Here is a 72,089-nt window from a genome sequence, read left to right as displayed (position 1 = left end):
AAGTTCCGCAGAGCACGAAGCAAGTAGCATTCAGACAAGGGTAACAATCTCAATCAACTCTTTCTGCTTACAGGAACTGAGCTAGCATAAAGTGCTAAACTCATACTATCAGGCATAACCTAATCAGGCTATCCTACTTACTGTCCACTCAATATCTAGCATGCAATTCTCATACAACTGAAACACATAAAGCAGGCACATAAGGCATCACTCCTAGACCCTTAGTCCTATTCTAGCATGCTGTTCTACAAAAGCTGATAAACATAACATAAACTTGTATGGGTACTTTGGGGAATACTTACTTGAGCTCGGCCGGTCGCGCACATCACACACTTCGTTCTTTATCGAAACTCTTTTCTCAATTTTTAGAAAACATTTTCTTTTAGAAAATCTTTTAATCCCTCGATTTGAGTTCAGACACTCCTGAAGGTGTGTCCGAATCCCTCAAACCAGGGCTCTGATACCAACTTGTAACGACCCAATTTTCACGACCAAAAATTTTGTTTTAAAACATTACTTTAGAAAATATTAATAACTAAAAACATTGTTTGATCAAACCATAACACAACGTGAACCATGTCTAAAAGCCAAATCATACAACCAATCAAAATATCAGAGTACAAATCCCAGTGAAGCTCGTAAATGCGGAAACCAGAGAGTGTGTGTGTGACATACTGCTACCGCGTCGGCTCCTTTCCCCTAGCTGAGGAGGTACCTGAAACCAAAACTGAAAACTGTAAGCACAAAGCTTAGTGAGTTCCCCCATCATACCACATACCATACAACACATAACATACATACTGCCAGGCCATTCTGGGGTGCCTGACTACCCGGTCAAGCCATTCTGGGGTGCTGACTACCCGTGTCAAGCCATTCTGGGGTGCTGACTACCCATGTCAAGCCATTCTGGGGTGCTGACTACCCATCGGTCCTAACAACCGATCCTCGGGGACTAGTCCCCTCTTACTACCTTTATCGCATATAACATAACAAGCCAGCATGCAAACATATCATCACGTATTGTCAGACATATCTGGGGTGTCTAACCTACCCTTCGGTCCTAACAACCGAACTCTACAACTATCACATATACATATCATGCCAGCATATAACATATCAGGTAGTAGCAAACCTAGATGATATCACAAAGACAATCATCTAACATACAACTCCTACTGGTGGGCCGACATTGTGGCCGTAGACCCACCGCTACTGGAAGGTAACTCACCTCGAAGTAGCTGCTGATCTGATCGGGAACTAACTGTCTACTGCTGCTGCTGCTGCTCCGGAAATCCTCCGGCTGCAATCCCCACAACATACTCAATCAAACACTGCTAACTGTCCTTTGGGTAAAATGACCATTTTACCCCTGATCATGCCCTAAGTCAAAGTCAGAGTCAACTTTCAGTTGACCCGACTCGCCGAGTTGGCTTTCCAACTCGCCGAGTCCTTACTCAAACGATTGCCCTGAATCTCGTTCCTACTCGTCGAGTTAGGCGATGACTCGACGAGTTCACCTTCTAAACTGATATTCAAGTCCTTCATCCTACTCGCCGAGTTGTATGAACAACTCGTCGAGTTCATCTTCATCCGATGAACACTTATGCTAAGACTCGCCGGGTTGTATGAACAACTCGCCGAGTCCATCTTCATCCGAAAAACACTTATGCTGCGACTCGCCGAGTCTGTTATTGATCTAAGGAGATTGCCTTGAACTCGCCGAGTCAGGGCATTGACTCGCCGAGTACCTCCATAGATGAGTTCAGCTTCCGACTCACTGAGTCACACCCCGTGACTCACTGCTCACTCGACACTACGAAAAGGGGACAAACTCGGAGACTCGCGAACAGACTCGCCGAGTCACATAAACGACTCGCCGAGTCGTTGCCATGCACCCACTAAATACACATATCTGCTCGATTCCAGTCCATGCCATTCACAGATCCGGGCTTCTAGGACACGAATCACACGTAAAGTTTCCAACTTTACGTGTAGATATTCACCAATATGGATTTTAGGGTTCAAAATGCCTCAAAAGGGTAGATCTAGGGTGGACAAGCAACATGGGGCCATAAAGCTAACAGATCTGAGCTCCTGGAGCTCAATCTTGCCTAGATCTAGAGGCCAATCGACTTATTACAAACCCTCAAGCATACACAATCTTGGAAATGGCTCAAAAAGGACTTTAATGGAGCTATAAGGGACAATAAGCTTAAAAACAGAGGGGAAACGAGCTATACCTTAGGGGAAACGTTGGAATGACACATAGATGCTTGGCCTCCTTCTCCTCTTCTTGATTCCCTCTTCTTTTCCTTCAAAGAAACTTCAAGAACACCACAAAACACTTCAAACTCACAAGGAAGCAAGGCTAGAGAGAGATACAGGGCTCTGAGGGTGAATGGGGGCGAGGTTGGGGCGGATAAGTCGTTTAAATAGGGTGCAAACCCCTAAAACTTAGGGTTTCATCCAACAGATGTGACTTGCCTAGTCCAGGATATGGACTCGCCGAGTCGCCAACTTAAACGTGTCCCGGGTCCCGCATCCACTCGGCGAGTCGGACCTATGACTCGCCGAGTCCAAGGCTAAAAGAAGGGAAATACTCAAATAAGATTTACGTACCAGGAACCGGGTGCTACAAATCTCCCCCACTTATTTTAGACTTCGTCCTCGAAGTCTGTTGCTCGATCCCGAAACAGCTCGGGATAATGCTCCATCATCTCGTCCACCGGCTCCCAAGTCCATTCCGAACCCTTGCGGTGCTGCCATTGCACCTTCACTAATTCCACCCTCTTGTTCCTCAAATCCTTCGACTTCCTGTCGAGGATTGCGACTGGGCGCTCAATGTAATTTAGGCTGTCATCAACCTGAATATCCTCCAAAGGCACTACTGCTGAATCGTCCACTAAGCACTTCCGCAACTGGGAAACATGGAAAGTGCTATGGATCTGGTTGAGCTCGGCTGGCAGATCCAACCTATACGCCACCTTGCCCACCCGGGCTACAACCCTGAACGGTCCGATGAATCTCGGGCCCAACTTGCCCCGCTTCCTGAATCAAATGACGCCTTTCTAAGGCGACACCTTCAGGAGAACCATATCCCCGACTTGAAACTCCAAGTCGGATCGACGCTTGTCGGCGTACCTTTTCTGCCGACTCTGAACAGTCTGAAGCCTGCTCCGGACCTGTTGGATCCTCTCGGTCGTCTTGAGCACCACTTCGGTGCTCCCCATGACTCTCTGGCCAACTTCACCCCAGCATATCGGGGTCCTGCACCTTCGCCCGTACAACATCTCAAATGGAGGACGATCAATACTCGCGTGGTAGCTGTTGTTGTATGAGAACTCGGCCAGGGGAAGATAGGTATCCCAGCTACCACCGAAGTCTAACACGCACGCCCGCAGCATATCCTCTAGAGTCTGGATGGTCCGCTCGCTCTGACCATCCGTCTGCGGGTGAAAGGCGGTGCTAAAATGCAGACGAGTGCCCAACTCGTCATGGAATCTCTTCCAAAATCTGGAAGTAAAACGCACATCCCTGTCCGAGATCACCGATACCGGCACCCCGTGCCGCGCCACGATCTCCCTGATATAGATGTCGGCCAATTTCTCGGCCGATATGCTCTCCTGAATCGGAATAAAATGAGCACTCTTGGTCAATCTATCCACGATGACCCAAATCGAATCCACTCCACGCGCGGTCCTGGGAAGCTTCGTGATAAAATCCATCGTGATATCTTCCCATTTCCACAGTGGAATATCCAACGGCTACATCTTGCCATGCGGTCTCTGATGTTCGGCCTTGACCTTCCTGCAGGTCAAAAACCGCTCGACGTACCATGCCACATCCCGCTTCATGCAGGGCCACCAATAATCTAGACGAAGATCCCTATACATCTTCGTCGCCCCGGGATGAATAGAGAATCGGGACTTGTGCGCCTCCTCCATCAAAGTCTGGCGCACACCTCCGTGATACGGCACCCACACCCTACGGTGTAATGTCAATAGTCCTCGACTATCATAATCAAAGGAGGAAACCTGACCCACCACACGCTCGCTCTTCCGATGTTCCTCCTTGATAGCCTCATGTTGAGCCTCCCGGATTTGCTCCAACAGGGGAGTCACCACGGTCATCCTCATGCAAACGTCCCTGATCGGCGCCGCCTTGCGGCTAAGCGCATCGGCCACCACGTTGGCCTTCCCCGGGTGGTAAAGGATCTCGCAATCATAATCCTTCACCACATCCAACCACCGACGTTGCCTCATGTTCAGATTCGGCTGATCCATGAGGTACCTCAAACTCTTGTGGTCCGTGTAGATGGTACATCGAACCCCGTAGAGGTAATGTCGCCAAATCTTGAGGGCAAAAACCACCGCCCCCAACTCCAAATCATGCGTCGGGTAGTTCGCCTCGTGAGGCTTGAGCTGCCTCGAAGCGTAGGCAATGACATGCCCCCTCTACATCAGTACCGCGCCCAACCCAGAAATGGACGCGTCGCAGTATACCACAAAATCCTCCACGCCCTCTGGCAGGGCTAAGATCGGCGCGTCGCACAGTGTCTGTCTCAGTGCTGTGTAAAAAGAACTTTCTCCGTAGCCATGTCGGCAAATAAAGGTTCTTCCGAACCTAAAACATAACACAAATGATTAAACCTAATGCGATCCCTTAGTCATCCCTCTTATCTCAAACCTTCTGAAGTACCCAGGAGAAGGGTACCGCGCGCTGTTGACCAACCCCTCTTAGTCAGATGGAAACCGAAGCGAAAGACACTGCAAGATACTCTAGAAGACAATAACCACCCGAAGCACACTTCGTAGATCCCCCAGAAAGACCCTTCACACCTCGCACACTAGGTTCGTGAACCCAGAGAATAGAACTCATGAGACTGACCACTATAACCAGGTATATGCATAAAGGTGGTATATAGTTGAGATAAAAAAATATTTAAGATGTGTGCTTCCTCCTTACTCCCTGTTCCTCGTTGGGTTGTGGGTCTGGGGTGGAGTCGCACAACTGAACATCCTGCCGACCTCAATTATATACGGCTTGCATACACCAAGTATTAGTGGTTAAGCCGAGTATGAGCTCTACCACGAACCTCATAGTAAAGCCCTTCATCCTACTCCATAAAATAGGAGCTGGAGTCAAGAGAACCACTGCGGGTTGAGCTACTATAATGACCACAGATCTGAAATTTGTTGTCATACCGGTTAAGACCACATAGTAGCTAACACCCTCAGTTAGTAAAGAGATTAAAGTTCCGAGTGATGGGAACCTATACTCACTAGATTTGACCTAGACCGGGGAACACTCAGGAACTTCAGAAAAGTAGTTGCAGAAGATGTTCGCACTACTCAGGCACTCCGTCCACCCTGTTACAGACAAGTAGTTCCTATAACCCTCCACCCTCTCGCATGGAGGAAATCGTCGTCGCCCTGTAGACGATAGACTTAATTCTCCGAAGTAAACGCTAGAATACCGAGAACCACAGGATAGCCTCCGCAGTCTAGAATACTTGATCAAAGTGAGAAAGTAGTTGTGCTAAGCCTCATGACCCAGATCCCGAAGAGATTATAGACGTAACACCAGCCTTGGTGTTAGTCGAGGGGTTATGCAGGAGCATGCGCTTTTCGTACTAGAATAAACCAAAGTCTTAGAGATTCATTGGACTATTAGGTGTTCCATGAATACTATCTCACGCAGAAATAGTAGAACCACCTCCCGAGATAGTCCAACACTCGTCTGGTGAAACCCTATCTCTCCGACCCTGAGGGTTTCCATTGGGAATATCTCAAGATTCATTCGTGCAGGTTCATTTTGCACAAGATTGAGATAGCCACTCTACCACAAAAAGATACCGTAAATACACAACCCACCCGATGATCTAGAAAGTCTCTAAAGGCTAAGTGTCAGGAAACGCGAAACCAAAGACAACCTGAGCTTCCTAAGAACCAACCTGAAGGACTACACTACCAGTATGGGAGAGAACGTTAGAAACTTCGGAATGGCGATCACGCCAGTGGTGATCTTGCCATAGAAGTACACTATGTTCTAAGTACTGAAAAGCTCTACCCTTCTGAGAGCTTAGGACCATCTGAGAATCCTCACGGAGATTTGGTCCAACCCTCGTCAGACCACTACTACTTTCGTATATTCCACAAGCTTCACACCAGATCGATCCACTTCTTAGACTTGATACGTGTTTACCCGACGTCACTCTTTGTATCCCACTCATCTTGATAGAAACCATTGAGAACCCTAACCTCATAGATACACCAGTCGAAACTTGCTAACTACATGAGACGGAATCCGCATCTCGTAGGTGAAGGTTTGTTGGAATGACAAACACAGACCAGAGTTCACTTGGGAATGCGAGGACAAATAAAATAGGAAGTACCCTCCTGCCTCTACTCGGCCATTCATACCTACTTCCTTGCCTAGACCTGAATTTCGGGACGAAATTCCCTCTAACGGGGGGATGATGTGACAACCCAAAGTTTATTACGTTACATTACCCCGTTACCGTTAACGGAATATTCCACTTTATAAAAGTTCCGTTAATTAGAGGTCGCCAAATAAATAAATGTTTTATTTATTTATATTTTATGTCGTTATAGTCATAATAAAGTAAATAAAAACACTTAAATTACATTTCCATAGTAATTTGGAAAAAGTTAAATTTTATTACGACCACTAAATCGGGTGCGACCAAAAGCCCCGTTTAACGACAGTATTGGGTAGATTTCCACTAAGCTCCAACTCCAACCCATATATAAGGGAGAGTAAACTCCATTTCCACCTTTTTACTCTCTCTCTACAACTTTTTTCCGAGCCAAAAAATCGTCTGTTTCGAGCCCCAAACGAGTAGGTAAACTATCCTAACTTGTTATATAGCTTATCTAGCCTACAAATTCGAGTTTAAAACATAAATTAGGGACAAAATGATGTGTTTACGGCCCAAGAACACTCTTGGACCGTAAACACCATTTAATGGGGTTTTTAAGCCCCAAAACCCCTCCAAATTGCCCCTAAGGCTTGGATATGACTTTTAGGCTTACATATTCGGACTTAGAACACCTTGAAACGAGTTTTTGAAGAGTAAACATGAGTTTACTGCCCAAGAACATGCTTGGGCCGTAAACTCCTCTTCATGGGGAGTAAACTCATATTTGAGTGTTTAAAAGCCACTTAAACACACCAATGGCCTTAGAATAAATTCAAGAATCAACCACCAACAAGTTATGGACCTTAAACTCAATTAAAACAACTCCATAAGGAGTTCACGGCCGTAAACCCATCATGAAAGGGTACCTGGGTCGTAAACTCCTATAAAGGGGTTAAATGGTGCCCTAAACTCCCCATTTGACTTGGAAAAATGCATAGGATTTATTCTCAATCACTTAAGCCCTTAAAACACCCAAGAAAGATGTCCTTGGGAGCTTACGGCCGTAAAATCCCTTGGTTAGGGTCGTAAACTCCCATTTGGTCCATTTAAGTGCCTTAAATCCATTCATACATTATATATTTGGACCTAGCAAAATTCAACGATTGATATAAGGCCTTTAAACATCCTAGAACCCCTCACCATGAGTTTACGGCCGTAAACTCATAGGGAGTTGTCCCAGGGCCGTAAACACTATATGGGGAGTTTACTCTTGGAGAGTAAACTCCATTCCTAAGCCATTCACACTCTTAGATGTTACCCGGGACACCCCAAACACTTAACCAAAGTGTTTTCCGCTCTTTAGGGTGCGTATGATTTTTTAATTAGTATTATATATACTAATTGTATGTAAAAATATGTTATCATATGTTAAATAGGTCACTAAGTGTGTCCAAGTCTTTACTTGACACCGAGCACCCAACCGGCACCTTCGTCGGATCCACTTACACCAGGTGAGTTCATACCCCCGAATGAACCTTTTAAATGTTTTTACATGTTTTATAGGGGGAATACAAGTTAAACATGCCAGTTATCATGTCAATCATATGTGATTGATAACCCGCATGCACAAGGATTTACCACACTGTAAACCGTTTTACCGAGTAGGATACTATAAATGGTTTTCTAAAATGCTTTCACTTGTTTAAAAACTCTTACTTATACTGTTTTATCAAATTTCATTTTAAACTGGTTTATGAAAGGTTTCCAAAGAATTTCTAAAGGTTTTCAAACTTATTTTACCAAAGAATACCAAGTTGTGATTTTCTTAAGTATAAAGGTTTTTCCAAGGTTTTCATCAAAGTTCTCTTTCATGCCGTATACTCTTACTTGTTAGATACCGCTGCTTCGGTTTTACTTAGTTTAAACTCCTACTTGATAACGTTTCCACTTCGTGATACACTTGTATTTGGTAACGCTTATACTTTACGATTCGGTTATTCACACTGTTCACTTATACATCACGATTCGGTTATTCCATATTGTTCGCTTACACTTCACGATTCGGTTATTCAACATTGTTCACTTATACTTCACGATTCGGTTATTCCACACGATTCGCTTATACATCAAGATTCGGTTATACATCACGATTTGGTTATACTTCACGATATGTTTCCACTTGTTACACACCCAAACGTAGTTGGATGTATGCCTATGCTTGTATAGATGCATATAAATAATGGTTGAAGGACTTAGGAAGGCTTGTTCGCCCTATTTCCTTTTCTTCGTTGAGATGTGGTATGGTGGGATTGGATGTCCGTCCGAAGTTCATTTGATCATTAGTTATATATTATGTACACAAGCATAGACATATAGGTTTACTCTAGTGAGTTCAGTTATGAGTCTCTACCTCTAGTTCAACACTTATATTGGAAACCCACTACCCACTATTTGGGATGCATCTTCGGGACACGGCCTTCTCCGTCGTCTAGTTGGTAACCAGAGTCTCCTGTAGGGAGAGCGGACATTGTGTGTATAGATCTATACGGGATTGACACCCCCGTACCCTGACTGCTAGCTACAGTCCACTGCCTACCAAGCCAAGGGGTGACAAATGTCACATTTTATAGACGCTTGCAGGGCGTTAGGTACCCTAGTGTCGGTTAGTATGGTTACGAGTATCCCAGGTTATCTTATAATTCATGGCCTTAAGGTAACGGTATTTTACCAGCAATTTACACTGTATGCTGGGAATCCACTCTCAGAGTCACACTGTTTTTAGACCTTGCTAGCTGTATCTTTCATTTGATACTGTCTGGGTTCTGTATTCTTTGTTTTAGACCTTGCTAGCTGTATCTTTCATTTGATATTGTCTGGGGTCTGTATTCTTTGTTTTAGACCTTGCTAGCTGTATCTTTCATTTGATACTGTCTGGGGTCTGTATTCTTTGTTTTAGACCTTCCTAGCTGTATCTTTCATTTGATACTGTCTGGGGTCTGTATCGTCTGTTTTTAGACCTTGCTAGTCGTACCTTTCATTTGGTACCGTCTGGGGTCTGTGTCTCTTTTGTTAGACTAAGCCAAGCATGTCGTTCGTTCGATACTCTCTTGGAGTCTATGATTCCTCTTGCCTTAGTCAGCAGTCTTCACTGCTGAGGCATATGTTATTTTCCCTGATTTCACTTGCTTTCTTTAATAATCAAATTTTGTATTTTGATAGTGATAACGATTAAGGGAAAACTACTTTTTACCACATAACTCCGTCCAGTCTTGGTAGAAGACTGCTTTTATTAAAGAAAATATAGGATTTTCTGGAAAAGACACTAATGTAATGGACACTCTAAAACTACCACTTTTATTAAAGTTATTTGGATAAAATGACACTAAATACTTATGAACTCACCATCATTTGTAAAAATGCTGATACTCGCTTTTCAAATAACTTGTATTCTCAGGTCAGCTTTAGACAGGTACATTCCAGGAGCTGTTGATGAAGATAGCTTAGTACCAAGTTGTGCTTATTCTATTACTTGTATTACTTTGGTGTATTGTAAGGTAAACCATGTAGAACTTTTACTATTAATGCAATGTTTTGTTGTACTTTGATTACTATAATGCATGTGTTGTGATACTTGACATGACGTCATCCACCCCAGAACGTTTCCGCCGTTCCGGTTTTGGGGTGTGACATTTTTCATATGGATTGTAAGGATAAGTTCTTCCGCAAAGTTTTTAAATTAAAAGGAAAATTTTTGATTTTATTTATTTTAAAATATCCTTACGAGGGCATTTGTGAAAAGTTGTTGCTTATAGGATTCCATTGATAGCAATATTGGAAAAAAAATGAAATTGATTCTTTCATTTGTGGTAGTGTCTAAATTTACCAAATAAAGAAAGTTTCTCATCACCCAAGTTTCAGTTGGACCGAAACTTGGAATCATGCAAGTTGTAGAGTATGATGAATGAGAACTTTTAGGCATTGGAAAATTAAGACTAATTACTTGTTCACATGGATGTGTGAGTCAAGTGAAGGGCTAAGGGATCGAGTACACAATCATGTGCACTGATCAAGCCCACCACAAATAGTCGATAAGACTATACATCATGATTTACTAAAGTTTAGTAAATATGGTTATACTTATAAGTCTAAGTATAATTCTGATACATTGGAGAAATTCGATGTATGGCAGAACGAATGAGAAGAATCAAATTAGGCAGAAGGATAAAAGTTTCTCAAATCTGAAAAGATGGGAGAGTACTTTAGTATCATGTTATATGATCATCTTAATGATTAAGAGACCTTATCACAATTCATCCTCTAAATGCATTCTGATAGCTAAGAAGAGGAGTTATGAATTGTTGAAGTGGTTAAATCAAAAAGATGAGTCATACTTCGTTCCAAAACAATCATTAGAGTTATACTCTAAGACTGTAACTTGAGTGACATATCTTAAAGAAAGGTTTAAAAACACATATCAAATGTAAGAGTAAAAGTGTCCTACTCTTGTGCATTTGAAGTTGGTAAGTTGTGATGTTTTGGATAAAACAAAGACCAACTTAGGCCAATTGTGTGAAGTGTTTGTCTTGATAAAGAATCCGCACTATCCCTTGAATATTTGACAAGAGAGTCTTATATGTCCAGAGGACAGTGGGAGTCTTAAAGGTCTTGAAAGAGTCAAGAACTAATCAAGAATAAAACCTGAGGTTCTTCACTAGCACACGACTTGAGGTTTATAACCTATCGTGTTGACATTTCTGTGGCCATTCCATTTAAAGTTGGCTTTGCATATGTGTTCTTAGAGTCCTCAATTGGTTGCATAGCTACTTGGAAGCAATGGTAGGCCCTTGTGCTGCTAAATGGCAAGAACTTAAGATTGCACAAGTTCAATCCATATGTGTTTGGATTTGTCATTATCCGTGTCTTGTAACTAAGGTTTTGACAAATTCATATGGGTAGGAACTCATACACCATAAAAATCTAAGTGTCATAACTTTTCTCTCCGATTCATGAAAATGATGGTGAGGAAACACTTCCACTAAGTAGATTTGTAAGTAGATAGTAATCTTTGCATTCTCAAAGTTGTTAGTAGGCACACTAACATGGACTTATGAGAAATAGCAAAGGTCTGAACAATTAAGACTATGATTACGGAATCCCTTTTCATAGTTTTGAAATTGTTTAGACACACCTGTGAGCTATCTAAGATAAGGTGTATGATTTTGATAGAGTCTTATCAAAGCAATCTAGTATAAGAAATCTGAACTTTGGTAAAAAAGTCATAGCTGATTTCTGAGTACATGTCAAAGCTAGTGGGAGCATAAGTGTTATACTAATAATCATCATGTTAGTGGGAGCATGATAATTATGATAAGTATTGCAAGTTAGCAATGTTAATTATAGAAAACAAAAGTTTCAATTCGTGAGGTTGCAGGGGTTGAAAAAGTTGTTTTGCTATAATTAAGGGAGAGGAAATTATACTTCATTTCAATTATGAAAAGCTTAGATTGAGTTTATAATCATTCTAAAGAGCTTATATTGAGATTCTAATCACCTTTAGTCAAGAATATATATATATATATATATATATATATATATATATGAATTTCATGTTGGATTGGTTCAACTTAAGAAAATTCTATATATTGCGTTCTCAAAATTCGATTATGATTACGGCATCCCTTTTCATAGTAAAATTTTGAGAATATGGCAAACAAAAATTATTATGGCAAAAGACTAGTCTAGAACCATGTCTTTATGTGAAACATCATGAATCGTGTCCCATTTACTTTGGGTACAAGATCGATTACATGTGCTATAATAGTTATTCTTTATGAATTTTCCAAATACCTTGGGGCATTAAGGAGGAAAATGTCTAGAATTGGATATGACTAAAGTGATTAAGCAATTGTCGAGGACAATCTAAGGTTTACCAAAGATTGGTTGCTCAAGGACAGTTGGAAGTATAGTGTGAATTTTGGAAGGGTCATATTGACATAGTCTGAAAAGAGGCAAATTTTGTTCAGAAGTAGTAGTCAAAATGGGAAATAGAGTTGTCTCTATAGATAGAAGCAATCTGTGTAAGATTAGAAGGAACTTAGTGCAAGAAGCATGTTCAAAGCAATGCATAGTTTGAACATAAGGCTTTGTGTCCATGGAGTAGGTCTTCATTGGAATACCCTGTAATGGTTGTTGACAAGTCTTTGTGACTTTATACACATTCATTTCAAGAGGGTAGGGCATTTAAGTTTAAATCCTAACAAGATTTTGATTTGGGAGTGTGAAATTAGAATCATTGAAAGTTTGGTCAATTGGTTTATTTCACAATGTAAGGATCATAGATAAACATAGAGTGCATACTTGGTGTATGGCAAAGCTATTGTTTAGAAAAACATAGTGTACATGCTTGGAGCATGGGACAACTAGTGTTTTTTTAATTCAAGTATAAAGTTGATAAAACCGAAACAATGAATAATGAGTAATCAGTATGGTGATAAATATAAGTGGTCTATTTATATTCATAGGGTTTGATACCATATTAGATTCATTTATTCTTGTGTTTCGCTTTGCATGTTTTGACTTCCATAATAACTAGGTTATTCTTCTGGAATGACTAAGTTATTTAAAGCATCCACAGTCGGTCATATGTTGGAAGTAGATATGAATCGAGATTTTCATGGGTTGGCTTGTAGAGGTCCAAGTTGGTGGACAAAGTTGTGCTACAACGCTCATGAGTGCTCATAGGTTCTGAGTATTGGATTCAACCCGCGCTCATTTGAATCACTTCATGGATTTTATCACGAGTGATCATGAGACGATAATATCTTATATTCTTCAAACCTAGATATATGAGTTGTTACTATGAGTTGGTTGTACATTGATTGCGCGAAACCGCATTGGTAACTCGATGTTATAAAACGTGTCTTTGTGTATGATTCAACAAGTAGCAAAACAAGCCATATTAGTCGAATTTATCCATTCCTTTTACCTTCGGGATAAAAGCGATATCTGTGGGCCCCTCGATGATTTAAAGATGACACATGTGAGTGCTTGGCCAAGCCAGGATTGATTTGATTTGTTCAATCAATCAGTCGTCGTAAATCGGAAATCGGGAAACAACAGATGGACAAAGAGAATGATTTACAATCCATGTCTCAGTCCATATGATATCTAGAATGGAGGAATATATGATCCCTTATCTAATGGACAAGTCATTGACAAAGGTCAGAGTTCATCTACGAGGTCAGAGTTCGACAGAAGCTTTTGAGAGCTACGATTGTCAGTTGGTTCTTGAAGTCATACGCAATAATAGTTTTAGACTTATCCAAGTGGGAGACAGTTGGATTAATGTCTAAGTCCATAACTAAAATTGGTAAGACTTGACCCGACCTGGCATGGTCCATTTGGGTTGCATGGCATCATGCATTTGGATAGACTATAATGAGAGAAATAACACTTAAGGTTTGTTAATATATTATAAGTTATAATATATTAATAAGATTATTTAATTAGTATTGATCAAGAATTAATCTAGAATTAATTAAGTGATCAAAAGAAGACTAATTAAATATATGGGTTGATTGTGTAAATCATCCATACTTGTATAGTGAGCTAATGCTCCATGGATTATCAAGTTGGGCTAAAACCCATATGATGCTCCATGGATGCTCCATGGTGTATTTGAACCCATGGATCCAAGGAAAATGGAAAGTCATGACAATTAGGGTTTACACTAATTGTAACACTATATAAAGATCATACTCTTGGCAAAATCGACCACCATGTGTGAATAGAGAAGGGCTAGCCGATTTCAAGTGTTCTACATTTCTCTCAAGGTTATTCCAAAAGCATATGATGTTGTGTGAGCCATTTGAGGTGTCACACTTGGGGCACTAGGCACTCAAGCTTCTTGAGGACATTCTACATAAAAGAGGTATGTATTTTATCTTGTTATATTCATTGTTGTTGTATGCTAGATTAGGATAATACCTTGGATGTTCATATTTGCATGTATAATAGAGAAAACATAGATCCAAGGTATTTAGGGTTGCATGTACACTTAGGAGTGTTAGAATGCTCAAAACCCAACATATATATGCTCAAAGTTTGGGACACGGTGGAATTCTACCCGATACTGATGTTAAGTGAGGCTTTTGGTCGCACCCGATTTAATTGTTTTATAACTTGACAGAATAAAACTAAAATTTTTCTAAATAATAATTCAGGGCGTTTCCACGATTTTCTAATGTGTTTGGACAATTATTAAGTCATAATAGCAAACTCAAATTTAATGACTTAATTTAGAAATGAAATGGAAATAATTTAAGACGACGAATTTTTAATGACAGAACGGGTTACGACGACGGAACGAACTTCGGGTTGTCACACTAGGGTTACAACCTGAAACCCTAATTGGATTACTTAGGCCTTAAGCAGTCCAAGGATCCTTCTAGATTAGGGCTTGGACGAATTCAAGGAGTCCAAGCACCTTATTTTCGTCCACCCCATGATCCATAAGGATCCACAACCCAGAAACCAACTATCACACAATTGGTAGTTCTAGTCCCCTTTATTTAATTAATCTCTTTTAGCCACAAAATTAATTCTTAATTAATTATTGTCTAATATTAATTAAACTATATGATTTCTCTTTTAATATATTAATCATATAATATATTAATAAATCATAATAAACTCTTTATTTATAAATCATCCTATCATGTTGTTCTGGTGAAGGCAACCCAAAAGGACCATGCACAACTGGGTTAAGTACTTACCAAATATAGTTACGGGATTATACACTAATCCAACAGTTGCCCACTTGGATAAGTCTAGTAACTATAATGTAAGCATGTTCGGATTAGCAATCATAGCTCTCCAAGACGTTGTCAAACTCTGATCTTATCAGTAACATGTCCTTTAGATAAGGGATCGTATAGTCCTCTGTTCTAGATATCGTGCGGACAATCACATGGAACATATTCATACTTATTGTCCAACATTTTGTTTCTCGATCTCAAATTCATTTGACATGGAACTTAATTGAACACATCAATTCAGTCCTGACCGGGCCCGACACATAAGTCAAATCAAATCATCGAGGGGCCCTGATATCGCTTTTACCCTCTTAGGATAAAAGGAACAGACAAACTTCAACTTATATGCATTTACTATTTACTAATCAAATCATACACAACAATGCGTTTTATGACATCAAGTTACTGATGCGTTTTCGCATTATCAATGCACAACCAATCAACAAACAATAAACCATATATCTAGGTTTTAAGACCATATGATATTATAGTCTTGCGATCACTCGTGATAAATTCCATGAAGTGATTTCAGCAAGCGTGGGTTTATTCCAATGCTCAAAACTTGTTCATAAGCACTCATGAATGTTGTAGCAAACCTTTGCTATGTCTAATACCCTTTAGACAATCTACACACCTATTCTTGACAATCTTCATTCATACCTGCTTCCAACATATGAACGACTGTAGACCGTTCAAATAATTCGATTATTCTTAAATAACTCAATTATTCAGGAAGTCAAAACATGCAAAGTGAAACAATAGTTAAACAATTAACATAAGACAGTAACTTTACTTATAAATAATACTCCTTTATTTAATCAACAATTGTCAATTACATTTATCTATTACACGTTTCTAAACTATCTCATCTAAACTAATATCTTCCTTCAGCCCAATGCTCCTAGTGTGCTGCAAGTGCTTAACCCTACTCAATCCCTTCGTAAGCGGATCCGCTGGGTTATCCTCTGACGATACCCTCTTCACTACGAGGAGTCCTTCTTCTACCCGATGTCGAATAAAGTGATATTTTATGTCGATATGTCGAGATCTACCATGATCCCTCGGTTCCCTGGTCAAGGCAACCACTCCTTCATTATCACAGAAAATTTCCATAGGCTCCTTTATGGCAGGTACAACTCCAAGGTCTCCAATAAAGTTCTTCAACCATATCGCCTCCTTTGAGGCTTCGCTCGCTGCAATGTACTCTGATTCGCACGTTGAGTCAGCTACGTTTTCTTGCTTGGAACTTTTCCAAGTCACTGCTCCTCCATTAAGGGTAAAGACCCAGCCCGAATGCGAACGGTAGTTGTCCCTGTCGGCCTGAAAACTGGCATCACTATACCCTCACACCTTTAAGTCATCACTCCCTCCGAGGACTAGAAACCATTCCTTGGTCCTCTGAAGGTACTTAAGAATGTTCTAGACTGCGGTCCAATGCACTCTGCCAGGGTTCCCTTGATATCTACTGACCATGCTCAAAGCAAAGGCCACATCAGGGTGAGTACAAGTCATAGCATACATAATCGAGCCAACTGCAGAATCGTATGGTACTCGGCTCAATTCTGCTATTTCGATTTCGGTACTCGAGCATTGAGTCTTACTCAACTTGGTATTACTTTGGATTGGTAACTCTCCCTTCTTTGAGTTTTCCATACTAAAACATTTTAGTACCTTGTCCAAATAAGTATTCTGACTAAGTCCTATTAGTCTCTTACTTCTGTCTTTCACTATCCTTATTCCCAAAATATAGGAAGCCTCTCTGAGGTCCTTCATAGCGAAGCACTTCCCGAGCCAGGACTTACCCTCCTGCAGTGTCGGGATGTCGTTTCCTATGAGTAGTATGTCATCGACATACAATACGAGGAAGCTCACTATACTCCCACTGGATTTGACATACACACAAGATTCATCCTCGCTTCGCAAAAACCCAAACTCTTTGACTTTCTCGTCGAAACAAAGATTCCATCTGCGAGACGCTTGCTTAAGTCCATAAATGGACTTATCAAGCTTACACACTCTATTGGGATGCTTTGCATTGACAAAACTCTCTAGCTGAGCCATGTAAACATCCTTAGCCAACTTTCCATTAAGGAAAACGGTTTTGACATCCATCTGCCATATTTCATAATCATGAAATGCAGCAATGGCCAGCATCACCCTAATAGACTTTATTTTCGCAACTGGTGAGAAGGTCTCATCATAGTCAACTCCGAGAGTTTGAGTAAAGCCCTTCGCAACCAATCATGCCTTATATGTGTGCACATTCCCATCCATGTCGGTCTTCTTCTTGAAGATCCACTTGCACCCGACCGTCTTACGTCCGGACACATTGTCAACCAAATTCCAAACTTGGTTGTCGTACATGGACTGAATCTCGTCGTCCATTGCCTCCTTCCATTTTGCAGACTCCGGTCCTGCCATGGCTTCCTTATAGCTGTTAGGTTCATCTAAATTTATTAGTGTACTATCACTAATATACGTGCCCCCTTCTGTAGTAATATGAAAACCATATAACTGGGGTTGAACTCTAACTCTTTCAAAACGTCTAAGAGGTAATGATTCGTCAATTGGTTCAACCGGAGTTTCCTCCTCGGGTTGAGCACCAACGTTAGAGGTTCCTTCATTGCTCGGCTCTTGAATCTCTTCAAGATCGATTTGCCTCCCACTGTCTCCTTGGCTTATGAGTTCTCACTCTCGGAAAACCCCTCTCCTCGCAACGAAGACAACATTGTCACTCGGTCTATAGAAGAGATATCCAAAGGATTTCTACAGGTAGCCTATGAAAATACATCGCTTACTACGAGGTTCGAGCTTATCGTGAGTCTCTCATCTTACGAAAGCCTCGCAACCCTAAACCTTGATATGTGCCAACGAGGGAGCTTTCCCTGTCCACATCTCATGAGGTGTTTTGGCAACCTTCTTCGTAGGGACTAAGTTAAGGATATGGGTGGCAGTCTCTAAGGCATACCCCCGGAATGAGATAGGTAGTGAAGCACCACTCATCATGGAACGAACCATGTCCAACAAGGTTCGATTACGCCTCTCATCCACACCATTCAACTGTGGTGTCCTAGGTCGCGTCAATTGCGAAATTATTCTACATTCATTGAGGGAGTCATGGAATTCAAGACTTAGGTACTCTCCTCCTCAATCAGATCTGTTAGGGTGCAAAGTCACTCTTGGATGTAGTGTTTTAGGCTTTTCCCTTTGTATGTGTAAATGGGTTGAGTCTTTCCTATAAATAGGAAGTGAGTGACTCCCATTATGTAAGTGAATCCATTTGGAGTGTTAGACTAGAGAGAGAAACTTTGTACAAACCCATTTGTATATTCTTTCTAGATCTAATAAGAGCTTACAAAGATTTATTTACTCCCTGTATCCTCGATTTTACATGATGATTCACTAGATCTTTCTAATTCTGCACATGTCATCATAATCAACATCACTACAATTGGTATCAGAGCGGGTGTTCTTGATTTGATCAAGAATTGATCCTTGATGGCTTTCTTGTTTTAGTGATTCATTTTATGATCTTGGATCTTCGTGTTTTAGAGAGTTTTTGGATTCTAGAAATTGAATTCATCTTTGATTCTATTCATAATTCGATTTCTTCACTAGAATTCAAGTGATTTTTACTTTCTCTCTCTAGAAAACCCATTCAAAATCATTTTCTCTCTCTAGAAAACCCAAATTCATATCATTTGATTCGAAAGAAAAGAAGCAATTATGGAGGAATGGATGATACATAGTGAAGATGTTCAAAGTGAATGCTCATTTGAATATCTTCTTTATAGCTTAACTGTTGGATTGAAAAGTGAATGTGATATTGTTGTAAATGGAGAAAAGAATGAAGTTGGAGAATTAATTAGTTGTCCAATTTTTCGAACCGAACATTTGTTTAATCGTTTGGTTACAACATATCAAAAGAGACGAAGAAATAGAAGAGATGGAGAAGTCATAAAAGGAATTTCTCGTGCTGAAGGCAAATATGGAAGCAATAAACTTGAATATTATGCAGATTGTCGTGAAGCTCGGGATGGTGTTCTTGATGATGATGATGTTCAAGAAAAAGGAGTTCAAGTTTATTTTCAAGATGAAAAAGTTTTTTGCTCAATTGGAGTTCAAACCGATGATATTTTGTGCTCTTGTGATTCATTTGAAGGAACGATTCCTTATCGAAAGCCGGCGATCCAAGAAATTCACAAGTATCAAACTCCAAAAGATTTGATTCAAACTCACAAAGTTGATGTTTTGGAAAGTGGGTTTGTTCATGAAATCAAGTCTTCAAGATGCAAAAAGATGAGAAAGAAAAAGAAGAAGAAGATGAATCGGAAGAACAAGCGGGTTTACTCACAAAAATTGTCAAATGTTGTTATGAAATCGAAATTCGTGAAGCAAATTTGGGTTCCAAAGCAACAATCTCCAAATGTTGCATTGAATTTAAAGTTAAAACCCAAATGTGTTGGTGGTTCTTTTGAAGATGTTCTTGGATCATTGAAGAACACGAAGAACGAGTTGTATATCACGCATAATGGGTGGTACAATGCTCGAATTGGAGATTTTCTTGTTCCAACAAAAGAACCAAGATCTTCTAAATTCGATTCGTTTGTTGAAAATGGAACTCAATTCGTCAAAAAGGTATCTCAAATTCTCAAATGGATTCCAAAACATCCATGATTTCGATTCGTGTTTCTCGTTTTTCATTTTTGATCGATTTGTCTCATTGGATCTAATCCGTTTCAACCCCATTGTTGATCCAATTATTATTTGTTTAGATCAAGCACAATACAAACATGAATTTTGTTTTGATTTAACCTGAGCCCAAATCACATAAACCATTGTTGTTCATCTAACTCATAATTAGAAGCCCAAAATGTCGAATGTTTCTATTCATCTACAAAATTAATTGAGCCCAAACTTAAGATTCGAATATTGTTCATATAATTCAAGCCCAAAATTGTTTACAACGAATGATTCATTGAATTCGTCGGTCGTTCGCTTCAAATGGTTGTACCATAGAACTCATACACATCTATTCTTACTCCTTAATCAATCGCATTTGATTGTTCATCTCATTTTCTCGACAATTTTTTTTCCTTCTTTCTTTCGGTTCATGTCGATTAATAATCTGTTAATGTGTTTTGATTTCATGTGATTTGGAACATGATGAAATCGATTTTATACAAGTTCATGTGAAGGAATCATCAAATTGGTTCTTGATTTTGGTGAACTTGTTCAAAGAACATATGATTGTGATGAAGAACAATTGGCTAATCTTGCTTTGATCTGAAATTGGATGTTAGAATCATCAATTTCATGTTTGTTGACTGTTGATTTCAAAAAAGTCAAGTACTGTGAAAAAGTCAAAGTTGACATTGAAGTGATGAATTGATGAATTGGTAGAAGAAGTTGGTATATACAAGTTGTTTTGAGGCTGTAAGAGTCGAAATCTAGTCTAATTTGGATTTAATTTCGAAGTTGGATGGGAATGTATTTTTGATGACGAATTCTATTGGAGTCGATGTTGTAGGAGTCGATAGCTGGATTCATTTGATTTCATCAGTAGATTGTGTTTGGGTTAATTTCGATGCTTGTGTAAGTCAACGTCGATGGCTTGAAGTTTACTGGTTCGTTATTGGGAAGTTGATTAATAACGAATGTTTGGAATCTTGAAGAGTTCCTATGATATTGAAGTTTTTGGAATCGATGTGGATTGGTTTTGGGTTGAATGAAAAACGAACTATTTTTTTTGAAGTCATAATCGACTGGTAAGAGTCAGTGTTCGAAGTCTGGTCTATATTGATTGATGTTGGTACAAAGGAAATGGTTTGAGAATCAATCTCGCTTTGGAATCGTTATTTGGCGAATATCGATTGTTTTGACATATCGACATAGGTGTATGGAATGGTTTGATAAACATATTGATGTTGAATAAAAAGCGAAGTGTATTTGTTTTTGATTTCAAAATGGGGACGATGAAACGTAGTCTGAGAAATTGATTTTGGGAAGTGGCTATGTTTTGTAGATTGATTGAGAACGAAGGATTGCTTATTAATTTTGGGTTCGCATATCGATCTTGTTTTGAATTGGAGGTCAAGATCATTCACATCTGGGTCTCAATTGAGTTTGCATATGAAGATGATTGGGTTTGGATTTTCGCATATGAGTGAATATCAAAATCAGTTTCACATCCATGTTTCAGTATGCGAAAGTTGTTCATTTGCATCTCTTGATATCGACGTGCGAAGAATTTGACTGGAACGTGCGAAGCGATCGACCTGTATAATGTGAATTGGGGAAGAAAATAGAAGTTTTGAAAAAAGTCCCTTCAGTTTCGTAATATTGACAGTTTATACCCAATTTCGCAAATGGGTAATAAAAGCTGAGAAATTGCAGAATTTTCAGTTCTGGTCCCTGCATTTTGTGCGAATTTACGCTTTATGCCCAGTTTCGCAAATGGGATAAAGTTTCGCATATTTGGCTGTTTTAGGCGCAACGGGTCCCTGCAAGTTCAGAAAGTGACAACTTCTACCTGGATTTTGAAAAATCTTGTAACTTTCACTCAAAAAGTCAAAAAATTTCATAAATTGGAAATTTTTTGTGGCTTTTTCGTGATTGTTTTTCCGTGCAAGATTTTTGGTGTTTCATTTTTGGTACTCATCGAGGGGGAGTATTGTGAAGTTTATTCCTTGGGCGCTTCTCACCCTAAATGGGTTTTATAATCATTTTTTGATTATAAAAATGGGGAGAATGATGGGTATTCAAAGCTTCTCGGGTTTGTCGAATATTCATTTGCGGATTTGAAGACCGGTGTTACTTCGAGGGGGAGTTTGGTCTTGATCGCGCTAGCTCGTTGGAGATTGAAGCCGGACATCCAATCCTAACTTTGATGGGGGAGAATGTTAGGGTGCAAAGTCACTCTTGGATGTAGTGTTTTAGGCTTTTCCTTTGTATGTGTAAATGGGTTGAGTCTTTTCCTATAAATAGGAAGTGAGTGACTCCCATTATGTAAGTGAATCCATTTGGAGTGTTAGACTAGAGAGAGAAACTTTGTACAAACCCATTTGTATATTCTTTCTAAATCTAATAAGAGCTTACAAAGATTTATTTACTCCTTGTATTCTTGATTTTACATGATGATTCACTAGATCTTTCTAATTCCACACATGTCATCATAATCAACATCACTACAATTGGTATCAATTGTTGTGACAAAGAACATGGTTTGGCATGCGGAATTAAAGCTTGCACAATTAAACATGGTGATTTGGGTGTTTAAGAGATGTATTCATTGTATATGGTGTTACAAAAAGGATCTAGATCTAGACTACATAAATAACACACACTTACACACTCACTTTTACATCACTCAAGCACACCTCTACAAGTGGACAAACCCACCTTATATAGAGGTGTTTACATGTCTCTCTCTCACTCTAAAATACTCATTAGTCAAAAGGCTAATGAACCACATGCAAGTGGGTTTTACAAAAGTCAAACATTTACAAAGTCAATCATGAATAACTTTGTACTCTAACATCTGGTCGCAGAACCCCAACCTCTTTTGGGTTAAGCCTTGAATCAGTGAGTCGGGAGGTGACTCTGTGAGTTGAGATGGATGGGACTTGGAGATCATTGGACTCAACGAGTCTCGGTGTGACTCGGTGAGTTGGGTCGTGTTCTAACAGTTTCAAGGAATAAGGACTCGGCGAGTCGGCGGGCCGACTAGGCGAGTAGAGTCAGTCAGGGAGTTGACTTGGCCTGGACTTTGACTTTGACCAAGAGTTGACCAGTTGAATTCCAGGGGTATTTTTGTAATGATTGATATTTATTGAGTTCGGTTATTTGGTGTTGACCAGTGGAGGAGTTCGTGTCGGTGGTTGGAGCAGCGTGATCTTATTTCTTCAACCGACAGTTGTAGGTGAGTCTTCTCACCATACCAATGGGTCTAAGGCACCAAGGCCGACCCATCTTATGTTGTTTGATACGATAGTTAGCTTCATGCTAGGTGTTATGCTAGTAATTATGTGATATGTGATATGCTAGTTGTCTTTGTGATACTTGCATGGAGGACCATGTCGGGTAGCCCATGGCACAATGGTATAAGACCCTGGGGGTAGCCCATGGCATCCTTACAGGTTTATGTACGCGTTATGTGTAGATATTTATGTGATGCATGATATTCTATTTGGTTATATATATATATATATATATATATATATATATATATATATATATATATATATATATGGTATTTGCAGGGAAGACCCCGGGGGGAGCCCGGGGCATTGGATGTAAGACCATGTGGGGTAGCCCATGGCAGTCCTAGGTAAAGACCATGTGGGGTAGCATATGTCATTGGATGTAAGACCATGTGGGGTAGCCCATGGCAGTCCTAGGTAAAGACCATATGGGGTAGCCCATGGAACTATTTCAGGTTTTATGTATGCAGAGCTTACGTGGTATATGGTAGCTTTTATAGGTAACATTATATATGATATGTGTGTAGATTTTATAGCAACATGATATGTGATATGTGGTTTGTGTGAATGGGATGCTCTGGGAAACTCACTAAGCTTCGTGCTTACAGGTTTTGTTTACGGTTTCAAGTATCATCGTGCTAGAAAAGAGAGCTCGGATTGATCGCAATGCACACACCTATGATTTCTTCAACGAATGATTTTGGGATAAACTCTGATAAACGATTTGATTGACTATGATTTAAATGGTATCAATGTTTTAGTTATATTAAAAATGAAAATTTTACCCCTGATTTTTGGGACGATACAAGTTGGTATCAGAGCCTTGGTTTGAGGGATTCGGACATACTTTTGGGTGTTTCTGGACTCAGACTGAGGATCTGTAAGGTTTTAAAGGAAAATGTTTCCAAGGAAAAGTTTTCTAAGAAACGAAGAGGTGTGGTGCATGCAATCAGTTGGGCTCAAGTAAGTTTCCCCAGAATACCCACATCTGTTATCTGTTATGATTTGGTGATGAATCTGAATATCGCATGCTAGTTAGGGCTAGGAGAGATGTCTTTGTATGCTACATGAGCTCTTAGACTTGCATGCTAGTGTTGAGTAGTCAGCGATAGGTTGGCTTGATATGTGATGTTTGTAGCCTTGGGATGTTGGATGCTATGCTAAAATGAAAATGATTGTTGATATTGGTAACTGTTACGTGTATGTTTTAAAATTGTATACGGTTAGGATCTCATGGCCATAAAATAATTGGTGCGGCTCGCTTCCTATTCTGTGTACAATTTGCATGCATAAGGCAGCCGTCAGCGAGGGTGGATGTGGAAAACTTGGGTTGTGGTACGTGGGCAGGATATTCCATAATCGTTTGTGGGTCGAGGATGAGCCTAGGATGAGATTAGTGTCAGGAGTGCGTCTGCACGAATGCTGCTTGCTTTGTGCTTTATGGGACTCTTTAGTGATGGGAGTCCGCTACTAAGTGGATGTGACGAGACCCGGAAGTAGATGACTGGCATCGTGCGGAGTTCCTAAGCAGCTGATGGCAGGGTGAGGTCGGGAACCTAGGAAAGCCTAGGATATGCACCAGTGAGTTAGTGGGGCGGTTCGGTGTGGTTAGGAGCCTAGGGGGAGACCTAGGAGATGAATTGATGGCCATTGTGCTGCTGTTTAGCAGACATTTAGCACATCAGGGAAGTAGGTGACTTACAGGATTTGGGATGATTCCGGAGGAAAGTATGGATAGGTGTGGAATGTAGTATTAGGCCCGTACTGCTGAAAGCACAGGATCGATACTCGAATCGGGGAAAATCTCGGAGAATCCAAGAAACCTGGGAAAGAAATTCGTGGTTATGAGTGGAATATGGGGATAGCTACAGTGCGGAATGCGAAGGAGCACGCAAGGGGGAAAGACCAGGGTTTAGTCCTGACTCCGGTAGAGAGCCAGTTAGCAGAAGGACTGCCAAGATTTGGATTTTGCATTGGATCTCTTGCATCATGCGTCAAGGATTGATGGTGCGATCTATTGAACTTTCGGAGTTAAAGAATTTGTCATGGGGATATTTTGTAACTGGTCGAGAACATAGGTTGCTCCATTTATTGCAGACCGGTCGTGAACGATTGAGCTGGTGAGTGTGTCAGGGTGCGAGACCCTGAATGTTATGACTTCTAGAGTTCGAGAGCAGGGATTGATTAGGGTCACCTTTGGAAAAGGGGACCAGCTCAGGTGCCTATAGTGGAGGATCTCGAGAGGGGATGCAGGAGTTTGGATCAGCTTTGAGAGGCCAACAGGGCCGGATTCGGTACAACACTTGCGAAAACTGTGCAATGGAGCCTCGTTACAAGGGATTGGATTGCCATTGGGATCGGGATGAAGTGTTTCATCATGTTTTCTAGATGGTCGAGTTGACTCAGGAGAAGATGTTCAGGAGTCCTCCAAATGTTTGCGGATATGCTATCTTCGGTCGTTTCCGGTGGTATCAGTAATATATTACTTGGGGAGTATGATAGTTAGACGGATGTATCTTGCGAAGTGGATTCCGCATATACCATGATTGCTTCGAGTCATTGTCGGAGGCTGTTCGGTGATCTGGGTAGCTACAGGTGTAGCAGGTTTGGCCACGTCAGTAGGGAATGCCCATAGGGGTAAGTCCGTCATTGTCATTAAGGGAAGATGGGTGACAGGAAAGTCAACTACTTGACAATCAGGGAGGAGCAGTGGGGGCACCGACTCCAATTATCTAGTTTTCAGTACGCGCATGTCATTTTGGGTATGGTCAGGATTGGTTCAAGGGCTTATATGAGGGAATTATGACCAGGTTCCAGTAACCTTAGCTATCATGTTTGGAAAGGCTTTCGAGGTTGTCAAGGGAAGAGAGAATCATTGATGAAGTTTTGGTTAGACCATCTGACCTTTGGTCAGCAAGAACTGAGTATGTCAGTATTTAAAGCATCTCAATCCATTGATATGATTGGGATTCAAAGATGCTAGTGGGTTTTCGGAAGTTTTATTGTTTTGGGGAAGGGTTATTCATGGTGTTCTAGCTTTGTTAGGCACCGACCGTCAGCAAATTGATCATTGGAACGAGAGAGAGGATTTGGGAATCCTTCAATTTTCATGTGCCAAGCGGACTTAGTCGAATCTAGGTGGGGGAGAATCATTTAGATATCCAGGATAAAAGCAAGAGTGAGACGTGGATGCGTCTCATATTTTCCCTTTTTGGGGAGGAAAGGCGGCCTTAGGGGCCAACTGAGTATCGGATATCGTGGGATGGGAGTTCGGGAAACTCCCCAGCATTAGCATCGCGTCCTTCTGATGACATATTGCAGGCTTCGGAGAAGGGAACCAGGTAGTGTTCCATTCGGTAATTGAGTTCAGTTTGAGAGGATAGACTACGTGGGTGCTCAACAGTGAGATGCATTCAGATTGATAGGTGAGCAGTAGGGTCATGGGCAACGATCATGTAGTATAAAAGTGCTGTAAGACTATGGGGGAGCCGTAGCATTCACTGTGAAAGTGTTGTAAGACTACGGGGGAGCCGTAGCATTCACTGTGAAAGTGTTGTAAGACTACGGGGGACCGTAGCATTTACTGTAAAAGTGTTGTAAGACTATGGGGTAGTCGTAGCATTCATGAGTTCATCGAGTGATTGGGTTTACGGTAGATCAGTTCGCAAGTCGTGGGAAAGCCACAACTTAAGTAGAATCAGGATTGGAGGGGTTATTCGATGGCTTATCCATGGACGAGCCCGGATGGGTATGGGATTTCATAATGGAAATGGTACAGACTGTTGAGTCAAGGGTGGACCTCGAGTTGCAGGATCTTGTGGATATGTGGTACGTGATGCAGTATGGCTACGGCTGGGTAGTCTTGGTTTTTGATCTCTTGGCAACCTGGTGGTTGGACCGGATGAGAGACTGGTAGTCTCGGGGATCGGCTAAGGGTGATTAATTATCGGCCATGAAGAGGACGTCAAAAGTTATGGTGTATTAAGAATCTCGAGGTAGTAGCAGGGTATCGACTCGTTTCGGAAGGATTCTAAATTGGAGTTCGTGCATGTTCAGTACAGGAATTTGTTTCAGTAAGATGAGATTCTAGAGCATAAGATGCCAAGGGCATCAAATTCAGGATACCAGGGTAATGAATTGGTTTGGTTCGATGGTAGCTTAAGCCATCACGGTGTGATGCGAGTTGGTCTTGTCAGTAATGGGACCACGACATGTTTAACCAGGAAAAGACAAGTCGAGGGAGGTCGGGTATGATGTAAGACCACAGTTGTTCTCGTGGCATTCATTTCGCGTCGGATTCGGTGGCGACGGGTTGTCAGCCTGTCATGATAGGATGGATTAAAGGAGTGAAGGAGTTGAGGGAAGAGGTATCGCCAGGGCGGTTATTGTCCGACGAGGTGTCCTTCAGGGGTCATGTGGGAATATGGAGCATGTGTCTCTGGCTCAGCAATCGGGAAGGTGTACGGTGTTTCGGACAAAGGACAGTCAAGTTGGGACCAGGGAGGTCTCGGTCGTTCTTCGGGAAAGCAGCTTCGTAGTAGCAAGAGGAGTTGGAGCGACTCGGGTGATTTTGGGGTACATATGTGGAGCTGCTTGCATTCGCGATATTCGTACGATGACTAAAGTTGGATTAGATGACTTTAGGGGTTAGGTAGCCTGCTGGGAGATAAGTGTAATGAATGCGGCAATGATGCAGGTTAATCGGTCTGTCAGGGGGGACATACCATCTCGAAGTTTCAGGTTTCAGATTGAATAACGTGATTATGTTGCAAGGAATCCATCTCATTTTCGAGTTTTAGGAGCTAGCAGGGGTTGATTTGGTTGCCTTGGTAAGGCCAACGACAACGCAGGATAAAGGGGTGAACCCCTTGGATGCCAATTATAAGTGCTCGTGTAGTACCAGAAGGATTACCAGTTTAGTAAGAGCGTTGTACACGAAGGTAGTAATGATCGGATTACTCCAAGGTTGATATTTCGATGTTTAAACCGCGTAGGCAAAGTATGCGACGATTAGAAACATCGTGGGAGGGGTTGTGGAGTTTCTAGCTGAATCAGACTTCGAGGACGAAGCCCAATTTAAGTGGGGGAGAGTTGTAACATCTCGGAATTTCAAAAGGCAAAAGTGTAATTTCAAAGGAGGGACTCGACGAGTAGGCACACTTACTCGCCGAGTCGGAGCGGGTTTTAGCCACAGTTTAAGTGACCAACTCGCCGAGTCAGCGGCTGGACTCGACGAGTTGGTGCTGAAGAGAGAAAACCCTAATCCTGGGGGTTGCAACCTATTTAAAGGACTTTAAGTCCTTCTCTTAGCCTCCTTAGCACCCCCTTGAGACAGAGAAATCCTAGCTCGTGTGTGTGAGGCCATTGAAGAGAGATTTAAGCTTGGAAAGGTGTTATAGTGGAGGAAGCTTGAGGGTTCAAAGGGCTTACTGCAAGGAAGTGGTGTAGATCAGGAACCTACTTCAGTTGGAGCATATGTTGGAGGTAATTATCTGTTGCTTGGGATATTTTTGCATCTAGATTCATCACTTCTTGAGATTTGGGGCATTTTTGGTATGGTAAAGAGTCATTTCGGGTTTGGAGGTTAGATCTGAGGTTGCTACCTCAGATCTAGACTGGAGATGGTCCTAAATGTCATAAAGTTCTAGTCTTTGAATGATCGGTGAAGCCCCTTTGTCATAAACCCTAGCCATGGTGTGTTTTGGGCCTATATCTCTTTGCTATCACGTAAAGTTTGCAACTTTACATGTAAGGCATGCTCTAGGACAGTGGATCTATAGTTTGGATCCCCTGCATGGCTCGAAAAGCTTCTAAAGGGATTGAGAACTGGAGATACTCGGCGAGTCACATGGGTGTACTCGGCGAGTTGTATGAATATGTGCATGAACTCGACGAGTGGGAAGAACAACTCGGCGAGTCTGTTGAAGATTGCCTTGGACTCGGCGAGTCTGGTCGCAGAACCCCAACCTCTTTTGGGTTAAGCCTTGAATCAGTGAGTCGGGAGGTGATTCTGTGAGTTGAGATGGATGGGAGTCGGAGATCGTTGGACTCGACGAGTCTCGGGGTGACTCGGCGAGTTGGGTCGTGTTCTAACATTTTCAAGGAATAAGGACTCGGCGAGTCGGCGGGCCGACTAGGCGAGTAGAGTCAGTCAGGGAGTTGACTTGGCCTGGACTTTGAATTTGACCAAGAGTTGACCAGTTGAATTCCAGGGGTATTTTGGTAATGATTGATATTTATTGAGTTTAGTTATTTGGTGTTGACAAGTGGAGGAGTTCGTGTCGGTGGTTGGAGCAGCGTGATCTTATTTCTTCAGCCGACAGTTGCAGGTGAGTCTTCTCACCATACCAATGGGTCTAAGCCACCAAGGCCGACCCATCTTATGTTGTTTGATACGATAGTTAGCTTCATGCTAGGTGTTATGCTAGTAATTATGTGATATGTGATATGCTAGTTGTCTTTGTGATACTTGCATGGAGGACCATGTGGGGTAGCCCATGGCACAATGGTATAAGACCCTGGGGGTAGCCCATGGCATCCTTACAGGTTTATGTACGTGTTACGTGTAGATATTTATGTGATGCATGATATGCTATTTGGTTATGTGTATATATATATATATATATATATATATATATATATATATATATATATATATGGTATTTGCAGGGAAGACCCCGGGGGTAGCCTATGGCATTGGATGTAAGACCATGTGGGGTAGCCCATGGCACTATTTCAGGTTTTATGTATGCAGAGCTTACGTGGTATATGGTAGCTTTTATAGCTAACAATATATATGATATGTGTGTAGATTTTATAGCTATAGGATATGTGATATGTGGTTTGTGTGAATGGTATGCTCTGGGAAACCCATTAAGCTTTGTGCTTACATGTTTTGTTTATGGTTTCAGGTATCATGGTGCTAGAAAGGAGAGCTTGGATTGATCGCAGTGCACACACCTATGATTTCCGCAACGAATGATTTTGGGATAAACTGTGATAAACGAATTGATTAACTATGATTTGATTGTTTGAATTAAATGGTATCAATGTTTTAGTTATATTAAAAATGAAATTTTTACCCCTGATTTTTGGGACGTTACATATCTGTTCTGACGTCTGAAGCACTATCTCTGTACTACCCATCACACGCTGCCCTACCTCGCCCCAACAAATGGGGGTACGACACCTCCTTCCATACAACAACTCAAAAGGTGGCATACCAATGCTCAAATGATGGATGTTGTTATAGGAAAACTCAGCCAAGGGAAAATACGTGTCCCAACTTCCGCCAAAATCCAATACACATGCCTGAAGCATGTCCTCGAGCGTCTGGATCGTCCGCTCGCTTTGCCCGTTGGTCTGAGGGTGGTATGCGGTACTGAAATGCAGCCTCGTACCCAATTCCTCGTGAAACTTCTTCTAAAATCTAGAAGTAAAACGCACATCTCGGTCTGAAACAATCGAGATCGGAACTCCATGCCGCGATACCACCTCCCTCACGTATAACTCTGCTAACTTTTCAGCAGAAGAGCTCTCACTAATAGTAAGAAAGTGAGCGCTTTTCATCAACCGGTCCATAATCACCCAAATCGCATCGACACCCCTGGCAGTCCTCGACAATTTGGTGATAAAACCCATGGTGATTTGTTCCCACTTCCACTCGGGAATCTCTAACGGCTGTAACTTACCATGCGGGCGTTGGTGCTCGGCCTTAACCTTGCGACAGGTGAAGCACCTCTCCATGAACCATGCAACATCCCTCTTCATACAGGGCCACCAATACTCCTTCTTTAGGTCCAAATACATCTTAGTGGCCCCGGGGTGGATCGAGAACTTCGATTTATGCGCCTCCTCCATCAAGACAGTACGCATTCCGCCCACGAACGGTACCCAAACCCGACTCTGGAAGGTCAGAAGTCCTCGACTATCGGTAACAAACTCCGATACCTGCCCGATCACCCGCTCCCTTTTGCGGTTCTCCGGTCTCACGGCCTCTGCCTGGGCCCCTCGAATGGTGTCCAACACCGGAGCCATCACTGTCAATCTCATGCAAGTATCTCGAATCGGGGCGCCCTCCGCCCTACGACTTAGGGCATCGGCTACCACATTAGCCTTGCCCGGGTGGTACAGGATCTCACAAACATAATCCTTTACCACATCCAACCACCTCCTCTGGCGCATATTCAGGTTGGGCTGATCCATCAAATACTTCAAGCTCTTGTGGTCCGTGTATATCGTATACCGAACCCCATACAAATAGTGACGCCAAATCTTGAGGGCGAACACTACAACCCCCAATTCCAGATCATGAGTGGGATACCTCAACTCATGGGGCTTAAGCTGCCTCGATGCATATGCTATCACATGCCCCCTCTGCATAAGCACCGCTACCAATCCGGATATCGATGCATCACAATATACCACGAAATCCTCCATCCCTTCAGCAAGGGCTAACACTGGGGCTTCGCATAATTTCTGGCGAAGTGTCTCGAACAAGGTTTGCTGCTCTGGACCCCAAGAAAATGCAACACCCTTCCGGGTCAACTTGGTAAGTGGCACGACGATCTTGGAGAAATCCTTAATAAATCTCCGATAATAACCGGCCAATCCCAGAAAGCTCCTGATCCCAGTGGGCGATCTCGGCACCTCCCACCTCATGACTGCCTCAATCTTGACCGGGTCGACCAATATCCCATTCTGGTTGACGAGATGTCCCAAGAACTGAACCTCTCGTAACCAGAAATCACACTTAGATAATTTGGCATAAAGCCTCTCCGACCTCAATACCCCGAGAATCTCTCTCAGATGCTCCTCGTGTTGCTCTCTAGATTTCGAATACACCAAAATATCATCAATGAATACAATCACCGACCGATCCAGCATCGGCCTGCACACCCTGTTCATGAGATCCATGAACGCAGCTGGTTCATTGGTGAGCCCAAAAGGCATCACCACGAACTCGTAATGCCCATAACGAGTTCTGAACGCTGTCTTCTGGATATCTTCATCCCGAACCCTCATCTGATGATAACTCGATCTCAAATCTATCTTGGAGAACCAAGACGCTCCCTGCAACTGATCGAACATATTGTCGATCCTCGGTAACGGATAACGGTTCTTGACCGTCAACTTGTTCAACTCCCGGTAATCAATACACATCTGGTGTGAACCATACTTCTTCTTGACAAAAAGGATCGGCGCTCCCCAAGGTGAGCTACTCGGTCTAATAAACCCCTTCCCCAACAGCTCCTGAAGCTGCGAGGATAACTCCTGCATCTCTGGTGGCGCGAGGCGATAAGGCGCCTTGGCGATAGGTGCTGCTCCCGGAACCAAATCGATATGGAACTCCACTTGCCTCTTGGGAGGCACACGCGGTAGTTCCTCGGGAAAAACATTCGGAAACTCGCACACTATCGGAAACTCATCAATCGAACATGGCCTCCCAGCGGCCACTCGTGTGTCCATCATATAGGCTACGAATCCACTGCAGCCTTGCTGCAAACTCTGTCTCGCCCTGGCAGCCGAACAAAACGTTGACCCATATCAGGTTCCCTCACTGAACACCATAAGTACTCCCCCACTAGGGTCTCGTATCGTCACCAACTGATGCTCACAGTCTATAACAGCTCCATTTCGGCTCAACCAATCCATGCCCACTATAACACACACATCCCCCATCGCAATCTGGACCAGATCTATCGGAAACTCCACACCGAAGATCTCGAGGATAAATCCTCGAATCACATCCATAGCATACACTGCTCGCTCATCAGCTATGGAAACTCGCAGAGGTCGACCCAATGCCTCTTGATGGATACTAATGTGCTGACTAAATGCTAAAGAAACAAATGAACGACTCGCACTCGAGTCAAATAACACCAAAGCAGGTACATAACTCACAAGAAAAGTACCTACGCATATCATCATATAAGCACAATATCTCAAAAGAAAAGATAAATACATAATACATACCAGCCACGACATCGGGCACTGCGTGGACCTCCTCCGCAGTCAACTGGAAAGCTCTCCCACGAGCCTTCGGAGCCTCAGCCTTCACCGGTCGAACCTCAGTAACCCTAGCAGCAGGTGCAGATCCCTGTGCTGACCCCTGATGCAATTGTGGACATTCGGCCTTCCGATGGCCAGTCTGGTTGCAATGAAAGCAAACCATGAATCCCTTGGGGCAATCCTTGGCGATATGACCCTCCTTGCCACATTTGTAGCAAGAAACCGATCGACAAGCTCCCTCATGACCCTTGTCGTACTTCCCATAAGTGCGGCCCTTCTGGCCTCCAGTCCTCAAATTAGCGGACTTGGCCCGCTTGGCTGCCAGCTGAGACTGAGCCGGCCGCCGATCCATCCTCTGGGACTCGGCCTCCTCCCTGGCCTGAGTCTCCAACTCGATCTCCCGCTTCCGGGCATTTACCTGAAGCTCAGCAAATGTACGGTACGTTGAGTTCGACACGAACTCTCGAATGTCCCTCCTCAAAATGCCCAAATACCGGCTCATTCGTGCCTGCTCAGTCGACACCTGCTCAGGGTAGAACATCGCCCTCTCATGAAACTTCCGGGTAACCACAGTAACCGAATCATTACCCTGCTTGAGGGTCAAGAACTCCTGAACCAACCATTCCCTCTCCACGGGGGAACATACTCATCCCTGAACATGGCGGTGAACCTCTCCCAGGTCACCTCAGAAATCTCAGCCAGAGTGAAGCTTGACGTTACGAACTTCCACCAATCCTTCGCTCCCAAGCGAAGCTGGTTCAAAGCGAACCGCACCCTCAAGTGTTCCGGACAAGAACACGTATAGAAACATCCCTCAATGTCAGAGATTCATCTTATCACAGCAATCGGGTCCTGCGTCCCATCGAACTCCGGTGGCTTCGTGTTGCTGAACTCCCGAAACAACCACGAGTCACCTCCCTGAGGTCTGGCAGCAGCAACAGCAGCAGTAGCTGCAGCAGGCACAGCCTCAGTCACTGCTGCATACCGCTCATCAAAGGTCTCAATCAATGTGGTCTTGATGTCCCTAAACATCTCTGGAATCTCAGTCCGGATGGCAGCAGCTACCTCCTCATGAATCAATCGACGGGTCTCCTCGTCGTTGACACAACTGCTCTCAGGTGTGTGTCGAGTCCCAACCATGATGCCTCTGAAATACAACATATAAATATCAGAGACTCGATCGAGCATACTCGCACTCGATGACAAAACCCTACTCGTCCTCCGATGTCCAAAGGATTCTTACTTGGATTGCCCACTGATCCGGTGTCTTCAGTAGTACGGGCCCTATGCTACAGACCACACCGCATCAGCATTCACCCCAAGTCCTCCTCCTTGGATCCCAGATCACAAGTACTCTACTCTCGGTATGCATTGGCTACCCACCGATAGACCTCTCATGAGCTCCTAACTGCTACCTACTCGCTCTCAAGGCAACTCAGTAACAGAAATCTCCTAGGCTAAGACATCACAAATCAGGCCACTCTAGTCCTAATATGAATACCTAGCCTGCTCTAGCATGCATAATATAACATAGCATATCTCATAACACATAATGTAAGGGTACATTGGGGATTCACTGTTCGGGCGCTGGCTGACCGTACACACTGCTCTGTTCTGGTTGTCTCAAAACCTCTTGCTCTTTTAGAAAATTTAGTTTTTTAGTTTTTTTTAGTTTTTTTTTATCGTTGAAAATTGCTCAAATCCTCAGTTTGAGTTTAGATACGCCCAAAGGTGCATCCGAGTCCCTCAAACCAAGGCTCTGATACCAACTTGTAACGACGTAATTTTCAAAACAATTTTTTTTCATTTCTTTAAAACATGATTTCATTCCAAACCAACCATAAAAATCCAATGTAACATAATCATGATACAAAACATGTCAAATCCCAAGATCAACTAAATCCAAATCCGCCTGCGGGTGTGTGTATGAGTCATGCCGGCGCCTTCCCACGGTCCTCGCTAGTACCTGAAACACATAACACAACAACTGTAAGCGTAAATGCTTGGTGAGTTCCCCAGTATACCACTTACACACATACACCCTTCCAGGCCATGACCTTTCGGTCCATGTGTCTTAGGGGACTTCCGTCCGGACCCGGTAAACCTTCCGGTCCCACCCGTGTCGACCTTCCGGTCCATAACTCCCTGACCTTCCGGTCCACATCATAATGCCTTCCGGCCCATATCAAGAATAACATACATAATGCATACAAAACAGGCAACTTATCATACAATGCATATATCGTATAGCATACCAAACCTTCCGATCACACATAGGTACCCTTCCAGGTACAGTATAGTGAGAAGACTCACCTCGTATGATGTTTAAGTCTCACGTGCTCGATATTTCTGAATCTCGTAACCTCGACCTAGCCTCGCCTAATCACATCAAATAATCATTCTAAATCATTAACGGCTCGCAATACTATACTATATTCCTTCTAAAATTCCACAGAAGGGTAAAAGACCATTTTACCCCTCCCAGACCCAATAGTCCACATGTTGACTAAAACCCTAAAAGTCAACAAAGTCAACAGCAAGCAGTACGCGGGGCGTACCAGCTCCTGTACGCGGGGCGTGCTCTTGCATTCCAGAAACGAGTACGCAACCCCTTACGCGGCGCGTACTGGGATTACGCCCGGTGTAATGCCCAATTTCCTTGTTTAGCTCATTCAGGTCTTAAGCGGTTAAGATTTGCGTCCAAACTTCAGATCTGACTCCTCTAATATGTCTTAAACCATAAAGTTGGAACCTTTAAGCCTTTGCATGGCTATAAAGGTCACTTTATGCTCAAAACACCTTTCCTCTTTCCATAATGAGACTATAACTCATGCATGCCACAAGATCCACGTCCAAGACTCGATTTTTATGACTCCTCAACACATATTACACTAGAAAAGGTCAGATATAAGCTTATGGAGACTCTTTGCACATAAAGTCTCCAACTTTGAACCAAAAACCCTAAAAATTGTCCAACAAGAAAAACTTATGAAGAACAAAGAAAGCTTTGAGCTTTTTACCTCAGGAAGGATCTCCAACCACTGTAGAACTCGGATCTACACTTGTTCTTCAACTTCTAGCTCCAACAATGGCTCATTCTTCTCCTTCTTCACCTGGATTTCGGGCTGTTACACCTAATAGAGAGAGTCCCTTTGTTTTTAGCAAGTGTGTTGGTGTTCTAAGCTTCTAGTGTCATTTCAAGGTGGTGGAAGGAAAGAAGAGGTCATTTTGGAGGCTAGAGGCTTGTGGGAAAGAGTAGATCTGAGCTTTTCAGAGGTTGGAGGTTCTTTTTAAGGTAAAAAGCTCAAACCTTGCCTTGTTATTTGAGTTATGTGCTTCTTGGACCAATTTCTAGGGTTTTTGGTCCCAAGATGGAGACTTTATGAGCAAATGGTCTCCATTGGCCTAGATCTATCATATTTCTGGCCTATAGGTGTTGTATGTTCATAAAAATGCAAACTTGGACATAAAGATGGAGCCATGCATGAGATCTAGACCTTTGGAGGGAAAAGGAAAGAGGTTTGAGGGTGTAGGGACCTTTACAGCCATGCAAAGGCTTAAAGGTTCCGACTGTATGGATTAAGAGGTTGTAAGAGAGTCAGATCTGGAAGTTGAAGGAGTGTCTTAATCGTTTAAGACCAAAATCAAAGAAATGGCTGAACTGGGACTTACGCTGGGCGTAACTCCCAGTACGCGTAGCGTAAGGGGTTGAAGCCTCGATTATGGTTCGCTGGCGTACACCCCGCGTACAGAGAGGGTACGCGTCGCGTACTGCCTTCTGTTGACTTTTAGGGTTTTGGTCAACCCTTGGACTTTTGGGTCAGGGAGGGGAAAATGGTCTTTTACCCTTCTATGAAGTTATAGAGTGGATTTGATCTAGCCTTGAGAGCCATTATTTATTTATGAGTATTGTTATGTGTTTAGGCGAGGGCTAGACCAGTGTGACCGAGTACGAGACTATCCGAGATACCGAGGTGAGTCTTCTCACTATATTGTACCTGGAAGGGTACCTATGTGCGACCGGAAGGTCTTGTATGCTATGAGATGCATGTGTTATATGATATGTGATATGTATGTGCTATGTATGTTATGTATGGTATGGACCGGAAGGTCAAGATGATACGAACCGGAAGGTCAAGAGGGTACGGACCGGAAGGTCGATACGGGTAGGACCGGAAGGTCTACCGGGGTTCGGGACGGAAGTCCCCTGAGACACTCGGATCGGAAGATCCCATAGAGTTATGGCCTGGAAAGGCGTATGTGTGGTATGTGGTATTTTGGGGAACTAACTAAGCATTTATGCTTACAGTGTTGTGTGATGTGTTTCAGGTACTAGTGACGACCGCAGGAAGGCGCCGACATGATCAGTACACATACGAGGAGTTTTACATGTTATGATCTTGGGATGTAATGTTAAGGGTTGTGATGTGACACAATGATACTTTTATAACTATCATGAATGAAATTATGTTTTAAAATGTGAAAAAAATTGTTTTGAAATTTATGTCGTTACAACATATCTTCCTATTTTCATGATATGAAATTACTTTTGAAATTACTATTTTGGGACACTTTGATATGAAATTACTTTTGAAACGATGCTTTTCTTGTAAACCGTTATGGATAATGGGTTGTTTTTAAAAAAATTAAATCTTTGTGATTTTTGGAGTGTTATGCTAGCGTGTGTGGTATGTCATCAAATGTCTTGTATGAGAGGTTCCTTATTTACAACTAAAGGTCATGCGAAGACGATGACCTTCGGTCCCTACGAAGTGGCATCCTATCGCTTTGAACTCCACACACCTTCCTTAGGAGTTTTGGTGTTCCTTAGACTATTGGGTGTGAGACGTAAATGCCGTGGAGGAGCCTACATGGTACCTACACAACGTCGGTATAACACCAGGAACACCGCCCCTCCTTTGTTTCTCGTTGCCAACGTAACATCTCTTAACACCATTTTTTTCTCTCCCTTTTTTCCTGTGATTTTCTTCTTTTTTAACGGCGTTTCTCATGAGAAACACTATCCCCCACTAAAAATGATGGAGAGAAGACAAAAATTTATGCTGATGTGACATTTGAACGATGTTCTTTTTTATGCACCATATTGGGTAGTCTTCGTTGCAATAAGAAACACATGTTTAATTCTCTCACTCACACATACGTTTTAATTATCTCACTCACACATATTCATGTACAATATCCCTTAGTGTTAAAAAGTGCTAGTATACGTTTGGGCAGAAAGTTGACATGGTAGAGTCCTAAGTTTTTGTGTTCAATAGTTATGTGGTCAACTTAAGTTAGCATGGAGCGATTCATAGAACTGGCCAGATTAATAAAAATGAAATAAAATACGAGGGTATAATGACACAACCAAAATTAAAAACAAAGAAAAATCGCACAAACAAACCTAAAAACCATTTGGTCTTCTTCTTAACCCCCATCAACCACTCAATATTATCGCTGTTGGTACTCGCTTCCTCTTTCAGAAATGATGAAGATTAGGGTTTCCTTCGTTCTCGCGCTCCTTCTTCTCTCCTCCTCTTTCTTCCTTCAAGGTTTCCATTCATATCTGATCTTGATTTAAGTTATTTTTTCAGTTTCAGTTTCTTATTCTATGCTCTCTATTTCCCGATCAAGATCGAATTTGTTCCGTTCAATCAGATTCATTTGTAGTAGCTTCCTATTTTGTTAATCATTCTTGCAAGTTCTGTGTTTTCCTATATGTTAGTTTTTTTAAGTTTGCAGTAAATTCAACTGTAACTGAATACTTCACTCGAATTTGTGAGGTTGTAAACGCAGTTTATGCTATATACATCACTTGAAATTCACGGATTTCTAGCGTCTGGATATTTTTTTTTATCAATTTTTAGGTTTAGTTGGTTGTTGAATGTTGACTACATGTGCCAATTCTAGAACTCACGTTTGTTTCAAGCCTAATTCATAATTTTGAAAAATATATCACACCTAATCCGTGTAATGGTTGGAGAATCGGGAACATGTCTGAAATTGAATTGATTTCATGTAATTTACAAACCCATCAGTCGGCATGTTTGTTGATCCAAACTTCCAAAGTGCCAGTTTAAGTTTTTTTGATCATAATTTTGTCCCAATCAACTTTTTGTCTGTTGTTGTAATCATGATTATGTATGAATTTGAGCTTGTTCTAATGGATGGTGGTTTTCCATAGTTGCGAGGTGTCAGTCGGATTCAGATTCAGAAGACGCTGAGCTTGTTGCTGAAACTGTTGAAGAAGGAGGAGACCTTGGGATTGTTGATGACGATGTCCAGGACTTTGGTATCGGCAATTATAGTCCAGCTCCAGGTGTGGAAACTGTATGCGTTTTCCCAAAGAATCCCACAAAATGTAAGTAAATTTTACTTGTTTACTTTCACTATTTAATCCATTTAGCCACCTAACCATTTTTATATTTTGGCATTTGTCTCTTGTAATAAGTTTCTTAAGACATACGTGTTTTTTTCGTCATCTGTAGTGGTAGTAGCAGGGCAAGAGACTGAGCTTTTAATTGGAATGAAAAATGAAGGTATTTTACTATTCTTTCACTTTTGTTTTACTTCCTACCTTTTTCAAGTTTTGATTTTTTTTTTCATATTCATTTGCTAATGTTACTTGATGAACAGGGGATCAACATATAAAGGTCCTTGCAGTTCATGCTAGTGTTCATCTTCCATTTGATCACAACATGTTGGTTCAAAATCTTTCTACACAGGTGTAACACTTTACTTGTCTTATTCAAATGTATATAAATGTTATGGTTTTATCTAACTCGTATTTTATTTATTTATTTATTTCTCCAGGCTTTTAACAATGCATCTGTTCCTTCTTCAGTTCAAGCTACATTTCCCTATATCTTTGCTGTTAGCAAATTTCTACAGGTATATCTTTCACTAATTCACATATTTAGACAAAAATTGCAAATTTTTGTCCGACTCAAAAAGGTGGGATGGGAACTCGCTCTTAATCTCTTGTATGTGCAAAAGACGTAAATGCCCTCCTCATCTTCATCATTAAAAATAGCCCTAGAAAGCATGTCCTGTGCAGCGTTTGTTACATTGAGCGGGAGTGGACAAGCGTTTTAGGGCTATTTTTAGTGATGAGGATGGGGAGGGTATTTTCGGCTTTTGCACAGACGAGAGATTGAGAGTGAGTTCCCGCCCCATCTTTTTGGGTCGGACAAAAATTTGCAATTTTTGTTTCATTGACATCAGTCTCAGTCCCAGTCAGACGCAGTACAACTTTTGAGAGGTAATAATGTGGCGGTTGGTTTTATAATAATTATATTGTAGGCGGGAACATTTGATCTTGTGGGAAGAATAGTTTATGAGATAGACCAAATACCATATGAAAACACATTTTATAATGGTACAATTGAAGTTGTTGAAGCCGGTGGACTTGTTAGCATTGAGACAGTGTTCCTAGTTTCTCTTGGAATTTCTCTTCTTGTTTTCCTTGGATTGTGGGTTCGTGGCCAAATACAAAATCTTTCCAAGGTACCTTTATTTATGAAAATATTTTGCTATTCCTTACATTTAGCTTTTATTTTGTTTATTCTTAAGATGATTACTCAACTTTCTTGTTTTCACTCAGAAAACTAAGAAGGGACCAAAGGTGGAAACTGGGACCCGGAGCGTTGATGCATCAATGGATGAGTGGCTGGAGGTTGCTCTTTCTCACCTAAATTCTTTTTTACAAGACTGAAATTACGTTTATTTTTTCCATTAAGTTAAAAAGAAACAGCACATAAAATTATATATTTTATGGTTGAAATGAATTATTATCTCAATTGTAATCAAAACGATTGATTAATTGATGTTTTGTTTTTTTGTTGTGTGTGCATAGGGAACTGCCTACACCCAATCTAAGGCAAGCAAATTGAAGAAGAAGAAATAGAAAAAATATATATATATATTCTTGTACGTGATGTTTAGGTGAGAAACAAGAAACAAGTATACCTTATTTAGTTATTACTGTTGTAGAATGAGGAAAAATACTTCTTACGTAATCATTTTCTTGGAGATTTTGACAACTTGACCATATTTTTATACTTTTTTATGTTATGCATGACAAGATAGAACTGTAGAACATCAACGTACAATTTTAGATTTTAATTTTTTTTGAGCATACAAGAGTAAGTATACCATTGTATTATGATTCTCTCAAAGGAATTCAAGAGTTTTATTTGAAACGACATCACCTATACAACACTTGTCTGTTTTCTATTAGAGCACATGGTACATTTATATGAGGTGGAGGTTAAAGAGGGGAATAAATCGTCTTTTCACTTTTATGGGTTCTTGTCGACTCATAATTGATATCGAATAATTAACAAGATGATAAAAGAATCGTTCGTTTTAAAAAGCAGCTATTCGACTCGTTAGGGATCTCATGAGACGTGAAAAAACGTAGACGTACATCTTTTTGCTAGTTTTTTTTTAAAGAGAGAAAATTAAAGATAGTTGATACTAAATTATATTTTATTGTATAAATACTAAATAATATGAATCGTCTAGAAGAACTATATAAGCTGATGGACTTACGAGTCTTGATTATTATAAAATTAGGTGTGAGATCCGTGTATTACACGAGTTGGTTTAAAAAAAGATTAAATATTAAATTAAAATGTAAATAAAAAATACTTTTTAATGTACAACTTTTAAAATAAGAAAGAAAGAAACGTATTTATTGTAATTTAATATCATATATATGATATTTAATATTATATATATATATATATATATATATATATATATATATATATATATATATATATAACTTTAATTTTAAAATTTAAAATAAATCAAAATTTGACAAGTGGATAATATTTATTTCAAAAGTACCATAAAATGACAAATGTCAAAACTCATGAGAGATTGACATGTGGCAAAAAAAACTTTCATTTATTAAGAAGGATACGGGGTTATAAAGTATGGTCTGAATGAAGAAAGTCAATATTAAATTATTAATATTAATATTACGTTTTCTCTTACTTAAGAAAAATGTTAAAAAACTACAAACATATGTAAAGCACAATCCGTTATATTCCTTATGTATAATGTATAATATTTTATCATCGTTTCAAGAAAAAGTGATACAATAATCTTAAAAGCATGCCGTGCTACTAATTATGGATATCTTGGCATGCGAAAGGAAAAGGATTATGTAATTGTATTAGTTATTTTTTTACCCTTTTATACATATTTTATTAATAAATATATATAAAATATTTAAATTCGTTATGTATAATATTTTATCGTTTGGGGGGAGGCTTATCTTTGTCCACTCGGTTTTAGTAGCTTTTCTCTTTTTTATTTATCTTCATTTCGAGCTCTGCGAAAAGTTATCAATATTCTAGACACTGAAAACCGAATCGAAATGAATTGAATTAGGATCGAATAAGTTATTCGGTCGGTTCTCGGATATGTATTTTATGCTTATTTGGTTCTTGGGTTATTCGGTCCGAGTCACCGGAATAACGTTTTAATCAGGCCTAAATGACCGAACCGGAAATTGAAAAGTCATAATTTTCCGGGCAACTTCAAACTGTCAAGACGTCTTTGTTATTTTTCCATTTTTTTTTCGATTTTTGTCCAACTTGTAGTTTACAATTTAAACTACTATTTACATAGTTTACATGCATTTTTCGTTATATATTAATTGATATACAATCCTCTAAACATGAGGTATTGAAGCGAGTCTTCTGTTTCAACATGTTTGCTTAATTTTAGGGCAACTTTGAACTGTGATAGCGTCTTCGTTATTTGTCTGATTTTTCTAATATTTTTCCCGCTTGTAGTTAACAATTTAAACTACTGTTTACAATTTACATGCATTTTTGGTTGTATATTTAATGAGATGCTCTTAAATAGGGGATATTAAATCTATTTTTTTAAACTTAACATTTACCTTATTGTAATAGATCATACATATGTTCAAGATGTTTTGTCCCCCGTAGAAGAAGATTTCAAAATTTGTAGAGCTATGGTTGGATAATTTGATCCATATTTGAATTTAAATAATTTGACTTCCTTTGATTATTGTAAATGTTATCTGGTTTATTCGGGTCATTTGGTTTTTTTCGATACCATTCAATCCTTAATTATATTGTAAATGTTATTCGGTTTATTCCGGTAATAACCGAACCGAACTGATTAACACTCAAACCGAACCGGACCTGAATTAGTTTAATCGGTCCGATTTTCGGTTCCCCCGAATAATCTTAGTTTTCGGTTTATTCACGTTCGGGTCGGTTCGGTCCGATTCTGACCCGAATAACATCCCTACTCTAGATGGTATTTGTAGGAGGTTCCTATGGGGGCGAAGATGAAGATAAGAAAAAAACTAATTAGGTGGCTTGGGAGTTGGCCACAAAACCAAAAGCTTTTGGAGGTCTAGGTGTGGGAGGTGTTGAGTCGGCTGATTTGACTCTCCTTGCTAAATGGTGGTGGAGGATTAAGAATGGACATAATTCATTTTAGGTCTCATGTGTAACACCAATGTTCCGGGTAATTTCAGTAATGGCCCAATTTCCTTAAAAGTTGAAAAATTGGTCCCTACGTTGGGCGTACATGTTGGGTATGCCGGGCGTAGGACCTTAAGTGATGATCATGGATTCCCCTCACGTACGCTGGGCGTACACAAGCAAAGGGTAAACCCTAATTTCTAGGGTTTGGCCAATAGAAAGGACATTATGAACTCTAACTCTTTCCTACCTCCAACCTCCATTTCTCTTAGCCTCCATTTCGAAACCAACCCTAATTGAGTGTGTGTTTTTTGAAGCCTTAGAAGGTCATTTTGGGTGTTCTTAATTGTGAAGGAAGACTCTTGAAGTTGTGGTGTTTCACTCAAGCCTTTGGATCCAACAATCACTCTCCCTTGTGTATCTTCTGGAGGTATAAAGCTACAACCTTGATGCATATTCCTTTAGATCTTGTTCAAGCTTAGATTTATCCCCCTTTTTGTCCCAAAATCTTGATCATTGTGAGTATGGAATACTCCATGGCCTGTAAGTTTACCTTTCAATCGTTTTGGGGTGTTTAGTGTCATAAAAATGAAATCTTGGGCCTTGGTTTTCATCCATGCAAGATCTAGGGTAGTTTAGTTGATAATTAAGTTAGAATTGTGTATTTTTAGCTTCCTTGTGCCATGAAAACGCATAAAGGTTTCAAATTTATGAATTCAGATATTTACTGGATACGAGATTTGACGTTTGGGCGTTAGGTCTTAATGTATTAAGACATTATTAGGAAGTCTAGACTTCTGATGTGTACGTCGGATGTAATTTTGTGTATGCTGCACGTACATGATCGTTGACCCGTAATCCTTACACATCGAGCATTGTATGCAGGGCGTAGTAGGTGGTACGTTGGGCATACTACCTGGAAATCCACTTGGGCCATTTTTGGGCCTTAGGTCTTTAGGGTTTTTGGTCTTTGACTAGTTGAGTCATGAATGGGAAGGGGAAAATGGTCTTTTGCCCTTAGATAGACAAAGGATGAATTAGACTGCCGTTTATGGTTTAATTCCGTTTATTAATCAGGGTCATTATTGGGATATGTTTGTGTGAGCAGTCGTGTTAGCAGCATCTCGAGTGTACGATTCAATTATCTTTAGTTAGAGGTGAGTCCCCTCACTATATCCATGGGTCAAAGACACCAATGTCAACCCATTATTTTGTTATGTAGAATGTTAGCTGTCATGTGACTTTTATATATGTTTCTATGATCGGGTTGAAATAAATGTAACACCCGTGTTTCGAGGCTAAGCATTGATGTAATAGTTAGGGTTAACAAATGTAACGTATTTCGAAGTAATAAAGGAATTATTTGAGTATTATGTGAATTTATGTACTTTATACTTGTTTATAATAATATAATAAATTAAGAACGAAAATAAGCGTCAAATATAAAATGTATGATAAACCCGATATCTATAAATAAAGTTGTAGTGGTCGTGACAAGGATTCCAGAGATATAAAGAAAGCCGAAATCCAAGTTATAACGAAGAAGTTATGATCTGTCGAAGTTTCGTGACAGAACCGACACGACCCTGTGTGACGTAAAAAGTGAGTTTACGATAAAGTGCTTTTTAGCCTTAGCGATCTAAATGAAAATCGTAGTATACGTTAAACCGAGAGCGTGCATAAAAGAACGCACAAATCTGACTCCGTATGAGGAAGTTATGAATTTTCTAAGATTTGGCTTAACAGTATACAACCCAAAGTTCGAATATTAGATCGAGCGATTTTTAGCCGACACAAGCTAAAAGAGAACCAAAGATCTCGTTAATAGTAGCTCAATGGTAAAAAGACAGACGAAAACGGACGTCGGATGAAGAAGTTATGATTTTTTAATGGACTTTTCCTGTTCCGGTCTGTTAAAAATATAACTTTAAAAATAAAGTTGAAATTAACCGAAAGAGTCTAGACGAAAGTTGTAGAGTATGTCTCTACCTAGTAGGCCTGTGCATGGGTCGGTTTTGACCTAAAACCGAACCCAAACAGATGATGATCGGTTTCTAAAAATTTGAACCCAAACCAATGGGTCCGGTTTTAAACTTCGGTTTCACGGTTCGGTTTCGGTTTAATAATTCAAACCAAATCTCAAACTTATTTCTTAATCCTACCTCAACTCATCAACTATATAATGGTGAGGATATGTGATATTTAGATATCCCAAGCGATGTGGGACTCAATCAATGTTAGGGATAATAGAAAGAAAGAGGGTGTCAAAGTTATATAGAAGAGAATAATGGCTGAGTTTCAGTAATGGGGCGATGTGGGATGTAGTTAACTCGTTGCCAAAATAAATCGAGAAAAACGACTCTAGCAAGTTTCGAACCTACGCCGTTTCCTACAATCGCCCAACACGTTAACCACTAGAGCAACGCTTCTGTTTGTGTTTATAACCCAAGGACTACGTGTGTGTGTGTGTGTGTGTGTATATATATATATACATATATAACTCACATAATACATCTAATATATGAAATTCGGTTCGATTCGGTTTCTTTCGGTTTTACCAAACCCAAAAACCGAACCCAAACCGAAAATTTCGGTTTTTGAAAATTCTAAACCCAAACCGTCGGTTTATGCTTCGGTTTCGGTTTTGTCGGTTTTTGTCAGTTTTTCGGCTTCCGGGTTCGGTTTTGCTCACCCCTACTACCTAGGGTTGGGTTGTGACAACCCGAAACTTTTTCCGTTCCGTTACGCATTTTCCGTTAATGAAATTTCAGATCCGTTAACTTTTTCGTCAAAATTTTGGTTTAATAAAAATAATCTAGTTATATTAAATTAAATTATTTACAAGTCGGAACCAAAAATCGCGCGAAAACCCGAAAATCTGGAAAAAAATCAAACATTTCTGGTTGAAGTGGGTTTACGACCGTAAACTCCGTTTACGGTCAAGGACGAGTGGACCCCTCACCTCACCCCTATAAATACGATGCCTCCGACTTCATTGGGACGTTTCTAGCCGCATTCTCTCCTCCTCTCTCTAAGATTCATCAACCGTAAACTCACAAAATCGCATTTAAACTCCGAAAAACATTGAGAAAACCACGTTTGGAGCCCTTTGGAACGCCTGGAAACACTCAGCTCGTCGAAATCAGCATCCAAACATCATTTTTCCGAGTTTACGGTCCAACCTTCAAACGGCCGTAAACTCGCCAATCTTCAGAAACCGTAAACTCGCCAATCTTCAGAAACCGTAAACTCGCCAACCTTCAGAGACCGTAAACACCTTTTTGGTGGTACTTTTGGCTGAAAACCCACTTCTTCGATTCAAGCAAGTCTCGGTAATATTCCTCAACTGAATTCAAGTGTTCTTATGACACTTTATTTATCGAAATCGCTAATTTAGATACATATACGTATTTATTTGATAATAGGATTTCGTTAAGTGTCACGTGCAACAACTCGGGAACCTTCTTTTCAGTCAACAACTCCACGCAACAACTGTGAGTTCATACCCCTACATTTTTACGTATTTTTAAGGTTTTCAGAGGGGGGGGGGGGATACAAGCTAAACATAAATGTTTTCAGGAATATACATAAAACTTATGCAAATTTCATACTTTATCTCCCTTTTGCACTATGTTGAGCGTAAGGGACGTTTTCACAAAATTGATAGTTTTTCCGGACACGTCATTCGTTATGTTATACATGCAAACTATAATCAGTATAGTTTGAGATTTCTCTAAAAACTTATCAAGCATAGGAACTTCTCTACTAAACATATGCACTGGAACAAAAACCATTTACAATTTATATCACTGTTTTATCATGATTTTCATAACTGTAACTTATCACTATACGTGGTATACCTTCGGATTTACACTACGGTAAAACGCTACTGCATTAAATGTAAACTAGATTGTACGATACTGTGAGGCGCTACTTCACTACTGTACCCTTAGGTGTACAGGGATAAATCCTACCACTGTATAACTAGAGTCCCCTAGAGGGAGAGCGTGAGGTTTGTGAATAGATCTATTCGAGACTGACAATCCCACATCTGGACTGTTAGCTACAGTTTGGCGGGCACGCTTGAGATGTACAAATGTCACTTAACATCAACGCCTGAAGAACGTTGGAAAGGTCACTAGTCATATCAAGCATGGTTATACGACTCACATTATGTATAAATCACCGATAGTTTACCAACCTGGTTTTCTTCAGTAGTTTTATTTATACCAAATAGAACTAAACACACTATGCATACTGGCCGAGTCAGGGTTTTTTTTTTTTTTGTTTTTTTTTTGTTTATTTTTTTCAAAACCGAATCATTTATGCTACGGTTTTACATTTAAATATGTATACTTCATGATTAGCTTTAGCTAGCCACATGAAGTAGTATTTTGCATATCTCTACGATTTTCAGAAACGAACATTCATTGTTATATACGAAATCGATCTCACTACGTTTTTCACTAAAGAAAATATCGGATTTTGTTGAAACTACATAATCATTTCGGCTCGCTCCTCAATAAGTTTTCATTACAAATTACTGTTTATGAACTCACCAGCTTTATGCTGATATTTTTCAAACTGCTTGTATTCTCAGGAAATCAGTAGACAGATACTTGCTGGATTTTCGAGGAACCGAAGCATTTAGAGTTTTTAAGTTTTTATTTTGCAAAACTATTGGATGTATTTCAAACAGATGTAAACGTTTTTATTCAAATATTCACTGTAATGGTTGTGTTGCTATGATTGCTGTTATTCATTGGTTGTGATGCTATACATGACGTCCTCCGCCTCGGAACGTTTCCGCCATCGGTTTCGGGGCGTGACAGATTGGTATCAGAGCCCATGTTTATAGCGAACTAGTATACCGAACCTTACGTGGTATACAACTATAAACACCAAGGGGCCTAAGTGCTTTACGCTAAAAGTATACTTTCAAAATATAAGTATTTTTATAAGAAGTATACGAGCACGCATACATAACAGGATTCGTGTCGCTAGTAGAACTGAACAAAAGTATTTGGATGCTGGAACGCTGCGGTTAAACTTGGGCAGTTATGTAATCATGTCTCGGGTGAATATAGTCTGATCAACTATATTCAGTCGGGACATGACCAACATGTGTTTGGGGGTGACTGTGGTGCTACAACAAGCCTAAAACTTACCAAAATCATCTCATATAAAATACTATAGGAGTATTTTCGCTAGGGCCAAACTTAGTACACGGATTCACTCTAAGTATTGCTACCTCTCCTTCCTTAAGCGATAACTTACTGTGTTAGTAACCTTTCTATGATTATCGCTCGGTAGAATACTTTCATTATCAGGATGAGATATATTTTGTTCTTTTATATATATCTCAAGGACTTACCATCCTCTTCTTCCTGATTGTTTCTAGAACAAGATGCCTCCCTGACCAAGACCCATCAAAAGGAACAACGACACTCCACCACCACCACCACCTCCTCGGTTCGACCCTGTCATGTTCAAGGCAATAGTTACCGCCACCGTGACTGCAACAATGGAACAAGTAAACGCTGGAGGAGCTGGAGATGGAACTGACCCACAGAGACTAGATGGAAGTCAGAGACATCAGAAAGACTGTTCCTACTAGGACTTCATGACTGCGAAACCCAAGTCCTTCGACGGAAATGGAGGTGTCATCGCCCTGACTCGATGGTTCAAGAAGATCGAATCCATCTTTGAAATTTGCGTCTGTTCTGAAGCCAACAAGGTGAAGTTTGCCACCTGCACCTTCACTGACAGAGCCTTGACCTGGTGGAATGGTCGAGTGAAAACCCTAACCCTGCCAGTGGCTAATGCCATGGGTTGGGAAAGGCTTAAGGAGCTCATGCTAGCGGAGTACTGCCCGAGGGGCGAAGTGCAAAAGTTAGAGCACGAACTCTGGAACTTGAAGATGAAGGGTTCCAACATCGCTGCTTACACTGCTAGATTCTATGATCTGGTGCTTCTCTGTATGGGAATGGTCACCCCGGAAAGCAAGAAAATCGAGAGGTACATCTGGGGACTGACGCAACCCACCAAAGGAAATGTCTTGGCTGCTAGGCCAACTACGTTTGAAAGCGCCAAGGATTTGGCACAAACTCTGATCGATCATGGAATCGATCTGGATGAAGTGACAACTGTCCCTGGACCCCAAAAGGATAGTGGTGGGAAGAAGAAGAAGTCTGGCAATAAGCAAAAGGGTCAGTCTTCGCAGGAGCACTCCAAGAAACAACAAATAGTAGCAGTTCATGCTGCTACTGCTCCTGCTGCTGCTTCCACTGCTGTTCCAACCAACCAATCCCCTACAGGTGGTTATGCTGGAAAACTGCCTTTGTGCACCAAGTGTAACTTCCATCATCACGGGCCCTGCCATGAGTTGATCTGCGACAACTGTGGGAAGAAGGGACACACAACCTGATACTGCAAGACACCGGCTCAACCAACCAACCAGGCCCCGGGAGCGCGCTGGTCAGACTTGTTATGGATGTGGAGAGGCTGGGCACTACAGGAGAAACTGCCCCAAGGCAACAACCGATGGCAATACAGGGAGAGTTTTGGCTATGGGCAAGAATGAAGCAGTTGTTGATCCTACTGTTGTTACGGGTACGTTCCTCCTTGACAACTCTTGTGCATGCATTCTCTTCAATTCTGGTGCGGAGAGGAGTTTTGTTAGTCATTCATTTAAACACCTAATCAAATGTAAATCCCAACCTCTAACCGAAACATTTACCGTCGAGATGGCTAACGGAAAGAAGGAGAGCACTAACGACATATTCATAGGCTGCACTCTTACTCTAGACAATTATTCTTTTCCTATCGATCTTATGTCTGTGTCCATCAAGAGCTTCGATGTCATTATCGGCATGGACTGGTTAAGCTCCAATCATGCTAATATTCTTTGCTTCGAGAAGGTTGTCCGTCTCAATCTTCCTTCTGGCGAAACCCTTATGATTTATGGTGATAAGCTCAGTTCGAACCTCCGTATCATTTCGTGCATCAAAGCTCAGAAGTATCTGCGGAAGGAATGTCATGCATTCCTAGCTCATGTTGTCAACGAAACGCGAAAAGTTAGAGACCTCGAGAGCATCCCCGAAGTCTGTAACTTTCCTGATGTCTTCCCTGAAGATCTCCCAGGAATCCCTCCTAAACGTCAAATTGAGTTTCGTATCGACTTGATCCCCGGAGCTACTCCTGTAGCTAAATCTCCCTACCGTTTAGCGCCAGCAGAAATGAAAGAATTATTCAGTCAGCTCAATGAGCTAATCAACAAAGGATTCATAAGGCCAAGTTCCTCACCCTGGGGAGCTCCGATCTTATTTGTGAAAAAGAAGGATGGATCCTTTCGGATGTGCATTGACTACCGAGAGCTGAATAAGCTGACCATCAAAAACCGATATCCTTTACCCAGAATCGACGATCTCTTCGACCAACTTCAGGGAGCCAGTTATTTCTCAAAGATCGATTTAAGATCAGGGTACCATCAGTTGTGAGTTCACAAGAATGATGTGCCCAAGACAGTATTTCGAACTCGCTATGGACACGACGAGTTTGTAGTAATGCCCTTTGGTCTGACTAGCGCACCGGCAACATTCATGGACCTGATGAATCGGGTGTGCCGCCCTTTCTTAGACAAGTTTGTGATTGTGTTTATTGATGACATACTTGTCTATTCGCGGAGTGAGGACGACCATAAACAACACTCAAGGCAGGTGTTGGAAACGTTAAGGGCAGAAAAGCTGTACGCGAAATTCTCAAAGTGCGAATTCTGGATGAGGAAGGTGAATTTCCTTAGACACATGATTAGCAAGGAAGGGATACACGTTGACCCATCCAAGATCAAAGCGATTGAGAATTGGTCTGCACCGTAGACACCCACAGAAATTCGACAATTCTTGGGTCTCGCGGGCTACTATTGCAGATTCATCCAAAACTTCTCCAGAATCGCTAATCCTTTAACTACCCTGAGACAAAAGGGTGTAACCTTCAGTTGGGGAGTCAAGCAAGACACTGCGTTTCAAACATTGAAGCAAGCCCTGTGCAGCGCACCTATCTTGTCCCTGCCCGAAGGGACGGAAGACTTCGTGGTCTACTGCGATGCATCCAATCAGGGCCTAGGATGTGTGCTCATGCAACGAGGAAAGGTTATCGCCTATGCCTCGAGGCAGTTGAAAACACATGAGGTCAATTACACAACTCATGATTTGGAGTTGGGAGCAGTGGTCTTTGCGTTAAAGATCTAGAGACACTATCTCTATGGAACCAAGTGCACTATCTTCATCGACCATAAGAGCTTATAGCACATCTTTAATCAGAAGGAGTTAAACATGAGACAGCAACGATGGGTCGAGCTACTCGGTGACTATGAGTGCGAAATTCGCTACCATCCCGACAAGGCCAATGTGGTAGCAGATGCCCTCATTCGAAAGGAGTATTCAGGGCGTAAGGTGAAGGCACTAACAATGACCATCCATTCCCACCTGGCGACGCAGATCAGAGAGGCTCAGCTGGAAGCCTTAAAACCCGAGAACGTGATAGGGGAAGCCTTGCGGGGAATGGACAAGAACTTGGAGGTCAAAGAAGATGGAGTGTACTATTTCATGAACGGAATTTGGACCCCAAAGTTCGGCGGTTACAGAGAGGTTGTCATGAATGAGGCGCACAAGACTAAATACTCCGTTCACCCAGGTTCGGATAAGATGTACCTGGATCTCAAACAACTCTATTGGTGGCCAAACATGAAAGTAGAGATTGCTACCTTCGTGGGCAAGTGCCTGACTTGCGCCAGGGTGAAGGTTGAATATCAAAAACCCTCAGGTTTACTTCAATAGCCAGAAATACCTGAGTGGAAGTGGGAAAGGATAACTATGGATTTTATCACCAAGTTACCTAGGTCTCCGAGTGGGCATGATGCCATCTGGGTAATTGTCGATTGGTTGACGAAGTCCGCCCACTTCCTGCCAATCAAAGAAAGCTTCAAGATGGAGAGACTCACACGGATCTACCTTCAAGAAATAGTTCGCCTTCATGGTGTACCTGCATCCATTATCTCCGATCGAGACAACAGGTTTACATCGAGGTTCTGGTAGTCTTTGCAGAAGGCTCTTGGAACTAAATTGGATATGAGCACGGCTTATCATCCGCAAACTGATGGACAGAGTGAGAGAACAATTCAGACCTTGGAAGATATGTTGAGAGCATGCGTCATTGACTTCGGCGCGTCATGGGACACTCATCTTCCTTTGGTTGAATTTTCCTACAGCAACAGCTACCATACTAGCATCAAGACTGCGCCGTTTGAAGCCCTCTATGGCCGTAAGTGTAGATCCCCTCTGTGCTGGGCTGAGGTGGGCGACACGTAGCTAGCCAGGGGTCAAATCCCCGACAATACTCTCACCGGTCCTGAAATCATCCGAGAGACAACTGAGAGGATTGTACAAATCCGGGAACGACTGAAAGCCTCTCGAGATGACAAAAGAGCTACGCTGATAAGAGACGTAAACCCTTGGAGTTCCAGGTTAGCGACCTTGTCCGTTTGAAGGTCTCACCCTAGAAAGGCATGATACGCTTCAGAAAGCGTGGAAATCTAAACCCAAGGTACATTGGACCATTCGAGATCCTTGCTAGGATCGGTCCCGTAGAATACAAACTCCTGCTACCGCGAGAACTAAACAACATTCATCCTGTTTTACACGTATCAAACCTAAAGAAGTGTATGTCAGATGAGACACTTGTGATTCCTCTCGACGAGATTGAAATCAACGAGAACCTTAACTTCGTGGAAGAACCTGTCGAAATCATAGATCGGGAAGTCAAATGAACGAAACAAAGTCGCATTCCGATAGTGAAGGTTCGCTGGAATGCCAAGCGGGGACCCGAATTCACTTGGGAGCACGAAGACCAGATGAAACAAAAGAATCCGCATCTCTTTCCTAACCCATGATTTGTATTTTAGGTTCGAATTTCGGAAAGAAATTCGCTCTAACGAGGGGATGATGTGACAACCCGAAACTTTTTCCATTCCGTTACGCATTTTCCGTTAATGAAATTTCAGATCCGTTAACTTTTCTGTCAAAATTTTGGTTTAATAAAAATAATCTAGTTATATTTAATTAAATTATTTACGAGTCGGAACCAAAAATCGCACGGAAACCCGAAAATCTGGAAAAAAATCAAACATTTGTGGTCAAAGTGGGTTTACGACCGTAAACTCCGTTTACGGTCAAGGACGAGTGGACCCCTAACCTCACCCCTATAAATACGATGCCTCCGACTTCATTGGGACGTTTCTAGCCGCATTCTCTCCCCCTCTCTCTATGATTCATCAACCGTAAACTCACAAAATCACATTTAAACTCCGGAAAACATTGAGAAAACCACGTTTGGAGCCCTTTGGAATGCCTAGAAACACTCAGCTCATCGAAATCAGCATCCAAACATCATTTTTCCGAGTTTACGGTCCAACCTTCAAAGACCGTAAACTCAGTTCTTGAGTTTACGGCCGTAAACTCGACAATCTTCAGAAACCGTAAACTCGCCAATCTTCAGAAACCGTAAACTCGCCAATCTTCAGAAACTGTAAACACCTTTTTGGTGGTACTTTTGGCTGAAAACCCATTTCTTCGATTCAAGAAAGTCTCGGTAACATTCCTCAACCGAATTCAAGTGTTCTTATGACACTTTATTTATCGAAATCATTAATTTAGATACATATACGTATTTATTTGATAATAGGATTTCGTTAAGTGTCACGTGCAACAACTCGGGAACCTTTTTTTCAGTCAACAACTCCACGCAACAACTGTGAGTTCATACCCCTACATTTTTACGTATTTTTAAGGTTTTCAGAGGGGGGGGGGATACAAGCTCAACATAAATGTTTTTCTTATAAGCTAAACATAAATGTTTTCAGGAATATACATAAAACTTATGCAAATTTCATACTTTATCTCCCTTTTGCACTATGTTTAGCATAAGGGACGTTTTCACAAAATTGCATAGTTTTTCCGGACACGTTATTCGTTACGTTATACATGCAAACTATAATTGGTATAGTTTGGGATTTCTCTAAAAACTTATCAAGCATAGGAACTTCTCTACTAAACATATGCACTGGAACAAAAACCGTTTACAATTTATATCACTGTTTTATCATGATTTTCATAACTGTAACTTATCACAATATGTGGTATACCTTCGGATTTACACTACGGTAGAACGCTACTGCATTAAATGTAAACTAGATTGTACGATACTGTGAGGCGCTACTTCACTACTATACTCTTAGGTGTACAGGGATAAATCCTACCACTGTATAACTAGAGTCTCCTAGAGGGAGAGCGTGAGGTTTGTGAATAGATCTATTCGGGACTGACAATCCCACATCTAGACTGTTAGCTATAGTTTGGCGGGCACGTCTGAGATGTACAAATGTCACTTAACATCAACGCCTGAAGAACGTTGGAAAGGTCACTAGTCATATCTAGCATGGTTATACGACTCACATTATGTATAAATCACCGATAGTTTACCAACCTGGTTTTCTTCAGTAGTTTTATTTATATCAAATAGAACTAAACACACTATGCATACTGGCCGAGCCAGTTTTTTTTTTTGTTTTTTTCAAAACCGAATCATTTATGCTACGGTTTTACATTTAAATACGTATACTTCATGATTAGCTTTAGCTAGCCACATGAAGTAGTATTTTGCACATCTCTACGATTTTCAAAAACGAACATTCATTGTTATATACGAAATCGATCTCACTACGTTTTTCACTAAAGAAAATATTGGATTTTTTTGAAACTACATAATCATTTCGGCTCGCTCATCAATAAGTTTTCGTTACAAATTACTGTTTATGAACTCACCAGCTTTATGCTGATATTTTTCAAACTGCTTGTATTCTCAGGAAATCAGTAGACAGATACTTGCTGGATTTTCGAGGAACCGAAGCATTTAGAGTTTTTAAGTTTTTATTTTGCAAAACTATTGGATGTATTTCAAACAGATGTAAACGTTTTTATTCAAATATTCACTGTAATGGTTGTGTTGCTATGATTGCTGTTATTCATTGGTTGTGATGCTATACATGACGTCCTCCGCCTTGGAACGTTTCCGCCATCGGTTTCGGGGGGTGACAGATTGGTATCAGAGCCCATGTTTATAGCGAACTAGTATACCGAACCTTACGTGGTATACAACTATAAACACCAAGGGGCCTAAGTGCTTTACGCTAAAAGTATACTTTCAAAATATAAGTATTTTTATAAGAAGTATACGAGCACGCATACATAACAGGATTCGTGTCGCTAGTAGAACTGAACAAAAGTATTTGGATGCTGGAACGCTGCGGTTAAACCTGGGCAGTTATGTAATCATGTCTCGGGTGAATATAGCCTGATCAACTATATTCAGCCGGGACATGACCACTACGTGCAGCGTACCACCCAGGGTACGCCCATCATAATCCGAAATCTCGCACTATAAATGGACAGCGAGGGCAGCTCATTTCTCACACCTCAAACTTCTTTCTTTCTCTATCTACTCTCTCTCTTTCTCTCTCTCTCTCTCTCTCAACCTCCCAAACACCCCCGAATCCTAGGAAACCTCCCTAGCACTAGAAGAAAGCCCTGAACCACCAGAAGGCTCCGAGAAAAAGAGTTTTTGGGTTTGAAACTCTGCTCGCGTAGAACCCGACTTTTAGCAAAAGCGTCGTTTCGTCAAAGAAGATTATTTTAAGAAGCGAAGTGCTATCCGGATCACCACCTTAACAAGTGAGTGCATAGTTACTTTCATCTTACACATAGATAGGAAGTATTTACATCAATTACGTGCTATGTGTACATATTATCTGTTTACTTGCGATCTATGCTGGATGAAAGATCTAAACTTCTTTCTTTCAGATATGAGCTTTTTCTTTCAGATCTAAACTTTTTGTTTCCAGATCTAAACTTTTCTCCTTAGATCTAAACTGTATATATATATATATATATATATATATATATATATATATATAATACTTTGAGATTTATGTTGGATGAAAGATTTAAACTTTGTTTTTCAGATCTGAACTGTATATGTATTTTATATGTACAAATATGTTGGGTAGAACATGGGTATATGAAATAATTGGTGTGTGATAAAATGATGAGAGGCCTCGGTGTTGACAACGATCCAATCATCTAGTGGAGTATGGATGACGACCACGAACTTTTCTAGGAAGTCCAGTGGAACGCTAGATGGCCTGCAGCCTGTAGGTGTTTGTGAGCGATGTGTTCACCGGTGTACTCTATCCCCCTCATGGTTGCCTTGCGGACCTATATGGCTGAGGAATCCCCTTAGCAGTAGTGTCCATCCCGATGAAATTCCTTAGGATAGATCCCTTATAATAGATGCTTTAGGGATGTAAAGTGAGGATAACGGGAATGGGTAATCAGGTTGAATGATTGTTGAGAATAATAAACTTATTTATTATGGGTTGAAAGCCTTATGTGCTCACCAGGCTCCCCAGCCTGACCCGCTCAGTTTCTTCTATTACAGGTAGTGACACAAGAGCATAGATGCGATGATCTGATGAGAGATTATGGATTATAGGCCAGTAGAAATAAATAGAAACGTTGTATGGCCTATGTTGTTTTTGGTTTATGCTTTTGATCTGTATTGACAATGACATCCCGAGTTTTGTAATGTAATGAAAATACATTTCTTCGAAAATGCTTTGATAAATTCTTATCTATATTTTTTTGGGAACAAATTCCACAACACTTTCTTTAAAAGAGTTACTCTGATTTGAAAATAAAGCATAAACAAATCGGTCTTTTCTGGAAATTGGGGATGTCACAGTTGGTATCAGAGCATTAGTTTATGCAAACTAGGAATTTGTAGGATTTCTAGACTTAAACTTAGAATGCTAAGTGATGATTGTGAGAGTGTTTGCTACATTTTAGACACGAGCACTGGTTTATTTTAGGAAAGAATGCCTAAAATGATTTTATGTGCTAAATGCTTTATGTTTACCTTATATGCTATTATTTGTTAGGATCTATAGTCTGTTGCCGACCAGATCTGAAAACCTTACGTGTTTAGGATTCTAAGCGTTCGACTACAAGATTAGAACTAGCATGTAACGTTTCAGAGTGATAAGGAGGATTTAAACGAATATCGTAAATAAAGATCTAAATCCACCTAATTTGGTGTATAGATCGAAATGTCAAGAACACGAAGCAGAGCTGGAAACGCGAATGAAAACAGGAATCAGCAGCCTTGACCCCAAGTGATTGAGCATGTGCTGATAGTAGAAGATGCACCAGAGTCAGTCACTATGGCTGGAGTACAAGCCATGATTCGGGCTATGATGTCCGAACAGAGCGAAGAGATAAGATAATTGTTGCTGAATAATAGGGATGAACCTTCGATGCCTGTTGAACAACCGGAACTAAATGACGTATAGTCAGAGGAAGGGAATTTGTAACAGCCCGGAATTCCAGATATTGCTATAATTATGATTTTGGGTGTTTTAAGAGGGGACTCGGCGAGTTGGAGCTCAGACTCGCCGAGTAGGATCGCGGATCTGGTCGCGGGTTCGCGACTGGACTCGACGAGTCCGGATATGGACTCGGCGAGTCCACGCTGTTTAGCGAAACCCTAACCGTCCAGGTTTGGGGACATATATAAGGGGCCTTATGGCCGTCATTGTTCACCCTAGCCCTGTGAGTGAAGCCCTAATTCGATTGTGAGCATCTGGAGCAAGGTAGAAGACCATCATTGATCTTGGAAGTGTTATTTTGCAAGGAGGAGGAGGCTTGGGTCAAGGGAACAACAAGAGAAGCCACATTCTGAGGATTGGGGACACAGAGCAACATTATTCAGGTAATATTTTCGAGTTGCATTCTTCTATGTTGATGTGTATATGGAATTAGGGTTTATTGAACCCTTTTGTGGCTAGATTGGGTGTTTCCTTAGTCCCCCATGCAAATGGGAACCCTATATTGGGACCCTTGGAAGTCCAGAATGTCCCATGCCTGAGCATTTCGGGAATCAATGGAGGTTTTGGATTGGAATCCTTATGCCTTAGGTCAAAATGTAAATTATGAGTCATGGGGTGTATTATGAGCACCGAAATGAGGACTTTACGTGATGAACCAGTCTAGGAAGGCCAGACCTATGAATTGTCGGAGCAGATCTGACCTTAGAAAGCAGTTTGAGCGGTTGCATGGCATGGACTCGCCGAGTCCGATGAACAGACTCGGCGAGTAGCTTGAAGATTAACTGGGACTCGCCGAGTTGTTCTTCAGACTCGGCGAGTTGAGTCGGGGTGGCCCCGCGATTCTTCCAGGAGGAACTCGTCGAGTCAAGGGGGATACTCGACGTGTAGAAAGGGAATCTAATAGAATCGGTGAGTTGATGGCGAGTGGACTCAGAGTTGTTGAACTCGGCGAGTCTCGGGGTGACTCGGCGAGTTAGATCACGGATTGAGTGAAGTTCTGAGTATGGGGACTCGGCGAGTCATAGGGTTGACTCGGCGAGTAGGGTCAGTCAGGGGTTGACTTTGACCTTGTCTTTGACCAAGGGTTGACCAGTGGTTCTAGGGGTATTTTGGTAATTGTTGTTTATTGGTTGAGTTCAGTGCATTGGTGGCTGTCCAGAGGTGGAGATCGTATCAGTGATCGGATCAGCTTGAGCTATCTGTTCAGTCGGCAGTTTCGAGGTGAGTTATCCTCACTATATCGCTAGGGTTTATGGCACCAAGGCCAACCCTTTTATCGGATGGAAATCCGGGTAGTTGTTAGTTGTTATGATATGGGCCGGAAGGCGTTATATGTTGTAGGCCGGAAGGCATTACATGTTGTGGGCCGGAAGGCATTGCTATGTGGACCGGAAGGTCATGGCCTGGAAAGGCGTATGTGTGCATTTAGTATGTTGACTGATTTGTAGGGTGATGTTATGCTAGTGACCGGCTAGACCGGTATCTTGAATAGAGTAAGGTTATGTTATGTGGTCTGTTGATAGATTGTTGATTGTGAACTGTTATATGATTATGTGTTATGCGTATGATTGCTAGACCTGGGGTGTGACCCGGTATGCAGGGTCGTTCTATGTTCTGTTATGTTATGTATGCTTTTATGCTGAAATGTATGCTTGTTATGCTGTGGGCCGGAAGGCAATATGTTATGGGCCGGAAGGCAATATGTTATGGGCCGGAAGGCATTGCGTTATGGGCCGGAAGGCGATATGTTTTGGACCGGAAGGTCGTGGCCTGGAAAGGCGTATATGTGGTTGGTATTTTGGGGGTATCTCACTAAGCTTTCGGGCTTACAGTTGTGGTTTTATGTTTTCAGGTTCTCAGGAGTCTGTGACAAGGCAAAGGTGTGATCGTACCGTTCCTCGCGTTGATGTTTTATGATATGAACTTGGGAAAATACTCTGTTAAATAATGTATTGAAAACCTTTTGTAACAACGTTATTAAAATGAGTGGTTTTTGAAAAGTTTTAATTGTTTTGAAATTTTGGACGTTATAAGTTGGTATCAGAGCCTTGGTTTGAGTGAATTGGGGAAACATTCGTGTGACTCCAGTCTCAAATCGAGGAGGATTTTAAAAAGAGAAATTAAAATGGTTTTCAAATTTAGTAAAAGGAGAACGCGGAGGTACGATCGGCCGGAGCCAGTAAGTAACCCCAAGATACCATACATGATATTTGTTTTATTGAACTTGATAGAACAGCATGCTAGAGTTAGGCTAGGGATCTTTAGGAATTCATGCTAGAGTTAGGCTAGGGTCCCTTATGGGAGATTCTCAGTGTTCCTCTAGTGGTGAGGGTTGATAGTTGTTATGCATGTTCTCTAGGGTATTGTGGTAGTACTTCATACAAATATGGGTAGGTGTGGAAGGTAGTATGGGCCCGTACTACTGAAAGCACAGGACCCATACGCGTATCAGGGAAACCATGATCTCTAGGGTTGGGTTGCGAGAGTTGGATCCCAGGATTGTGGGAAGTGTCTGAGGTTGGTATGGTGTCTTCGGTATGGAGATTTCGAGGCATGATGATAGTGGATCCGGATCAGGATCGGGAGCTGGAGAGCGAGTTCCGGGTGGATCGGTGCCGTCGGAGGTTATCGATCAGACGAGCACGAGCGAGTGGGATGCGAGGATTCGCGAGATCCTGCGTGATGGGGTTGCTGCATTGTTCCGGGCTGAGTTGCCGGAATTGTTTGGGTCGATCAAGATCGCCATGATTGAGTATTTTGATGAGCGATATGCGGCTCTCGCAGAGACGGTTGCCGCGGCGGCTACAACGGCTGTAGCAGCGGCTGTAAGGGGAGGAGCTAGTCGGGGTTTTCAGTATCGGGACTTCTATTATACGAAGCCTCCCACATTCGATGGAGTTCAGGACCCGATTGTTGCTATGAGATGGTTATCAGACGTGGAGGGGTGTTTCTCCACGAGTTTATGCCCTGCTGATCAGAGGGTGAGGTGTGCTCTGAACCTATTGAAGCTCGTGGCGAAGGATTGGTGGAGATTGACCACGGGGTCATATTCCGATGCGCAGAGGGCTGCGGTTTCATGGGATCAGTGCAGAGAGATGTTCAGTACTCGCTATGTTCCGCGGGATGAGAAGGAGAGACTGGCTCAGGAGTTCCTTGAGCTGAAGCAGGATTTGGAGTCGGTGACTGAGATCCCCAGGATGTTTATTGAGAGGGCGATGTTTTGCCCTGAGTTCGCTTCGGAGCAGGCTCAGATGTCCCGATATCTGAGTATGCTCAAGGGGGATATCAGACAGTTCGTGTCTGCGCAGAGGTGCGAGACCTTGTTGGAGTTGCAGGAGGCCGCCGTGCGGCGTGAGTTAGAGGTCGAGTTGCAGTTGCGTGAGCTGAGGCAGGCTCCGATGCAGTCGCAGCCGGCGCCGAAACGGTCCAGGACCGTTGATGTTAGAGTGGGGGACTGAAGCGGCCACACATGTAGGAAGTGTGGGAGGGGTCACACCGGAGTTTGTTGGTCCGGTGGTGCATGCCGCAAGTGTGGAAAGGAGGGGCACTATGCGCGGGATTGTCGGCAGTTAGTGCCGATTTGGGATTTGAGGATTTGTTATCATTGTCGTCGGGAATCTTCCTCGGGAATACCCTGACATCAGACCCTCGGTCTGGATCCTATCATACCGACACATGCAAGAATCACAAAGACCCCTAGCATCCTAACATTCCTCGGGCCTCACCCGACATTAGGTCGTAACCCGTAACATATACCAATAAGTGCCTAGGGCTACCCCCCGGGTCATCCTTCTATACATAAGCATAAACATGAACATGAACATAATGGACCGACATTGTGGCCGTGGACCCATGCACACAGTGAGGAGACTCACCTGCATTGCTGAACTCTGCTGATAACCCTCTGGCTACTATCCGACAACTCCCCGAACTGCTGCTCCTCTAGCTCCCCGAGCTACTAATACCAATAACAACACTTAGCCTAACTGTCCTCAAGAAGCAAACTAAATCAACTCTGGTTAAGGTCCTTCTCAAGGTCAAAGTCAACGGTCAGAGTCAACTTCTAGTTGACTCAACTCGCCGAGTTTTTCTACCAACTCGTCGAGTCCATGCTACTCAAATCCCAAAACAACCTCGATTCTACTCGTCGAGTCTAGCAACAACTCAACGGGTTCTCCTTCAACTAACATTCGGTACCATCTTCAACCCGATGGGTTTTATACATAGCAAACAATCCTATGTGTGCATGCAACCCTAATTTGAGGATCTATGTTTTTCACTATTAGACATACAAGGATTGAACACAAAAACTAGAAAACCCTAGGAGGCACATGTAATTTTCGAAATTAACATATAATTAGGGTTAGAATACATACCTTGATTGTTATATTGTAATAACAATCAAATTCTTGAAGATCTTGAACTTTGGTAGCAAGCGCCACAAGTGTCGCGCCTCTAATGGCTCACAAAGTAACCTAGCAACCAAGGATTACTATGGAGAGAGAGAAGGTAAGTGGAAAATTTGGCTCTAAGCCTCACTTGGAGTGCCTTTTACGAAATCCAACCCTATAGGGGTTTATATAGGTGATAAGGAAGGTTTAGGATTAGGCAGGTGTATCTTAGATAACCCTAATCCCTTAACTTCCTCCCTAAGACTTCCAAGGCACCCTTAGAGCCCAAGGAAACCCTAGGACACTCTAGATTTCGTTCCCCACCTCTAAGGGAGGTTCTAAAATCCTCAATGCTTAACTTTTGAATATTTTCACCTTTAGTCCCTGTAGTTTCAATTAATTCCTTTAATCCTAAAATTAATTTCAAATTAATTTCTGATTAAATATTAATTAAACAATATGATTTCTAATCAATATATTATATCCATAATACATTAATAAATCATTTATCTTGATTTCAAATTAATTTATTAACCAAGTAATAAATTAATAAATCAATTTTCTCTCTCCAACAATTATCCTATTCCATTGCCAGGTTTGAAGGCAACCTAAAAGGACATTGCTACTATCAATTCAAGTACATACCAATTATAGTTATGGGCTTAGACACCTAATCCAACAATCTCCCACTTGGATAAGTCTAATAACTATAGTTGCAAGTATAACTTCAAAATTTGACTAGCAAATTTTAGCTACCAAAAGCCGCTATTGAACTCTGATCTTATCAGTGACGTGTCCTTTAGATAAGGGATCATATATTCCTCCATTCTAGATATCGTATAGAAACGAGACATGGATTTTGATCATTCTCTCAGTCTATGTTCTGTTTCCCGATTTCCAATTTATGACGACCATGACTGATTGAACAAATCAAATCAGTCCTGGCTTGGCCAAGCACTTTAGGGTGTCTTCAATAAATCATCGAGGGGCCCACAAATATCGCTTTTATCCCACTTTGGGTAAAAAGAATGGATAAACTTTGAATCAAAATCTCGCTTGCACCTACGGATCGAATCACACACAACAATAAGTTTTGTAACACCGAGTTACTGGTGCGTTTACTTATTATCAATGTGCAATTGACCAGCAAATAACAACTCACACGTCTCGATTTCAAGAATATACAATGTTATCGTCTCACTAATCACCTGTGATAAATCCATGAAGTGATTCAAGTGAGCGTGGGTTTAATCCAATACTCTAATCTTATTAAAGAAATCATGAACTCTGCAGTAAACTTGTGCTATGCCTAAACACTTTAAACAATCTACAGACAGATTCATGACAGTATTCCTTCATAACTACTTCCAACGTATGACCGACTGTGGAGGTTCGAATAACCCGGTTATTCTGGAAGTCAAAACATGCAAAGAGAAACACAATGATAATACTTAATCCTATATGACCCCAAACTTGTGAGTATAAATAAAACACCTTTATTTAATCACCATATCGATTACTCATTATTCATTGTGTAATGTTTCAGATAATCAACTTTATACTTGAATTATAAACACAATTTTCCCATGCTCCAAGCATGCACACTTTGGTTTCCTATGGTCCATACTTTGTGAAATAGATCAATTGAAATTTTTTTCCAATGAAACTCATTTCACAATCCCTAATCCTCATCATTAGTGTAAGAATACCAAATTCTTGCCACTTTTAGAATATGTCAGATTCTAACATTTTATGCAATGATCATTTCGTAATGTCATAGCACAAAGTCACCAAGACTTGGCCAATGAAATTACAAAGTATTCTATCAAAAATTGTTACAAAACAGTTCTTTAGATGTGATGTCTCTCACTCAAAGTACATTCCTTTGAACATCTTTTTGCATAAAATTTTCTAATCTAGACATAAATTCTTAATTTCCAACTCCCAATTATGGAAACATTTCCATATTTTCCATATGACAACTCATTCTAAATAGAATATTATCTATAATGTCGATATGGTTCATCCAATGCTATACTTCCAACTACTCACAAGCGACCAATCCTCAGCGAACTTTGGATCGTCCTTTGATAGTTGTTTAATTATTTTAGTCAAAACCGGTTCTAGTCCCTTTTCCCTCTTATTGCCTTAGGCATTTGCAAAATTTTAGAATGGTTAAATATTATAGCATATGCAATCGATCCTATACCAGAAGCGTATGGGACACGATGCATAATGTCTCTCATAAAGACATGATACTTTATCAGTCTTCTGCCATAACATTTTATGTGTCATGTTCTCAGAATTCGAATTATGAAGAGGGATGCCGTAATCATAATCGAATTTTGAGAATGCACTATGTATCTTTGACTAAATTTTATTAAAATTTCTCGATCTAAACTTTTAGATTTTGAAACGAAGTATAATATTCTCTCCTTTAATTATAGCAAAACAACTTTTCAACCCCTACAACTTTGCAATGTGAATCTTTGTTTTCTATAATTAATATTGCTAATTTGTAATACTTAAAATAATAATCATGCTCCCACTAACATGATGATTATCTCATCACTAGCATAACAGTTATGCTCCCACTAGCTTTGACATGTATTCAGAAAATAATGCTTATTGAATTTCTTAAGTTTATATTTCTAATACCTGATGCTTTGATAAGCCTTTATCTAAGCTTTTTAATCTCATACACCTTTCCTTAAATAGCTCACATGTGTGTCTAAATTAATTTAGAACTTATATTAATAAGTCCCAAATGTCCAGACTAATTGCCAAATCTCACAATTCGAACTATGAAAAGGGATGCCATAATCATAATCGAATATGAGAATACAATTTTCACAATCGCTATCCTTTTAAAATCTCTCGTAGTGAAAACGTTTCCTCATAATCATTTTCATGAATGGAGAGAAACCTTATGACACTTAGATTTATCTGGTGTATGTGTTCCTATCCATATGAGTTTTTCATAACATAATCATAAGATAATGTTTGTGACAAATTTAAATCTTATGGATCGAACTTGTTCAATCTTGATTTCTCGCCTTATGGCATCACAAATGCCCACCATTGCTTCCAGGTTGTTAAGCAGCTCACCCTTTCCTTTCAATTGACTTTCCATTGATCAGGGTGCCTTGCCTCTATGCAATCAATTGAGAACTCATAGAACTCATATTCATAGTTGACTCAAACTTGAATGACATAGAAACAAGATTATGTGAACACGATAGGTCGCAAACCTCAAGTCGTGTGCTAGTGATTAACTATCGGTTTATTCTTGATTTAGCTCTCGAAATTTTCAAGACAATTGAGACTCCCACTGACCTCTTGACATATATGATTCTCTTGTCAATGAAATTTCCTTGACAAAACAAATATTCAAGAGTTAGTGTGAAATCCTCTCAAGATTATCACTTCACTCAATTGGTTCTGGTTGGTCTTTGTCTTCAGCAAGACATCACAACTTACCAATTTCAAATGTGCAGGAATAAGAAACTTTCCTTATTCCACATTTGATAAGTGTTATAAACCTACAAAGTGTGCCACTGAATGTCGCCATATTAACTCTAAGACTCAATATTAGAACGAAGTATGATCAACCTTTTCGATTTTAACCATTTCAATAATTTCAGTTCCTCTTCTTAGTCATACAAATGCACTAAGACTCACTTAGAGGATCAATTGAGCTATGGTTCTTAATCATTAATTCAATCATAAAACATGATAAAAGGTACTCTCCCCTCTTCTTAGAATGGATAAACTTTTATCTTTCTGCCTTATTGATCCTTCTTATTCATCCTGCCTTTCATTGAGACCTTTCCAATGATGCAGAATTATACTTAAACTTGTAAGCAAAACCATATTCACCAAGCTTTTGGCAAATCATGACAAATCTATTATTTTTCTTTGTGGTGGACCAGACCATTGCACAAAATTGCGAACTTGATCTCTTAGTCCTTCACTTGACTCTTTGTCAATGAATTAGTCTTAAATTTCCAAATATAAAGTTACTCATTCGTCACGCAAACCAAGTTGTATGATTCCAAGTTTCTGTCCAATTGAAACTTGGGCGATGAGAATCTTTCCTAATTTGGCAAATTCTCGACATTTCCACAAATAACATAATTAAGAATCAAATCCATTATTGCTAACAATAGAAATATACAAACATCAATTTTTCATACATGCCATTGCAAGGATAAATAAATAAGACAAAAACAAATTTTATTTTATTGCGGAAAAACTTTGTCCTTACAATCCAATTCAAATGAAAAACTATGCTAATACATATCTCTTAGCAATCTACCCTAACTCTAAAGTAGCGACTCACAAATCTGATCTTTGAATCCGTGCGATCGAAATCCATTTCTTCATGATCAGATTCAGCATGCATCTTCCTTAAGCTTCCTTTCTTTTCTTCGATCCTAAAGTAGAGCCATACATTTTGACTCTCCAATATCTTAGATCTCTCAGGTAGTCAGGGCAGCTTCGTCTCCAATGCCCCTTCTTTTTGCAATAAAAGCAAATTGACTCCTTTGGCTTAGCATATGGGACAATCTCAACCTTTTCTAGACTTCGAATGTTGCCAATGTCCAATGAATTTTGGGAGTTCAATTGACCAATCAAGTTTGCTTTACCAGTGCGCCAAATCATAGTTGATTCCGCCGCAATTAGCAAATAGGTAAAATCCATGAGGGTCACATCGTGTTCCATCATATAGTACTCTCTTACGAACTCACTATACGAGTCAGGAAGTGACTGAAGCACCCAATCTACAGCCAGCATCTCTGAGAATTCGACACCCAACATCCTCAACCTGTCAATATGTGACTTCATCTTTAAGACGTGTGTACACACAGATCTCCATCTTCATGTTTCATTGCCATTAGGGCTTCAGTGAGCTTGAACTTTTCAAGCATTCATTCATGTGGGTTAGGGAGAACAATAGGAGGAGGTGGAGGAAGTGAAGCATGACTCTCATTTCCTTGATCGTATCGTGGAACATCATCTTCATTTTGAAAACTTGTTCCAAGGGATTTGGGAAGACCATTGTTAGATTTAGACATCTACAAAACGGGAGAAAATTCAAGTCAGTTGATAAGAATCCTTGATGTAACACCCAAATGAAACATCAAGGCTAGGATCCAACACAATACTCTACAACCTAGAAAAGGGATGCCGTAATCTAGTTGCAGAATATTTGAAGGTAGGTAAATGACGATTTATCAATTTCCACCATGAAAAACAAAAAAGAAATTTAAGTTTTAAATGTATTGAAAACTTCTAGATCCTTTGAGATTCATTGAACTTTTCAATGGCATGTTTAATCTAGATTATGACCTTCAAGTTTGCGACTGGGATGCCGAGGATCACAAACAAGGTGTTAATGACCATGCGAATCAACATGGTGCACTAAATGCTACTATCACCTAATCAATGTGCCGGTTAGCCACACACGATCCATTGATCTATGATAAACATCGAGCCAGCCTTTGCTACCAATGTCAATCCCTAATTAGTGTGCCGGTTAACCATGCACGCTCCACTAACGTTTGACAAGGGTACGAAGTGTAATTCCATGGATTAGCATACAATTTCACATTTTGCCTAAAGTAACTATGATTCGGGAATTTTTAAAAGCATTTAGTTACTTTGTTCTTCATTATACTTATAATGGAAGGTTGTGTCCTATCCTAATCGTTCGGCTAACGACCCTCCACTAGTCAAGAGCGAGGTGGGTAAGAGTAGATACCCATTCAATCGCCATTTTATAGGCAATTTCCTTAAACACCCCTTATAGACCAACTTCGTGAATGAGGCCTACTAACGGTTAGACTGACTCTTTACTCATACATATATATATATATACATATATATATATATATATATATATAATATTAGACTTTTAATGTTACATATAGTATAAGGGTGTATTTTATACTTTTAAAATACTAGGGTTTTAATCATATTTAACTTTTTTCGGAAATTAAAACTTTTTAATTTTAAACTCTTAAATATTAAAATATTGATTTAAGAATTATCCAAAATTAAACAATTAATTTAAAATTATTAAATCTTGTAGGATTGTCTATTAAATTAAACAATTAATTTAATCTAATCCCATATCCCCTAAGATTTGAAAATTTTATGGAATGGGATAATTCATAAGATTTTTAATTATCTATTTAAGGAATCAAGGATAATTACAAGATACGACATTATCCAAATCCCTAAAATTTGGGAATCCTATCTAGGGGACAAGGAAAATTTCGAAATTCTAGGGTTAGACAACCCTAAAATCAAAATCTTAGGGCCAAAGGAAAGGGTTTAGGAAACCCTACCAAAATTTCGAAATATAGGGTTTAGAAACCTTAATTTCGAAAATCAAGCCTCCAAGGTTTATTATCCATAAAACCTAATTGTCATATTCATACATATGTATCAAATCTAATTGAAAACAAAAACCTAAGGCTCTGATACCACTGATGGATTTTATATATAGCAAAAACCCTAATTTGAGGATCTATGCTTTTCACTATTAGACATACAAGCATTGAACACAAAAACTAGAAAACTCTAGGAGGCACATGTAATTTTCGAAATTAACATATAATTAGGGTTAGAATACATACCTTGATTGTTATATTGTAATAACAATCAAATCCTTGAAGATCTTGAACTTTGGTAGCAAGCGCCACAAGTGTCGCGCCTCTAATGGCTCACAAACAAACCTAGCAACCAAGGATTACTATGGAGAGAGAAGGGAAGTGGAAAATTCGGCTCTAAGCCTCACTTGGAGTGCCTTTTACGAAATCCAACCCTATAGGGGTTTATATAGGTGATAAGGAAGGTTTAGGATTAGGCAGGTGTATCTTAGATAACCCTAATCCCTTAACTTCCTCCCTAAGGCTTCCAAGGTACCCTTAGAGCCCAAGGAAACCCTAGGACACTCTAGATTTCATTCCCCACATCTAAGGGAGGTTCTAGAATACTTCAATGCTCAACTTTTGAACATTGTCACCTTTAGTCCCTGTAGTTTCAATTAATTCCTTTAATCCTAAAATTAATTCCAATTTAATTTCTGATTAAATATTAATTAAACAATATGATTCTAATCAATATATTATATCCATAATACATTAATAAATCATTTATCTTGATTTCAAATTAATTTATTAACCAAGTAATAAATTAATAAATCATTTTTCTCTCTCCAACAATTATCCTATTCCATTGCCAGGTTTGAAGGCAACCTAAAAGGACATTGCTACTATCAATTCAAGTACATACCAATTATAGTTATGGGCTTAGACACCTAATCCAATACAACCGACTCACCGAGTTGTAGAACAACTCATCGAGTCCATATTCATAAGCTAAGGAGATTGCCTTGGACTCGCCGAGTTCCTCCTTGAACTCGTCGAGTACCATGATATCCATGCCCATTCTGGACACAGACTGGCTGAGCCCTTCTCTAACCCCACTCACTGATCTGACTCATCAACAGAAGGGCTTGGGTTTGCGGCCCGACTCGTCGAGTCCATGAACTGACTCGCCGAGTCCATCTTGTGACATCTCTATTTTGTCGTTTATAGTCCATCCCAACACCTCCAACTCATAGATATGGACTCCTTATGCTAGCATTGCACGTAAAGTTTCTAACTTTACGTGCATGCAAGGTGTTATGGGGCTAAAACACTTAATCCAAGCTTCAAAGAAAACCTAGGTCATGAAATGGGATCTTAGCTGGATAAAGCCAACAACTTTGAGCTCCTAAAGCTCAAGAGTGTCCAGATCTGAAGTCCTTTTCGTCCTCAAAGGCTCAATACTCATATTGGCCTTGGAAATGACCCAAAAGGGGGAAAATACAAGCTAGAAAGGGAATCTAGATGATTAACAGCCAAGGTATAAGCTTTATACCTCCAAATGATCTGCAATGCTACCCCAACTCTGGATGTATAGCTTCTTCTTGCACCACCAAGGTCCTTCTTCCTTCTCCAAGCTTCAATTCACTCTCAAGGCAATAACTAGCTCAACAATGCAGTTGGGTGGCTAGGGTTTCGAGTTTTGGACTAGAGAGGCCGCAAATGAAACCCTAGGGAGGAGAATAGGATGCTTAAATAGGGCACTATGTCCCGGGATTAGGGTTTCCAAACCCAGACCAGACTCGCCGAGTCCACTGCTGACTCGTCGAGTTGGTCATTTAATCCGCGACACAGAACCCGCTCCGACTCGTCGAGTTTCCTCCTTAGACTCGACGAGTTGACCCCTTTGACTTAGGGTTTTCTTTCCTTTCCGGGTCTTCTGGATTCTAGGTGTTACAAGAGGTCCGAAGCTTTCTAGGATTAGCTAGATATTACCGAAGGTTTATCCAAGGGTTTTCTTCGATAGTTGCTCCATAGACAACTTTGACCCATAAAAGGAGCTACTTATACTTGGAGTGAGAATCACGAGGAAGCATTCGAGAAGTTAAAGAAGAAGTTGTGTGAAGCACCGATTCTTTCTCTACCCGAAGGAGTTGAAGACTTTGAAGTTTATAGCGATGCATCTGGAGTTGGGTTAGGTTGTGTTCTAACCCAAAGAGAAAAGGTGATAGCATATGCATCTCGATAATTGAAGGATCATGAAAAGAACTACCCCACTCATGATTTGGAGTTGGTAGCGGTAGTATTTTCCCTAAAGATATGGAGGCATTATCTTTACGGCACAAAGTGCAAACTTTTCACTGATCATAAGAGTCTTCAGTATCTCTTTAATCAGAAGGAATTGAACATGAGACAACGACATTGGCTAGAGTTTCTCAAGCATTACGACTGTGACATACTTTACCACCCCGGTAAAGAAAATGTTGTCACTGATGCTCTAAGTCGAAAGGTAAACCTTGAAAGGAGAAGCCCAAGAGCATTAAGAATTGAAGTTGTCTCAACAATTGTGGAAAGCATAAGAAAGCTCAGGAAGAAGGTTCAAAGAAAAATGATAGAAAGGAAGAACGTTTGGGCAAAACGTTGGTGTTCAGTACGAATAATTAAGGATTGAAGGTATTCCAATATAGGATTTGGGTGCATAAGACGGGAGGAATAAGAGATCTTCTGATGGAAGAAGCTCACAAGACCATGTACTCGATTCATCCGCCAACACAAAAATGTATAGGGATCTGAAACCCTACTACTGGTGGCCGATGATGAAGCTCGATGTTGCAAAGTATGTGGCCGAGAGTATAACCTGTGCAAGAGTTAAGGCACAACATCAGAAACCATATGGGAGTTTAGAACCTTTACCTGTACCTATGGGTAAACGGGAAGACATCACCATGGATTTTGTCACTAAAATACCCAGAACAAAGAACGGTCACGACATGATTTGGGTGGTCGTTGATCGGTTCGCTAAGAGTGCACAATTTATAGCAGCTAATGAGAGATGGTATATGGATAAGCTTGTAAATGCTTACGTGAAGGAGGTAGTAAGACTTCATGGTGTTCCTCTAACGATTGTATCAAATCGTGATAGTCTTTTCACGTCAAGG

The 72,089-nt window shown here is 40.8% G+C and overlaps 1 protein-coding gene across 1 annotated transcript; it reads left to right on the top strand.

The window, feature by feature from the left end:
* The first annotated feature begins 38,572 nt into the window (after positions 1–38,572).
* On the top strand, positions 38,573–41,233 carry LOC145069903 (translocon-associated protein subunit alpha-like). The gene is made up of 8 exons (XM_079016846.1): positions 38,573–38,743; positions 39,376–39,552; positions 39,680–39,730; positions 39,828–39,916; positions 40,005–40,082; positions 40,494–40,697; positions 40,795–40,866; positions 41,047–41,233. The coding sequence occupies exons 1-8, from the start codon at positions 38,677–38,679 to the stop codon at positions 41,095–41,097; spliced, it is 789 nt and encodes a 262-aa protein (XP_078872972.1). The 5' UTR covers positions 38,573–38,676; the 3' UTR covers positions 41,098–41,233.
* Positions 41,234–72,089: the final 30,856 nt, after the last annotated feature.

The sequence above is a fragment of the Lactuca serriola genome, chromosome 8, assembly GCF_051521515.1.
Source record: "Lactuca serriola cultivar US96UC23 chromosome 8, Lser_US96UC23_V15, whole genome shotgun sequence".
In the NCBI taxonomy this organism is placed as follows: Eukaryota; Viridiplantae; Streptophyta; class Magnoliopsida; order Asterales; family Asteraceae; genus Lactuca; species Lactuca serriola.
The sequence above is the reverse complement of the archived record's forward strand: the minus strand, read 5'-3'. Positions and strand labels throughout refer to the sequence as shown.

Excerpts from the sequence above, each read along its gene's own strand:
- LOC145069903 (XM_079016846.1), top strand. The coding sequence starts at position 38,677 with ATGATGAAGATTAGGGTTTCCTTCGTTCTCGCGCTCCTTCTTCTCTCC. Across the intron at positions 39,917-40,004 it reads TTCAAAATCTTTCTACACAG|GCTTTTAACAATGCATCTGT; the intron begins GTGTAACACTTT and ends TTATTTCTCCAG. Across the intron at positions 40,083-40,493 it reads CTGTTAGCAAATTTCTACAG|GCGGGAACATTTGATCTTGT; the intron begins GTATATCTTTCA and ends ATTATATTGTAG.